Source organism: Maylandia zebra, linkage group LG2 (assembly GCF_041146795.1).
Source record: "Maylandia zebra isolate NMK-2024a linkage group LG2, Mzebra_GT3a, whole genome shotgun sequence".
NCBI lineage: Eukaryota > Metazoa > Chordata > Actinopteri > Cichliformes > Cichlidae > Maylandia > Maylandia zebra.
In genome coordinates, this window is record NC_135168.1 from 27712789 (window position 1) to 27784877 (window position 72089).

The following is a 72089-nucleotide window of genomic DNA, read 5'->3' on the forward strand; positions in this document are numbered from 1 at the left end:
AATACTTTATTAAAAGACAGTTTCCTATTTACATTTATATGTTTCACAGAAGTTTGTAATTTTTACTCTGGGATGGGGATGCATGATGTGCGTCCTGCGCCACCCAAACGATCTGAAGCGTATCGGAGCCATTTCTGCACTGCTTGTGCAAAGACAAACTCGGACATAGAGTTTGCCCCTAACTGCTGCGTCAGGCCATCTAGGACAAAAATACACACACACACACACAAAAGTGAATTAGAGCACATGAGTAAGCTCTTTTTAACTGTCTTCAGCGGGGAGAAAGTATGTAAACTCCTAGGCTGATAAACATGAAAGTCACCAGGCGTAAATCTACAAACTGCTGCATTTGATTCCCAAAGAGCTATGAGCGGAAAAAGTGATAAGTCTTAGCATGGTGTGCCGTGTATCCTTTAAAACAAAATAAACATGGGGTCCTCGGGCTGTACAAACTACAACCCGAGGACTAAACAAGCCAAAGACCAAAGACTCCATCTCCAGATTAACCGGACATGAAAGTCTTGTTATTGAGAAAGACAAAGTAATATAGCAAAAAAACGGTAAAGCTTACCAAATATGCATCTGCAGAGCACTGTATCTTTAAATGCCATTTTTTGCTTTGTCTGGTCCTTGGTGTTTTTTCCCTGCCCAGTTTAGTACCGAGGCCAGCTGGTTTGTAATGGCATAAGCCATTACACGGCGGACTCGCACCTCCAATGTGGTCCCTCCAATCAAGGCAAAGCGTCTCACCTATAGACACATTTTAAGAGATGGAATTAGCGTGTCTCATGTCTTAAATGTGTACACAAGTGCTTGTGTGTTTTAATCAACAGGCCGTCTTTATGTATTTAAATCACATCTGACAGCTATTATACTTTATAGTTACAAAGTGTACATAACCTTTATATACTTACCATTGCCTTATTTGCCTCTTGTGATTGAAGAGATGCCTCTGCATTGTTTAGCTCCTCAATGTTGTGCAAGGGCAAATCCAGAGGCAGTACCCCAGCATCTACCGATTCATTGCAGCCAGTATTGCGGATGGCTCTGACCTCCTCACGGAGTTCGTTAACAGCTCTCATCAGGTCTGACAGAAAAAGATAATTTTTTTTAAGTAAGCTAAATTTAGCTGATCCGTGCAGGTGAATGAATTTACCCTGTCTAAAGAAATCAAGAGAAACGCCCCGGACTACTCAGTCACTAATTACTGTTACTGTACTTTTATTACAAGTATTATACTGTAAAAGCAACAGGACGCACCCTGCTGCAGCTCCTGTGCAGAGCTGAGTATTAAATATGTGCAAACAACAGCATGTTTTCGGTCTCTTGCCACATCTGTAAAGACAGTAACATTTTTTTTAAAAGCTTGTGCTTCAGTAACTCCTCATTAATCAGGAACTATGGATTAAAGTACTGTAGTGTACTGTAATACTGAAAAAATTGTAAGAGAAGAACTTCAGATCCTGAGTGTGTGAGGACAGAAGAATCAGCTTTATTTCAATTTTGAGGGATAAAATTTACATTTGAGTTTGATGGTTCTGTTCTCTTTGTGATTACAGGAGCTGCCCTCAGATTCAGACCTCAGCACCACCCAGTGACAGCAGACAGATCATCCAACATGTTCACATGTTAACTGCAAAACGAACTGATGAAAACAATACAAAGGTTAAAGTACCACACGTGCTATAGTGAAAGCTGCAGCTGTTTTATTAATAAAGTTAAAGACAAAAAAACAAAAGGATTAATCACCCCTGTAACTGTGTCACTATATATCAGCATTAACAGGACCTCAGTTTGGTGTTTCACAGAGCTGCTGATCTCAGACCTGCATAGCTTCCGTTTTAAACACTTGATGTACTCAGCTGCATGAAGGGCAGGTTTGAGTTTTCTGACACAATTAAATAAAACCTGATGAAGGTCAAAGGTCGTCACTTGTGTGTTGAACTACAAACTTGTGATCTGGAATTCTTTCACAGTTTTTTGCAGATAGTGTGTTATTTACCATAAAGTAATTCAGAGTTATTCATACCAGAGTAACCAGAGAGGATCAGATATTTTTAAATATGTAGCCGAGTGGTAAATTAATAATAATATTTTCGATTTCAGTTAACCAAATATCCATTTAAGGTTCAAAAAGGGGTCTTAAAATGTTGTTTCTTTGTTTCCATGTATGGTAAGGCAAGAATGTTATTGGGTAATTTAATGTTATTGCTTGTGCTATTTCTTTGGTTATCTGCATGTTGTGTGCACTTGAAGCTGTTAATTTTATAGGTTTGTGTAGTTGCATATTGTGGTCACTGGGGGGGGCCAGTGCTTAAGGGTTAACTGCAGTTTTCCAAAAAAAACTTAACAAGAAATGCATCTTGGGACTTCCTGTTTACTTTTCTTTTTGTTGTGGATGTGGAACGGGAATGTTGTGAAGGAGTTAAATTGTTGGTAAGGAATTGTTAAATATGCACATAACTCATTGAAACATATTGTTATAATTGTAGTGCAGTGGCAAAACGTCAGTATTATAACAAGATGATGTATTTCTTAAATGTATGGTGCAAAGGACCTGTATGTGCAGCGTGGAGCGGTCATTTTCTCCATGCAAGGGATAAGCTGCGAGATCATCTGTGTGCTCCAGTATTGCAAGTGAGCTGAGATTTCTGTGGAATGTAAGTGTTTATAAACATGTATGTAACCCTTCCACATTTTTTTAAAGGAGCCTTGTGTGATTTAGTTCTTTGTATTTTGTTCTGCACAGACAGAGGCCACTGCCATATTTTTGTATTTTGTATTTCATTTCATTTCTTTTATTCCTTGTATTGTAGTGGCGCATCTTTGTTTAATAGGTTATTCTGTTACTTTGCCACGTTACCTCTCGTGCTGTAGATGTTCAGTACAAGTCCATATGGCCGCTGTTTGACAAAAGTAAAGGTCAAAGGACTTTTTTTTTTTTTGTTTATTCAGTCGTCATTGACAATAAAACTGCACATTAAGAACCCCAGTAATTGTGTCCTGCGTGGCTAACCATTTCCCAGGCTACATAATTATATAACTTTCTACAGGACTGAATGTAATATCTTTATGTAAAAGTCCAGAGCCTCTGGGGAGTGTCCGAGTATTTATAACATTACACAAACCAAAAGTCTCCACCACAGTGTTCATGAAATGCTGGGTTTATCCATCTTCTGGGGTGGGCCTACGGAGGAATGCAGAAGATTTCCCTGTGAGGGAGCTGCTGGTGAAGATCATGAGTCCTGCTTGATCAATGCAATGAGCTTCAGTATTCCTGTTGTTTCTTAAACCATGCCTCTCTCAGTGGGTCAACAGAACATCTGGCACAGGACAGCTGTGATGAAAGAAAAGTTTCTCCAAACCTCTGGACCCAGGAAACCCAGCTTGGTCCTGATGGTCTCCCTCACTAGTTTCTCCCCAGGGTGAATGTAGCTGTTGATAAAATATGGATTCTATTATGAAATGAAAAGAACAAATTACACTACACTACTGAAACATTCTGCTGATGTTTTTAAAGTTTCCATGTTACCAGGCTGTAGAGGGCTCTGAAGATTTAAACAGTTTTAGATCCATTACACTCACAGTCTTATGTTAAAATCTCAAAGGACAGCATTATATTTTTGATATTAACAGCAACGCTGGGCCTCTGTAAAGTGTGCAGCTGATCTCATCGCTGTCTAAAAATGGATAAAAAAAAAACCTAAGAAGTGCTGAATCCTTCAATAACACAGACTATTAGAGTAACAGGTGTGTAGCATCGCTAACTAGCTAGCAACAAGCCTCCAACACAGTGCGTATGCTAGCGGCTAATCTAGCGAACGAATTAACAACAGAGTGATTTTAGAACTATACGCTGTGTGTCTTTTTTATAAGAGTGACATGGTTGTATTTACCTTAATTAAACAAGTCGTCAGTCGCGATAAACCAGCAAAAAACTCGAGTTGCTGGGCTAAGTAAAAAGTGTAGAGGGGCGGGTTTGCGGTCACATCCAGCGGGTGTGTGGGCGGGAGCGTTACACAGTCGCTCCACCTCAAGTCACTACTGCGCAGACTCTGGCTCCAAATTTGAAAGAAGGCAGCCTCCACAGGCGGGATATTTTGGCTTCATTTTTGCACAATGGGAGGAGGCGGTGTCACGTCGTCCATCTTTTATACAGTCATTTGCGGGCTACCAGGGGACCTAGAAGAGAGAAATACATCGCCCACGGAGGATGCCGAAGCACGCTCCAATAGACGCACACACACACAGTACTCTTAAGGTAAGCACTCTTTCGCACACACATACAACGGCTGTCTCCCAATTCAGGGTCTGCAGCCTTAAAGTACGCATTTCAAGGCCGATTACGTCACAGCGGCGCGCCCAAGGCTGTCCCAATTCAAAATGCAGCCCTGAAATGCGTCCTTCATTTCCCTGAATTTTAAGGCTGTGGCAGTGTAGACTTCGTGGTCCCGTATATCCCACAATTCATAGCGCGGCAGTCGGTGTGGAGAATTCTGCCGCAGACGGCAGAAGCGGAGCGGCCGAAGAGTAAACTGTGAAAAGTAAGTACTGAATATTATGTCACTTATTTATGTGCAAATGTTTAATAACGAAGAAAATTAAACAATATTGTTGGCCACATGTCGGCAAAGTTATGTGACATTAGTGACGTTTGTACTAACTTGGTTTTAAAGCCTTTACTTTAAAATATACACCTGTGGAGGACCACCAGGTGGCTCCACTCACACCCAAGTTGAAGGGAAGTGTTGGGGTGGAGATTTTGGCGCTCACTATATGTGAAGTTCTGAGAGTCAGTTAATAAAGTTGGAGTGAGACACTGAGACCTCTCCTGTCGTTATTACATACCTCCACATTGGTGACCCCTGTAGTGAACATGCTAAGGCTCGACGACGAAGCCTGGAAGCATCGGCTGCCGCCGGACTTTCACCTCCGCCGATGGCTGCGTTTGCTGTGGCGCTTAAATTGCCGGATTTTTGGCTTCACGATCCTCCTTCATGGTTCGTGCACGTAGAAGCTCAGTTTGCTCTTCGTGGAGTCAGCTGACGATACTAAATACCACCATGTGGTGGCCTCACTTGACCCGCTGTCAACCCGCCGCATGATGACTCTCCTCCGGGACCCCCCAGCCCAAGGCAAGTACGCCGCCCTCAAGGCGCTGCTGCTGCGGCGTTACTCCCTCTCTGATGCTGAGCGGGCCGAGAAACTCCTTTCCCTCGCGGGCTTGGGCGATGGCACCGCTCTCGAGCTGGGCGCGGATGACGGAGGATTTCTCTTCACCCACCTCTTTCTCCGACAGCTGCCGGCTCCAGTCCGCGCTGGCCTTGCCAACTCCCCGCTATTGGCCACGAAGGATTACTGCTCCCTTGCAGAAGAGGCGGATCGCATCCTCCTGGCTACCAGGACTTTCGGCGTCCAGGCGATTGTTCAGGACTCACCAGCGTTTTCCCCCGCCCCCTCACCCATGCTCCAGGGGCCCTCCGACTCGTCCACGGTGGCCGGAATCGCTGCACGGCGGCACCGCGGAAAGGGGCTTTGTTTTTATCACCAGCGTTTTGGAGCGAAGGCACGGCGCTGTCTCCCGCCTTGCAGTTTCCAGACCCAGGGAAACGGGCATGTCAGCACTCTGTAGCAGCCGCGACTGCTGGCAACAAGGAAAGGCTGCTTTTCTTAGAGGACTCACGCTCGGGGAGGCGTTTCCTGGTGGACTCCGGCTCACAGAAGAGCCTTCTTCCCCCGGCTGGCTCGGACAGGCTAGCTGAGGGCTGCGGGCCATTGCTAACAGCGGCTAATGGCTCTTCCATCAAAACCTTCGGTGAAAGGTTGGCGACTGTTTGCTTTCACGACCGTGACTTTCAGTGGAACTTTGTTGTTGCTGCTAGCTCTGTGCCTATAATAGGCGCTGATTTTCTTTGTGCTCACGGACTGCTGGTTGATGTTGCTAACAGACGTTTAATCGATGCTGTGTCATTTTCCTCATTACCCTGTTTGACTCGGGGTGCTCAGCCCGTCGTGCATGCTAACTCAGTAGATTCGGGTGACGTTTTTCAGTGTTTGCTTTCTGAGTTTCCCTCACTCTCTGTCCTCACTTTCTCGAGCACGGTGACGAAGCATGGGGTGGAGCATTACATAACTACAGTAGGGCCCCCGGTGTTTGCACGCGCGCGCCGCCTCGACCCTGCCAAACTGGCTGTCGCTCGGGAAGAATTTGCCACCATGGAGCGTCTGGGCATCGTGCAGCATTCGAACAGTGCCTGGGCTTCTCCGTTACACATGGTGCCTAAATCTGATGATCGGTGGCGAACTTGTGGGGATTTCCGTCGTCTTAATAATGTCACAGAGAACGATCGTTATCCCATTCCCCACATCCAAGATTTTTCCGCCCATCTTGCGGGGACCTCGGTATTTTCGAAGATCGATTTGGTACGGGGATATCACCAGGTTCCCGTGCGCGCGGAGGATGTCCCCAAAACCGCCATAATTACACCTTTCGGCCTTTTCGAGTTTCTGCACATGCCGTTTGGCCTGAAAGATGCCGCCCAAACCTTCCAGCGGTTGATGGACTCGGTCTTGCGCGGGCTGCCCTTTGTTTTTGTATATCTTGATGATATACTGGTGGCCAGCAGCTCGAAGGAGCAGCACATGTTCCATCTGCGTCAGGTTTTTCAGCGTTTGGCAGAGCATGGACTGATTATTAATCCGTCTAAATGCCAGTTTGGGTTGCCCGTTCTCGATTTTCTTGGGCAGCGTATTTCCGCCGAGGGCGCGGTTCCGTTGCCTGACAAAGTCCGAGCTGTTTCGGAATTTCCGCGTCCCACGAATGTTAAGGCACTGCAGGAATTTTTGGGGATGGTGAATTTTTACAACCGTTTTCTCCCCAAAGCGGCACATCTGCTGAAGCCCCTTTATGGGGCGTTAAAAGGTAAGAAAGCTAATGACTCCGTTGACTGGTTTCCGGAAAGCATCCAAGCGTTTTCTAATGCTAATGCTGCCCTTCTGGCCCACCCATCCCCCTCAGCGCCGATTGCGTTGACCACGGATGCGTCGGACATAGTGGTGGGTGCAGTGCTGGAACAGCGAATCTCGGGTGTCTGGCAACCGCTCGCCTTTTTCAGCCGTACGCTACGTGACAGCGAACGCAATTACAGCGTTTTTGACAGGGAGCTACTGGCGCTCCACCTGGCGACTCGTCATTTCTGTTTTTTTCTCGAGGGTCGTCACTTTACCGCATATGTGGACCACAAACCCTTGACGTTTGCCATGTCCAAGGTTTCTGATCCATGGAGTGCACGCCATTTCTGAGTTTACCACGGACATTCGGCACGTGGCTGGTAAATCCAATCATGTGGTTGACTGTTTGTCCCGTGCGCTGGTTTCTCCCGTCTTTCTCGGCATAGACTACTCCGCCATGGCTGCCGATCACAGCAGTGACCCGGACATCCTCGCGCTTAAATCCACCCAGACGGGCCTCATACTAGAGGACAGACCTGTGCAGGACGGTGGTCCCCTCCTCGTCTGTGACGTTTCCACCGGCCGCCCTCGCCCAGTGGTTCCCGCTTCCTGGCGTCGTCAAGTTTTTGACTCGGTACATGCTCTCTCTCATCCAGGGGTCCGGGCCTCTGTTAAACTGGTCAGCTCTAAATTTGTTTGGCCAGGCCTTCGCAAATCTGTTAAGGAATGGGCGTCGGCGTGCATTCCCTGCCAGCGTGCGAAGGTTCATAAACACACCAAGGCGCCCCTGGAGCCGTTCTTCATACCCGGCAAACGTTTCGATCATGTGCATGTCGATCTGGTGGGTCCTCTGCCGCAGTCACAAGGTTTTACGCACCTTTTGACTGTTGTTGACCGGACCACCAGGTGGCCGGAGGCGGTCCCCCTGGCGTCCACTACTGCAGCAGTGGTGGCCAAGGCGTTTTTGTCAAGCTGGGTCTCGCGTTTCGGCCCACCTGCGGACATTACGTCAGACAGAGGCCCCCAGTTCATTTCCGTGCTTTGGTCGGCCATGGCTGATGGACTGGGGGCTAAAGTCCACCGCACAACCGCATACAACCCGCAAGCTAATGGGATGTGTGAACGGTTCCACCGGTCGCTTAAGGCTGCTTTTCGCGCCTCCTTAAAGGATGGCAATTGGGTTGACCGCCTCCCGTGGGTTTTGCTTGGGCTGCGCTCTGCGGTTAAGGAGGACCTCGGTGCTTCCCCAGCTGAGCTAGTGTTTGGTCAGCCCCTCCGCGTGCCTGGAGATTTCTTGCCCGAAAATCCTTTTCCTGACACCGTGCCTGACACCTTTGTTCCAAAGACTTTAGAGACTGCTAAGTTTGTTTTTGTCAGGCACGATGCCCACAGGACACCGCTGCGGCCGCTGTATGACGGCCCATTCAGGGTTATTGAACCGGGCCAGAAACATTTTGTTTTGAATTTTGGAGGTCGAAGGGAGACTGTGTGTGTTGACAGACTTAAACCTGCACATGTTCTTCCGGACAGTAATGTAGTGCCGGCCCAGGCCCCTCGCCGTGGCCGCCCTCCTTCGATGGGGTTGACAGACTCTGGTTTTCCCCCCAGGACTACCCCCGGACCACCGGCGTTTGAGCCTCCTCCTGCCTTTCCTGCTCGCCTTCACCAGCCTCATTCACAGGATGGACCTTCCTCTGCCTGTTCTCTCCCTCCCAGGTTCAGTCGTTCGGGTCGTTTTCTTAGACCCAGGGTCCTGGACTGAATAGAGACCTAACTGTGTGTTCAGGGGGGGGGGGGGGGGGGGGGGTATGTGTGGCAGACCACCAGGTGGCTCCACTCACACCCAAGTTGAAGGGAAGTATTGGGGTTGAGATTTTGGCGCTCACTATATGTGAAGTTCTGAGAGTCAGTTAATAAAGTTGGAGTGAGACACTGAGACCTCTCCTGTCGTTATTACATACCTCCACACACCGTTCAATAGCTGAGCTTAATCTTACAGAGAATGATTGTTAGAGATATTCTTTTATCAAGTACTCAGATGCAATGAAATATCACTCAGACACTTAATAAGGGTTTTATCAGTCACTGCAGTTTGTCCGGCGCCTGGACATTTTTTCTCTAGCCACCCATTTTTCTTTCTTATTATTTTTTATTAGCTCATAGATATATTTACGTTTACACACACACATACACACCCGTGGTGCTTTCTCTGGCACGAGGAATGGGAGAGGCTATTGACACAGCCTTCTACTTTCAAGCTAGCCTTGAAAGCGGTGTCAATTTTATGTGATGAAACGCAACCTTTTCCCGTTCCACCAGAACTCGAGCAACCAACGATAAACAATTCGGTGGAGTAGTTCAGCCTCCTTAATGTGCTGTAAAATCAACTTACTCCACCAACAAAACAGTAAAACAACAGATCATACGCGTAATGAGTATTATTCTGGGCAACACTGTGTCTTTCTACATTGCTCCAAGCCCTCTTTCAGGCGAGCTGTGTGTAACTTTTCTACCAGTCCTTTTTCAGACGAGAATGTTACTATCCTGTCGTATTTTGACATAAAGCTTGCTCCAAGCCCTCTTTCAGGCGAGCTGCGTAACTTTTCTACCAGTCCTTTTTCAGACGAGACTGTTACTAAGCTGTCATATTTTGACGGGAAACTATTTTATGTACAGACCACAGGTTGCCTCAGTCTTTTTTCGCAAGATGTGAGTGAGTGCTAAATATTCACCTGAGTTATTGTGTGGTTGCTTTGGTTTCCTTCATCAACCCCTGAAGTCGTGGACCTCTTATAAGAACGCTGGCCAGAACCCGAACGTCACGTCTCTGGACTTTATCCTCTGCCTGAGAGGAGTTGACAGCGTGGGCTTCTCACAACGTCAGGACTTGATGAAGGTTTCCTATTGGAGCATTGAAAAAATATCAATGTCCCTCCGGCTCGAAGGACCAATTAAATGTTAGAGATATTATTTTATCAAGTACTCAGATGCAATGAAATATCACTCAGACACTTAGAGCAGTTTTAAACGTGCACGGGTGAGAGACTCAGGGAGAGACTCACACACCTCCTTGGTGCAGTCTGGCTTTATTTATACACATCATGAAGCATACAAAAAAGGAAATATCATCCTTATCTTGTCAAGAAAACAGGTGTGGTTGATCAAAAAACTTCGTGTTCTCTACAAGGTTGTTTCTTACTCATGGGTGGCGGTTTCCTGCTAGTGTGAAGGCAAACAGTGACAATGTGAAGGCAAAGACTGATAATGTGAAGGCAAACAGTTTCCGTTATAGAGTAGGGAGCCAGCAATTAAAATATGCAGCTGGTTGAGTACAGAACAGAAATATAAACACTCTTAGCTGATTATTATATGAATAATAAAACCTTTAAAAACAAAAATACTCTGACAATGATCAAAGCTCATGTAGAAACAAACAAACAATTTTCTCCTTCATTTCTGTCAAACAAAGCTGTATGACACGTTTCCAGTGATTAGTATCATGGTTGCTAGGCAACCTGCGCAGCGCAACGGAGGCTTTTTTTTTTTTTAAACTTTATTGACAAACAACAGTATCAGCGCAACGGAGGCTAGACTGTCCCATTTCACAAGCCTCGCACTTCCGGCCTTAGCGGTCTTTGAGTACGCGGCCCTTGAGGATCGTTGAGGCTGCGTACTTTAAGGCTGCAGACCCTGAATTGGGAGACAGCCAACAAGTGGAGATCAACGATCACCGGTGTCACGTCTGCACAGCTGTTTTATACGTAAGCTGTGGGACGTAGCCGGGCGTGCCGGGGTGTCTTAAAGAAATATCCACACGCCACGACCAAGGGGGGTCGTACCCCGTACATATGGAATATGTAACAGTGTGGTCTCGATATGCTAGAGAACCTCATAATTCATGCGAAAGTTAAAAATTAATTTAAGGGAAACGGTAGAACTTATAGAAAAGCTGAATTAGACAGTAGTAAAAGAAGAACAGGAGAACAGTTTAAAGGTGGAATGGTGGTTCTAGGAGAAAGTATGTGGAAGCAGTTAAGCTTCAAAAATATGCCACTTAGAGCATTTTATGGGATGTCTGCTATCCACTTCAATGGGAGCAGAAACTGCATGAAAAAATTAACATAGCAAAAAATATAACAGTTATAACCACCAAAATTTATAGCTGGAAAGAGCAGAATTGACAGAAACTGTAAAAATTTGAATGGGCATAAAATGGTAAATGGTAAATGGCCTGTATTTATATAGCGCTTTACTAGTCCCTAAGGACCCCAAAGCGCTTTACATATCCAGTCATCCACCCATTCACGCACACATTCACACACATTCACACACACTCATAAAAACTGAGGGACTAGTTAAGCGGCACAAAACGTACGGAAGCAACTAGAAAAAGAGAAATAAAGAGAAACAGGATCTCAATAAAATCTCTAATAATCGGCTATGTACCACAGGCCTTCAAGCTGGCTGTAGTTAAACCTTTACTTAAAAAGCCATCTCTAGACTGTCTCAGCTATTTATAGGCCAATCTCCAACCTTCCTGTTAAGTCAAATTGTTGAATGTTGTCATTGAGTTTCTTAAATTTGTAAAGTCTTGGTTCAAGCAGTAGGATCAAAGACATTCTTTTGTCTCTGACCATCTCTCCAGTCACTCTGGTGCTGGGGTGAGGTTTTATTAAAATTTTCAAATTCAAATTCAAATTTTATTTGTCACGTACACAGTCATACACAGTACGATATGCAGTGAAATGCTTGGACAACTGCTCGTGACCTAAAGAAAACAAAAAAGGAAAAGGCTATGAATAAGATAGGAAATAAATATGAAAAATTAAAAAGGGAAATAAATATGAAAAATTAAAAAGGGTAAATTTTACTAGGAAGGAATAAAATATAAATTAAGGTTAAAAAGGAAATAACTGTACAACACAAATTAGAATGAAGGGTAAATTTAACTGGGAAAGAATAAGATAAAATATATAAATTAAAGTTGAAAATAAAATAACTGTACAACAAAATACACAATATAGAACTATATAAGAATGTATGAAGAAATATAAATAAATATATATACACAATAACAGCAGCTGTACAAGTATTAACTGGAAATGAAGAATATAATGTCCAGTGTTGTGCAATCCACATTATGTCTTCTGCAGTGCAAATATGCTTAAAGTGATTTAAGTGATGAAGTGAAAACAATGTCCAGAATGTCCAGTGTGTGTGTAAGAACTGTATGTGTATATTATTGATACATCCTATTTGAAAGATCTGTTTCTTGTGTATAAGCTTCCTGCTTTTATGATCCTTTTGGTGAGCAGGAGGTCTCACACACACACGCACACGCCTTGTCTTTTGCAACCAAGGGGGTTCTACGGTGGGAGTTGCTTGTGTTTTATTGTGTAAACTGTAACTATCATGGGAATAAATAGCTGCGAGGCGAGCTGCTCTTTAGGGATGGGTACCGGTAATGGCACCGGTTCTGACATAAACTGTAGTAACCAGACCCAAAAGCACACACATTTCAGTGCTTTATTTTGGTGCTTTTTTTTTTTTCTGAGATGTCATCCACTTTAGATTCTAGCCAATCATTTTACCTTTCCGAGGATAGTAGGCGGGCCCAGGTACGTAGGTTCTTTTAGAGCAGAGCTACAGATTAAAAACGCCCAAGGCGAAGCAGTTAAGAGTCTGTCTGTACTTCACAGCAAAAGATGCAAACTCAGCAGCCTGCAACAAGTGCTTTATGGTGATACTGTGCAAAGGAGGTAACACCTCGAATCTGATGAAACACCTGGCAACGTATAGCATTTTGTTAAAAGCCGAGAAATGCACCGTATTTGATAGCTTGCTGCGAGACCTCACACTGAGCACATCTACTGCGGGTGTGGTGCCTGTTATCAGATGTGAAGTTAGCAACATCCCCCAAGAACCCGAAGAGGAGAGTCCTGGCCCCTAGCGCTGCCAGTGTAGCAGAAATGATGACGGATGATGATGGCAGCAGCAGCCGTTCTTCTCTGCGTGAGTAGCTTAATGTTGTTCGTGTGTAATTTACGTTGAGTAGGCTAACCACGTTATTACATTAATGCATGTAAGGTGAACTAGCAAACACCGTCGTAGTTACATGCGCCTGTCTTCTTTTTTGATGGCAGATGCTCCCTTCACTCTGGCCAAAAAGGCTAAAATGACCAAAGAAAAAGTGGGAAACAGCTAAACATGAGAGGTTTTTGGACAAAGTTGGTGTTTTTTTCCCCCATTGATTAAGCACTGCTTCCAGCCAAGAGTGATACCATAAATCCCCTATAGCTGCAGAAAAGGCTAACATTGTTATCTTTTTACAAAAAACAAAACAAAAAAAAAAACAGCTGAACATGAGAGGTTTTTGGACAAAGTGTGTGTTCTCCATTCTTTAAGCACCAGTTCAAGCACCGTTTAAGCACCAGCACCGTTTCAAATGTACTGGTTTGGTACTGGTATCGGATAAAACCTAAACAATACCCATCCCTATTGATGTCACAGGACCATGACAGAGTGATGTAGATACACAGGTACCGGAAACTGATGATCAGGGGCTCATAATTCCTTGCCTGCTTTGTAGTGAAGTCTATGATCAGCTCCTTAGTCTTGCTGACGTTTAGGAGGAGGTTGTTCTCCTGGCACCAGTTCTCCAGGTTCTTAATCTCCTCCAGGCAGGCCTTCTCGATGTTCTCAGAGATCAGGCCCACAACATGTGGGAGTGAATGTGAGTGCGATTGGTTGTCCCCTGTCTATGTGTCAGCCCTGCAACCGACTGGAGACCTGTCCTGGGTGTACCTTTTCGCCCTAAGACAGCTGGGATAGGCTCCAGCAAACCTGAAAAGGAATAAGCGGAAGTGAATGAATGGGTAGGTTAAGCTATGAAAGGGAAAAGAAGTGCCCTCCTTGAAAGCCTGGATTTCCGTGCTGACAGATACTCTTCACCTGGAAAGGAACCGCTTCGTTATAAAGGACAAACTGGAGGACTTGGATCAGATTTGGGGGCCACTTATTGAGCATCTGGAAATTATGAACAAGTGAGAGCTACTGTGTGGACTTCACCATAGGTTACAATAAGCTGATAGCACTCTGGGATAAGGTAATTGTGTGGGAGGGGTGTTTTTCCCCCTTGTTTTTTGGCTACCCTTTTTGTTACTTTCCACTTTCTTGGTTGTGTGTTTTGTTTTTTGTTTGTTTTCCCCCTTTCTTGATGATAAAAATATAAAAAGGAAGCAATGTCAGCCTATGGGGCAATTTGTAATTGTGTGGATGCTTTAAGCATCCACACTATTGAGTTCCTTCTTGGTGTTTCCGTACACTTTTCGCCGTGGATCTACTTCCACAATTTTTGTGCTATTTTCACCGTTCAAATTTTAAACTATTCTGCTATTTCTGTTAATGATGGCTATATCTTTTGGTATTTTTCACTATTATACTTTTTAAAATATTAAGCTTTTTTCCTTTAATTTGAAATGAATGGGAAACTTCTGCAATTCTGCTAAAATTTGCTTGTTTTTGAAACTTAACTACTTCCTCATATTTTCACGTAGAACAACCATTCAAACTTTAAAATGTTCTCAAATTATTGGGCTATTCAGGTATAAATCAGCTTTTTCAAAGCTTTTACCGTTTTACTTTTATTCCTCTTAAAGTTTTGAGTTGCCAAATTGTGATTTTTCACAAAATACATGCGTTGTTATGGTTGCTATACTCTTGGCTTCCAGTGTGCCACTGAAGGTTTTGCAGTTTTCTCTTCATGTCCGAACAACTTCTTGCTACTTGCTCAATTTTCACTCAACTTCCACAAATTATACATCAAAATGTAGGTATTTTTGCTGGCTTTCAGGAAATGTCACTATCATTGTTGTGGGACTTATAGGATCTTTGCAAATCTCCTCAGACCAACACAAAGTCGGAAAACTCTCCATAGAAAGTCAATGGAGAGTTTGTTCAAAATCACCGCTTGATTTCTGTAATGAGAGGCATATTCGAATCGTCATATCTCCTTAACGAAACAAACTTAAGACATGAGGCTTGTCCCAGTATATCTTCAGACACTCCTGACGCTCACAATTCAAGAATTTCTTTCTCACCTATTACCGTTCTGAAATGAGTTAGACTTGTTTGAGGGTAGGAAATTTGTCCTTCGCTCAGATTTCAAACTCTGGAAATGAACCACTTTTTTCTCTTGTCATAACTTTTTGTTGGATTTCCACAGAGACCTGAAAATTTCCATGACTGTTCACCAAAGCCTGCTGTCTCTTACGGTGAAAGAATGATATTGATACTCCAAATAGATTTAGAGTTAGAAAGCGTTGTTTGAGGGCAAGTCAAGGCAGTTTTTGCTTCGCCTCTACTCAGTTATGGTGCATTACAAGTCAAATATCTTTAATAATTCAGATTTTAATGATAAATTGTCAACACTGGAAGATTCCCCCATCTCTTCTGAACAAAATGGTCTAAGAATGACCGTTCTAGCCTCTACGGTTAGGAAATTACGGCCATTTGTTTGAGGGGAGTCCGCACTACGAGAAATAGACTGCAAAAATCAGCTGTCCATTTTGCTTTTCCAATTTTTCTGTTTAAGTTATTACTAGTTCTGCTATTTTATAAGATTTGTGCTAAATATAGTATTTCTGATTAATTATAGTTTTTCTACCAAATCATAGTACAGTATTTTTGCTTTTTAAAGGATTTTTATGGGATATTTATATTGCTTAATATAGTATTTGTGCTTTTTATAAGATTTGTGCTTAATATAGTATTTGTGCTTTTTATAGGATTTGTGCTTAATATAGTATTTCTTCTTTTTATAATATTTGTGCTAAAACATAGTATTTCTACTAAATGTAGTATTTATGCTTAATCATACTATTTGTGCTTTTTATAGGATTTGTGCTTAATATAGTATTTCTGCCAAATGATACTATTTGTGCTAAAACATAGTATTAATTTAAAATTACAATATTCATACTTCATCACAGTGTCTCTGGTAAATCACAGTATTTCTACTATGTTGTACTATTTTTCTAAATCATAGTGTTTCTGTAATGTTCAAGTATTTTTGGCTAAATATATTCTTTCTGTTATCTTATACTATTTCTCCTAAAGTCTTGTATTTTTGAGAAGTTATCATGTTTCTGGTAAGTTACAATATTTCTGCTAAGTTCTGCTATGCTATTGTATTTCTGCCAAGTATTATGTTTCCTCTAAGATATTGCAGTTCTGCTAAGTTATTACATTTTAGCAAAGTTCCTTTGCTTCTGCAAAGTTTTTACAATTTCTGCAACTTTTCAGCTTTTTCAGCTAGTTTTTGCATACAGCTTCAGCTTTAAAGCATCCACACAGCATTTTCGCAGGAAATGCAAATTTTTCTAGTTGTTACTTGTGCTTCACAATAAAATATTTGAAGATAAATAAAGAACGTTTTTTGGAAAACCAAACAAATAAAAACACACACGACATTGACTTGAGAGCAAGCCTGAGGATTTGTGCAGTTGTAGCATCCAGCCTGTGAGGGGCAGTAGTGTTTCACCTCTGCCTATTACTAACAAAGAAGAACAAAGCAGAAGTGACCTACGTTTCCGGGGCGCGCGGTGATCGCAACGTTTTGTGGTTGTTGTTTTTATTTTTGTTGTTGTGGTTTTAAGTTTTCAGGAGATAAACATGTATGACCAGGATGAAGGTGAGCTGCACAGCTGTAAAACGTCATTACGTCACATGGTGGATAATTTTATTTGCATTTATTTGGTAATTTTATTAACAGGACGTGACAGAGGAGCTAACCCGTGCTACAGCTAACCATTTTAGTAATTTCTGAGAGAACAAAAGCTAGTATCACTCATCCAAACAAACACCTGTCACACAGGTACGCGTCAGCCTCACGCAGATCACGAGCCTCACCTGATTCGTGTGCTAACATCAGCTAAAAGCAGCGGGGCTTTGTGTGAGCTAACAGGCTAAATGCTGCTAATGCACGAGGACCCTTTATTTAACTTGATTATCGCTGCAGACGTTTACACTCAGCGTTACTGTGACACTACACCCACAAATACTACAATATATAAACAGTACCACAGTATAAAAGCGAACACTTATATTATGTGTAAATTCTGCGGTATAAAAACTGTGTACAATCCGCCATATTTACACAGTATAAACACTGCATAAAGAAAGCTGGACCGTGATCAGAGATTGATCAGCAATGGAAGTAAATGTTGACCACAAGATAATTGACCGATCTATCTTTAAGTTAAAGGTGAGAGGTCATTACCCAGTTTCTCAGGGAGGCAAAGCTACAGGCAGCAGGTCAGTTCATCCTGTCTTCTCCTCCTTTTAACCTGTAAAGGTCATGAAATGAAAGAGATGATGAGAAAAATAGACGTGTGGTGTGCTGAGACACACTAGTCTCCTTAATTACGTAAGGCTGAAGGGCTGCGGTGTTAAAACTACAAAGTGCAGAAGATGGACTACAAAATGTCTTCCTTCATCACAGGTGTTTTACAGGTTGTGATAATGAAAATGTCCCTTCAAAGACAGGACAGGATGTCTGCAGCAGCTCAAAACACTCAGCTGTCTTTATAAATTTCCTGGAATAACTGAAGAGGCTCAGGTTTAGGACTCAAAGACAGGGACAAAGTGTTTTTGCAGTAGACTAACAACACAAGTATTTGTAAGAGATTACTTTCAAGAGCAGAATATTTAAATGAGCCACAATAACTGGATTTGTTCCACAAACTTTAACTCTTAGTAAATAGTGTGTTAAGCAGAGTGTAATAGCTGATTTGATCATTTATGATTCATTGGAATGAGGGGGACGAGAGAATTGTAATCAGCTCAAAGCTGTGAGAGTAGGGCCAAGACTCATCACTTAAGTGTTTCAAAAGCCAAGCTTGGATTTTATGAAACAGTTGTTTGAGCTCACAGGGAGTGTCATCTGTAGTGTGACAAATGAAAGTCTGTCAGACTGCAGCTGTTAATTAGATTCTGTGTGGGCTGGAAAACACTGAACGTTGGATTTAGCCATCATCACCATCGTGCGGTCAGCAGTTTGGAATCAGCTCTCTGATGAACCCTGAGGCTCAGTCTTCAGGACCTCTCACAGTTCATATCAACAGAGTTCTCCTGATATCACTAGCTTCAGGCTGTGTGCTGCATTTGCCTGCACTCAGACAGGAAGTGATGTCATTACACTCTACTCACACAAACAGGAAGTTGACTTAACAGATCAGATGTGTTGCTTCTGATTGATCAGTTTGCGTGATCAGAACCAGTGAGTTAAAAACAGAACGATCAATAACTTTCCTGTGAGATTGTTATCTGTTTTTATTGATGTATCTGATCAATTCACCAGTTGTTTAAACTGATCATTAAACTCTATGTGCAGTTATCTGTGAAAAGGAAGTAACCTGAACCGACAATCTGTCATTGATTGATCGGTGAAGCTTCAACGTCTCAGTATGTGTATTGCTCACGTATATTTATCCCTGCTGTCTCTGTCAGATAATCAGTATGATGAAGATGATGATGAGATCACTCCTGACCTGTGGCAGGAAGCGTGCTGGATCGTCATCAGGTAAACTCACCTGTGTGTCCTTGTGGAGATGTAGTGATCATCTGTTCTTACAGGAAAAATATTATGGTGAGTCCACACAAAGCGCGGACCGAACGGCACGTACACGGACCCGCCATCGGTGTTCAAAGCTGACAGCTCAAAGGTCTCTGATGCTGCAGGTGTTGTCTCTCTCTGAACCAGCAGAAAAAGAAGATCAAACTATGTTTCTCGTTTGATAAACATCATTATTAATTCCCTCTGACTTTGGTTAGTTTTCCATCTCAGATCTCTGTTTTTTGCATTATTCACCCAACAGCAATGTTCCCTTTAAACTGCGCGCATGTTAGAGCTGGGCGATAGAACGATAACGATATGTATTGCGAAATAACTTTTTCTCGATAGAAAAATTAAACTATTGCGATAGACCTCGCCGCGCTTGTCCTCTTTAAAAAGAAAAAGAAAAAAAAGAACAGCCAATCCAAATTAAGTAGTAGCAGAGCCGAACCAATCACAGCCGCAGCGTCACGTCACGTGACTTGTTACGTACAGCACAAGTGCCAAGCCGCACATGTGTATTTGTTTGGGAAGCAGCCAGCCACCGTGCCGCTGGGTAATGGAGGAAATGAGTGTGCCGACTAGAGAAAAATCAACCGAGCATGACCGAAGGTTACCGAAGAGACAACAGATGATGGTTCCAATGCCGGAGAGATTGTCGAACGGAAGAGCCATAGAAGTTCCGTAGTGTGAAGGTATTTCGGCTATTTCAAGTCTGACAAAAAACAGAGTAGCGTTCACTGTAAACTGTGCCGAAAGCAAGTCTGGAAATACAATAAAGCGGTGCATGCTCAATCTCTGACTGGAAGCGCTAATTCGTCATTCGGCTTTTGTCAGACTAAAGTAACTGTTAAAACTGGTTGAAAAGCTCAGCTATACAACAAGGAGAGATTGAGAATTTCCTTTTAGTTCTCAGTTTATTTGATATTGACAAAAGTTAGTCAATTTTGTCTGTTCTTCTGTAAAACTAAGATTTATTTTTAGAATTAATACTTTGTTTCTAAGTGGAATTGACAATTTAGTAGCCTGTTTTGTTTGTTCTATTTTGAAACTTAAACGCTTCAGCGGCTGCCTTTTGTGTAGTTTGCAATATTTGCCTTTATTTATCTGAAAAAGTCTCATGTTCCTTAAGTACATCTACCCTGTTGAACTTATTATGGGAAATAAATATATAAAATAAAAACAAGCTGCTGATTATTTCACATTTTACTTGTGAGCAACGGCACATTTAAATCTTACAAATATAGTTATTTGGCTTATATCGTGATATATATCGTTATCGCCTGAAATGGAAAAAACCTATCGTGATATGAAAAAATCTTATATCACCCAGCTCTAGCGCATGCGCAATTGCGCACTGCTGGCACGGTCTCTGTGCACAGAAAACAATCTAACCTGAATTGAAATTAAAATAAATACGTTAACAATTCTGTTTTGCAGTGTTAGTCAGTGAGTGACTGAACGATGCCACCTTATCCCATAGTCCAGCCAATGATGTGATTCACATTCATATATACGTAGCTAATCAACATCGTTGACAGGCTATGACAGTGTCCTTATGGGCCGACACCGGTGTTTTAGCTAGCAAAGCGGCGTGGCTGATGTGGAGTGAAGCCACGTTAATGACAAAGTGTACAACCATTGGAGATGTGAGCAGGACAGACGGAACAATTGACGGTGTGTGGACTTTATACCAGTTTTAATTTTGTGTTGATAGGCCACGTAAAACCAGAATTATGATGAAAATATCTGCAATGTTTGGTTTTCTTCCTGAATACTGTCGTTGTTTATATTTACTGCGGGAAGAAATGGTAAAAACGGCGTTTTATAAGGAAAACGCTCGAAAGCACTTTCCGCCTGTGAGCAAAGACAACACCAAAAAAACCCCCACCCTTTCCTATTGGTCGAAAAAAGTACCATGTCGACCAATCAAAAAATGATATGGCAACATGGCATTTAGTTGTTTAGGAAGGGGGAAGTTTTAGGAGTGACGGCGGTGTTTTGAGATGTGAGAGATTTGCGACGTTTAGCTCAAATCTTGTGTAGTTAGCGTGTAGTGTAGTCAATAGTTTTGTTGTGTGTGTCAGAACAATGAGGCGACTACTGAATGTTACAGGTGTTACAGCAGTGATACATCTGCTGCTGTCAGGCCTGCAGGTATCAGGCTGTTGTTCTCCTTTATCTCATAGTGGACAGAAATTATTTTTGGAGTGGCACAAATAATTTGTGTGGCATTAGATTTGATGCAGAACAGCTGATTGTTCTGTAAATAGTTTGTTTATTTAAAAAACGCCTTGGCTGCATTTTTAGGTAAACAGCTGCAAAAATCTTTGTTGTTTGCAAAACTCAGTTACTTTTTAAAAGAAGTAACTATATAATTAATAGCCCAACATTGGTCATTATTTACTGTATTTTGCAGACAGAGTTACAGGACTCTCTCCCAGACCACAGACACAGACTCATAATACAAGTCAGAACTTTGTAAAAAAGAAGAAAGTTTTGTTTTCAAAATTGGAGTTCAAGTTATTTTTACTTCCAATAGTGTTAACATGCTACACAGGTCATGAAATAAATTTTTTAATTTTCATTGTAAGTGGGCTAAAGCAGTTAATTAAAAGTAGTCTAACATAAATGTACATGCTGTAATTTGATTATTTTAATAAACCATTGTTATGACCCGTCTAGGGCCAGGCAATAACATGAGTGAGGCACTCGCTTCCCCCCCCCAAGACCCAAGCAGCCACAAGAAACAAATCCGTTAGTTACAATGTGGTTTATTTACAATGTGAAATAAAGGAACCAAAACGGGAGTGTCAACACTTCAGGGTGAGCCAGGGCCAAAGCAATAAACAAAACAAATCTACACAAATCCCGCACCCCTGACCTTACCAAAACAAAGTCAAAAATAAAGACAGTCTGACCTCCTTAACTAACTCAAAACAGGAGAAAACGGGTGATCAAAAGAAACGGCAGCTCACCCCTACCCACTCCACTTCCACAACTTTTAAGCGCACTGCAGCCAGCGGCTGCCACAGGAATACTGCTGGGTCATGAGGAGAAACGCGAGGACCTCTCCCACTGTAGCACTCCAGCCTCCTTTTAATGGGCGGGTCCTCCTGCTGGAACCAGTCACGTCGGGGCAGTGTATCCACGCACCAATCGGAGCAGGGCCCTGGCACAGCTAAATTAACATAAAAAGACACAACACCTGCACAAAACAAACACATGGACATGCAAGTTCGTAACACCATGTAACTTGGATGGATTCGATGCTGGCGTGACCACAGTGCACACGTCTGCTGTTGCTCACAGTGGTCCAAGGGACTACTCAGGGAGTTTGTGTGTTCGCTTAGACACATGAAAAATTAGAGGGAACATTGCTCACCAGTCTACCGTTTTTTACAGCGCTGGCGGCTGCTGTGTTAGGTTTTTTTTTTTGGGGGGGGGTTTTTGCAAGCAGCCGTTTTAACGCCATGCAACCTCAGGTTTTTGGCCTGCTTGGATGTTCTATCAAAAATTGTGCTCTGTTGTGTATCTGATGAATGAAAGCCAAACCAGTAACACACCACTGAAGTTGCAGCATTTTTACAAACCAATTCTGGTTCATCTGTTTCATTTAACGATCCGCTTTCCCCCTTCTCATTCTCCGTCGCCGCCATGCTTTTTCCACCATTTGCGTATGAAAACAAAGGCACTGTCTTTTGCTAACCTGGCAGATTGCGCTGCAGCAGTCGCAGCTGGTTTGTAGACACAAGTATGCGAACGTGCCATTTCCCCCCGCTATTTTAATGATAATCCTGCACAGAAGCTCAGAGACAGACTCACACACACATGGAGATGTTGCAACTGTTTGAAGATTTGAGTTTGTGGAAAGAACTTTGCAAAGACACATTTGACAAAGTCTCTGCTTCCAGTTTTGACTTCTTCTCCTCCTCATCAGGGTGTATGATGCAATATTGTCTGAGTGGCGACACCTATAGTTTTGGAGAATACTGCAGCGCCTTCCTGCGCCTTAACAGCAGGTAGAAAAGGTTGCATCTGACGCAGGGGTGAGTGAAGCCACCACTGCAGGGGGGATATATTGGCACCTTAACTATTTACACCCCAATTTTGTGCTTTGGTGCTTCATCTAAACTCTGTAGCACTTATTTGTCACACCAAATATACCTGATCCTGGAGATAAAATACTGTGAGAACCTCCCTTAATAATGTCAGAAAGCCTTCCAAGAAAACAGAATATCAACGTCGACTCTGCATTCACCAACGAGCTGAATCAGTTCTACGCCTGTTTCGAGGTTAGCCAGGCGGCTAATGCTATCTACCGCCTAACTACCGAGGACAGTGACGTCATCAGCGAGAGACCGGTGACCAGCATCGCGGAGCATGACGTTCGAGTGGCATTGAGGAGAGTGAACACAAGGAAAGCGGCGGGGCCAGACGGCATCACCGGCCGTCTGCTGCGCTGCTGTGCTGACCAGCTAGCAGGTGTGTTCGCTTACATCTTCAACGAGTCCCTGGCGAAGTCTGTGGTCCCCACATGCTTCAAAAGATCCACCATCATCCCTGTGCCCAAGAACAGCAAACCATCATCCCTGAACGATTACCGGCCAGTTGCACTGACCTCTGTAGTAATGAAGGTATTTGAGAGGCTGCTGAAGAACATCATCTCCTCCTCCATCCCAGACACCACAGATCTGCTGCAGTTCGTCTACAGATCCAACAGATCCACAGAGGATGCCATTGCCCACGTCCTACACACTAGTGATGTGCGATACCACTGATTTCCTTTCCGATCCGATACCAAGTACTTTTCAGGGTGGTATCGACGATACTGATCAGATACCGATACTTTATACAAAAAAACTTATTTTATTTATTGTATCTCAAATTATAGCGTCATAATGATTACAGGACATCAGATTACTTGTTCTTATCACTTAATAATGCAGAGTTCATCATATAGAAATAAAAAAAAACTGAAGTTATGCGCTATTTGAACACGTTGCCTGCCTGCAGCACTAAAGGACTCTGTGAGAGACGTGTGTCTCGCCCTAGCAGCACCTGTCCCTCTCCTCCTCTTCAGTTCGTCTCAACATACGCGCCTCATATTCTGTGATATGATTTACTCTGAGGTGTTTGACAAGGTTAGTGATGTTGCCACAACCAAACATGCCAACCCTCCCGATTTTTCCGGGAGAATCCCGGAGCCACCATTCTCCCGAATTTCCACCTGGACAACAAAATTAAAAAACATATTGCAGAATTCATAGCGCAGCCGAGCCAATTCCAGTTTCCAACAATGGTGGCAGCTACTTAGTTTTAATATTACTCTTCTTTCTCTTTCTGGGTCGCAAAAAAACCCAACTTTTAACATGTTTTCAGGTGAGAATGTAGCTGTGTAAACTTCAAATATCTGAGCCGATCAACACATCGTCTTCAAACCCCCGCAGGCTTTCACTACTTGGGTTAAACATGATATATAAGTCACTTTGATAACTTAAAAATGTTATTGTTTGGCTTTTTCAGTGTTTTGTTTGTTCGTGAGTAAATCGGTTTGGCTGAGATTAAAGTTATTAGATTAGATTAAATTAAATTTAACTTTATTAATCCCTCAGGTGTGTTCCTCCGGGGTTTTCACACTGCTGAATAAACATCAAACAGAAAACTAATTAAAGAAAGTGTGAGACGCCAGCGCCCGGTTATATTTTAGATAGCAAGGAGCAGACGGCTGAGTTTCACTCCACCGAGGGAACTCAAGACGTACTACCCGGCTTTCTTTAGACCGGGAAGGGCGGGTCCTCAGGTGGAAGCAGCCTCTGAATTTGGACACCCCCGCTGTTTCGGTGACATTTAACGTATTTTATCTGATAAATAAACCCTGTAAAATGTGCCCTTTTGATTGTCTCCCTAATTCTGAGGTCTCAAGGTTGGGAAAGTATAGCCACAACACCTCACTCTTGGAGCACTTTTTTGCCACATGTATCGCAAACCATGTCTCAGCTGTTTGTGGAGGTAAAATACGTCTGCACAATTAGGCTCAGCTATTGTTGTGAGTGCGCGCGCCAAGGGACTGCGAGTCATTTATACAGCCGTATTTCGCACATGACTATGAAAGGCAGAAGAGGAAGTAGTTCCTTTGAATGTAGACAATCCGAATGTTATAGTTTCCTTCCACTGTGTTGCTGTTAATGATAAACTACAAATTAACCCTAAATTACTAAAAATATCGATATTTTAATGTGAGAATCGATTCTAGAACATAAATGACTGGTATCGGAGGAATCTATATTTCAGGATCGATCCGCACATCACTACTACACACCACTCTCAGCCACGTGGACAAGAAACAGGGTAACTATGTGCGAATGCTGTTTGTTGATTACAGTTCAGCGTTTAACACAATAGTGCCCTGCAGACTGTTCACAAAGCTCAGGGATCTGGGACTTAACAGCCGTCTGTGTGCATGGGTGTTGGACTTCCTCACTGGCAGAACTCAGGTGGTGAGGGTGGGTAGATGCGTCTCTAACAGCATCACCATCAACACAGGAGCACCTCAGGGATGTGTCCTCTCGCCACTGCTCCACTCCCTCTACACTTCAGACTGTGTGGCCACCCATGGCTCCAACACCATTGTGAAGTTTGCTGACAACACAGTGGTGTTGGGTGCCATCTCCCACAACGATGAGGCGGCCTACATGGATGAAGTGAAGATTCTGGCATCATGGTGCCAGGACAATCACCTCCAGCTGAACGTCGGCAAGACCAAGGAGCTGGTGGTGGACTTCAGAAGGAGTCAGCACAGAGACAAGGACAGAGAGACTCAAGAGGAGCTTCTATACCCAAGCCATCCGGGCCCTAAACACACACACCCGCCCTCTCACATCATCTATAATTGACTGAGACACGTGTGTGTGTGTGTGTGTGTGTGTGTGTGTGTGTATATCTTTGATTGTAATTGTGCAATATTAAAATTTAAAAAGGTCACACTAATAATATTAATATATATATATTAATATTATTAGTGTGACCTTTTTAAATTTTAATATTGCACAATTACAATCAAAGAGTTAATTTTTTTGTCAGCTGTTATATGCAGTAAACTATTTAAAAACCCTGCAGTTACTGAAATGGAAACCAATGAGCAGCTCAAATTGAAAATTCTTGTTTTTCCCTCTTTTGAATATTTATTATTGCTCATTTATAAGACAAAGTTATTTCTTATCTTACCGGATTAGTAAAATAATCCATAGCTGCAGCCCTAATCCAGAATAAGAGTCTGGTTAGATCCTATATATCTACGACTGCATGTTCTCCCCATGTTTGCGTGGGTTCTCTCCGGGTACTCCAGCTAGTGGGGATAGGTTAACTGGAAGTTCTAAATTGTCCGTATGCGTGAATGGTTGTCTGTGTCTATCTGTCAGCCCTGCGACAGACTGGCAACCTGTCCAGGGTGTACTCTGCCTCTCGCCCTAAGACAGCTGGGATAGGCGCCGCCATTGTGGACCCTGAAAGGGATAAGCGTGTGTTATCTGGCTTCATGGATAGATAGTTGGGCGTATCGAACGCTGCACTGAGGTCTAGCAGGACAAGCACAGAGATAAGTCAGAGGCTATAAGAAGATCTGTTGCCACAAATCTGAAACTGAATTAAATGATCATCTGCTCTGTAGAACAGTTCATGTCTGCCATTTTGAACTCAGCTGCAGGTAAGGAATCAAAGTTGTACCAACACCAGACCAGCGCTGGTCTAGTGATCAGTCCACTGATCAACATTGAAGTATCGATCAGAGACTGGACAGGTAGATGTTAAGCTTGGGTCATGCGATGGCCTGACAGGGTATTTTTTTTAATTTTTTTTACTGAGTGCAGAATCTGGCATGAGCCTGTGAGGTTCTGACGGGGCCAGCACAGCTCTTATTTTGATCTCTCTCTCTCTCTCTCTCTCTCTCTCTCTCTCTCTCTCTCTCTCTCTCTCTCTCTCTCTCTCTCTCTCTCTCTCTCTCTCTCTCTCTCTCTCTCTCTCTCAGCTCTTATTTTGACGAGAAAGGGCTGGTGCGGCAGCAACTAGATTCCTTCGATGAGTTCATTCAGATGTCTGTTCAGAGGATCGTGGAGGATGCTCCGCCCATCGACCTGCAGGCTGAAGCTCAGCACACCTCAGGGGAGGTGGAGGAGCCGGTGAGTACCACCAGGTGTGACTGAGAATGGGGGGGGGGGGGGGGTCGCTCTGTCACGTGGGGCGACGTGGCTCAAGAGTTGGCAGTTCGTCTTGTAATCGGAAGGTTGCCGGTTCGAGCCCCAGCTTGGACAGTCTTGGTTGTTGTGTCCTCGGGCAAGACACTACTGCCTACTGGTGGTGGTCAGAGGGCCCGGTGGCGCCAGTGTCCGGCAGCCTCGCCTCTGTCAGTGCGCCCCAGGGTGGCTGTGGCTACAATGTAGCTGCCATCACCAGTGTGTGAATGGGTGGACGACTGGATGTGTAAAGCACTTTGGGGTCCATAGGGACTAAGTTAAGCGCTTTACAAATACAGGCCATTTACCATTTACATCACCGACATCACTGTGTTTTTGGTGTAGCCTCGGTATCTCCTGAAGTTTGAGCAGATCTACCTGTCTAAGCCCACCCACTGGGAGAGAGATGGAGCACCATCTCCCATGATGCCCAACGAGGCACGGCTGAGGAACCTGACGTGAGTTTTACCTCTCGCCTGTCTTTGCTGTCATTTCCTGTTCACCCCTTCTCATATCCTGTCCCATTTCACCTGCCCCTCAGGTACTCTGCGCCACTGTATGTGGACATCACAAAGACAATCATCAAGGAGGGAGAGGATCAGCTGCAGACGCAGCACCAGAAGACCTTCATTGGGAAAATTCCCATCATGCTTCGCTCCACGTACTGCCTGCTAAGTGGCCTGACTGACCGAGACCTGTGCGAACTCAACGAGTGCCCATTGGACCCTGGAGGTTACTTCATCATCAATGGGTCAGAAAAGGTGTGCTTTGACATCATTGCGTGGCGAGCTGCTTACTCGAGAGAACGATGATTCTGCTACGCCCGCACGCCGTGTCCTGCTTACAAGCTAACAGGCGCACATTCATGTCTTTGCATTGTTTTACATGGAGCGTCATACACTGATACCGCATCAGTGGCATCAGGCAGCCGTGTAAACAGATGTGTCACTGTTTCCAGGTGCTGATCGCTCAGGAAAAGATGGCCACCAACACGGTGTACGTGTTTGCCAAGAAGGACTCGAAGTATGCGTACACCGCAGAGTGCCGATCCTGCCTGGAAAATTCATCCCGCCCAACCAGCACGATCTGGGTCAGCATGATGGCTCGAGGAGGGCAGGTGAGTTACCTGGAAGCAGGAAGTGAAGTGAGCACCCAAGCCGGGCTGCGATTAACTGAGAAGAGCTCATAACATTGAGTTAGAGAGATGAGCGATGCTCTTATTTCTGTTGTTGGAAACAGAACGTTGTCTGCCAATTGACCCAGACCACTGATTGTTGATTGCTGTTAATCTCTCAGGGAGTGAAGAAGAGCGCCATAGGTCAGAGGATCGTCTCCACGCTTCCCTACATCCGACAGGAAGTTCCCATCATCATTGTGTTCCGGGCACTGGGCTTCGTATCGGACAGAGACATCCTGGAACATATCATTTATGACTTTGATGACCCTGAGATGATGGAGATGGTCAGTCTGCGACGCATTAATGATTATTTTTGATTGTCTCAGTCTGCAGGTAGTAACTTTTAACCCCGCCTACTTCAGGTGAAGCCCTCTCTGGACGAAGCTTTTGTGATCCAGGAGCAGAACGTGGCGTTGAACTTCATTGGCTCACGAGGCGCAAAACCCGGTGTGACGAAGGAGCGACGGATTAAATACGCAAAGGAAGTCCTGCAAAAGGAGATGCTGCCACATGTCGGCGTAAGCGATTTCTGCGAGACCAAGAAGGCCTACTTCTTAGGGTGAGTCACACCTGAGGCTGGCTGTCGCACCTGAGGCTGACCTGAGTCACGCACTTGACAGGAATCCTTCTGTGTTTGTGTTTTCAGGTACATGGTGCACAGGTTGCTGCTCGCCGCTCTCGGCAGGCGGGAACTGGATGACAGAGATCACTATGGCAACAAGAGGCTGGACCTCGCCGGGCCATTACTGGCCTTCCTGTTCCGAGGGTGAGGACTCTCTGTTGTCGACCATGCAGATTTTGTGTACACGCAGGTTCTGTTACTCAAAGAAGGCTTTCCAGTGTGACGCTGTTATTGTTAATCAGCTTTCTGTTTGGAACTCGCAATCTGATTGGATGAAGGAATGACATCATTCTTCTTCTCCTCCTCATCAGCATGTTTAAAAACCTGCTGAAGGAAATCAGGATCTATGCTCAGAAGTTCATCGACCGCGGGAAGGATTTCAACCTAGAGCTCGCCATTAAGACGCGTATCATCTCTGACGGGCTCAAGTACTCTCTTGCCACAGGTAACTGGGGTGACGTGAAGAAGGCTCACCAGGCCCGAGCCGGCGTGTCACAGGTAAGCCTACCTGTAAACTGATGCTCACTCTGAAATACAAATGAAAGCCTGACACCTGCCGCTCTACCTCCACTGATGCTCATCATTTTTGTGTTCACAGGTGTTGAACCGTCTCACCTTCGCATCCACACTGTCTCACCTGCGCCGGGTCAACTCTCCTATCGGTCGAGATGGAAAACTGGCGAAACCTCGACAGCTGCACAACACGCTATGGGGGATGGTGTGTCCGGCCGAGACGCCCGAGGTAACGCTCACCTGGCAAGTTGTAAGATTGGTTCACCTTTAACACAGCGATCCGGCGTATTGATTGTGGAGTTGATGGTTTGCAGGGTCACGCTGTGGGGCTGGTGAAGAACTTGGCCCTGATGGCCTACATCTCTGTGGGCTCGCAGCCATCGCCCATCCTGGAGTTTCTGGAGGAGTGGAGCATGGAGAACCTGGAGGAGATCTCACCTGCGGCCATTGCAGAGTCCGTGACCATTTCATAGTCAGACGAGGTTATTAATTACCCTGCAGGTGTGTAATGTGTGTCCTGCTTTAACATTTTAGTGCCACTAAAATCTTTGTGAATGGCTGCTGGGTGGGAATCCACAAAGATCCAGAACAGCTGATGAATACACTGAGGAAACTCCGCAGACAGATGGATATCATCGTCTCTGAGGTAACCACCGTTGCACACATCCACACGCGACCAGTAATCAATACTGGAATGTTCACACGGTGGATGGTGACAGAAGGCATAAATCTGTTTTCTGCTTGTGAGACGTCACAAACACTTTGATTACGGCTGCCGCCTCTGCTTTACCTGATAGAACAGGTAAGCTGGTTGTCTCCCCCTGCTCTCTGCTCTCATTGGTCATTCTCTCTGAGACTTGTAGTAATCAATAACTGTTTCCTGTTCATGCAGCCTGGATGCAATTGATTTAGCGGTGTGTTGTGTATACCGAACAGTACACTTCACCGATTTCCATCACACATCAAAAGTAGACAGTAGGGCTGCCACGATTAGTTGACTATCAAAATCGTTGACGACTAATTTAATAGTCGCCGCGTCGTTTGAAGCTTTGTAAGATCCCGAAAGACGCAGGAATAAGTAGTAGGATTTAAGCGTGTAATAATGGACTGAAACAGAAGATGGCAGCACTGCATGTACAAGGATGCCAGCTGCCGTTAAACCCTGAAGAAGAAGCTGTGTCCAAATTCGGGGACCGCATCCTTAAGAGGCTGCATTTACTCAGGTTAAACATGATATATGAGTCACTTAGATAACTTAAACATGTTATTGTTTGTTTTTTTCAGTTTTATTTGTTCCTGAGTAAATCAGTTTGGCTGCGATTAAAGTTATAGTTTTTACACAGCTGAATAAACGTCAGACAGAAAACTGATTATACAGAAGTGTGAAATGGTCGAGAGTTTACTCCAGTGTCCTGTTATATTTTAGATAGCAAGGAGCAGACGGCTGAGTTTATTAAACTCCACCAAAACAATCTGCAAACTTCATTGAAAGTTTAATAAATTATCTTCTTGTCTTTATTTTTAGTTAGCACATACCTGAAACACTATAAGCTGTAAGCTAATGATAGTTGTATAAGAGCAGATGCTGCTGGTGCAATAAGCTGTACGTTTCACGTCCAATGGATGCATGATCTGATTAGTCGACTATCAAAATAATTGTCTGTGGCAGACAGGATGTTAACACAAACCTTCAGAATTTGAGTTATTGATTGGCGGGGCAGCGCTTGGTCATTCAAACGGTTTACCTGATCAAATATTTGATGGTATTTAATTGAAATCCTTGTTAGGCCCACCAGGCTGTTGATCAATCACTGAGAACTCGCCTGACCGTTTCAGGTGTCGATGATCAGAGACATTAGAGAGCGTGAGATCAGAATTTACACGGACGCTGGACGAATCTGCCGACCGCTGCTGATTGTCGAGAAACAGAAACTGCTGCTGAAGAGACGCCACATCGACCAGCTGAAGGAGCGCGAGTATAACAACTACAGGTGAGGCAGAATACAGACAGTTGAGATGGTGCTGAAGGTTGGCAATTGCTGCAGATGCTTCAGGTGGTGTTGACATAAATGTTCTTTGGCACTTAGCTGGCAGGACTTAGTGGCCAGCGGTGTGGTGGAGTACATAGACACCCTAGAAGAGGAGACCGTCATGCTCGCTATGACCCCAGATGACCTCCAGGAGAAAGGCGTGGCCTATTGTTCCACCTACACCCACTGTGAGATCCATCCATCTATGATCCTTGGAGTGTGTGCGTCCATCATCCCATTCCCTGATCACAACCAGGTACTCAGACAAAACAAACTAATAAACAAGCAAACAGATAAATAGATAAGCAAGCAAACAGGAAGCTTGGGCCTGAACACGCATGTTTTCAGTCTCCCAGGAACACATATCAGTCCGCCATGGGGAAGCAGGCCATGGGTGTTTACATCACCAACTTCCATGTTCGAATGGACACGCTCGCTCACGTGCTGTACTACCCTCAGAAACCACTCGTCACCACCCGCTCCATGGAGTACCTGCGCTTCAGGGAGCTCCCCGCAGGTATGCTCAACTGCCCACTGAGATGCTCAACTGTCCACTGAGATGCTCACGTATAAAAGTTCTCACACCTTTCAGGTATTAACTCGATTGTGGCGATCGCCTCATACACTGGCTACAACCAGGAAGACTCTGTGATCATGAACAGGTCAGCCGTGGATCGAGGCTTCTTCAGGTAAGTTGTTGGCTGATGCACCTGTGACCACATGTGTGACAGGAGTGTTAAAAGTGTGATTTCACCTGGCAGGTCTGTGTTCTATCGGTCATACAAAGAGCAGGAGTCTAAGAAAGGCTTTGATCAGGAGGAGATCTTTGAGAAGCCGACGCGTGAAACCTGTCAAGGTGAGAACTCATTAATTCATCTTGGTTCAATTCAGTTTTATTTATACAGCACCAAATCACAACAACAGTTGCCTCAAGGTGCTTTATATTATAAGGTAGACCCTACAATAATACATACAGAAAAAAACAATCATATGACCCCCTACAGGGCTCTAGAGTGCGACCCATTTGGTCTTAGGTCGCACCGGTGCGACCAACTGTTCAAAAAAAAAAAAGTCTCTTGGACACTTTCAGAGTTGCAGAGACTTTTTTTTATTTTACTTTATTCAGCGTGTTCAGCGTCAACAACAGACACACATTATGCCCATATTGTGGTCTAAATCAATCAGAGATGGTCAGGGACATTAATTAATGGCAGGACTTCTTTGAGCAGTTTTGTAGGAATGGGGTCTAAAAGACACGTTGATGGTTTGGAGGAAGTAATTATGGAAGTTAACTCAGAAAGATCAATTGGAGAAAAAGAGTCTAACTTAACATCAACAGTACTAAAAGTAGCTGTAGATAATATTACATCTGTGGGATAGCTAGCCGGGGTTCAAGGCTCACTAGAGCCGGCAAGAACAGCGAACTCCGGGCACATCATTTTCAAACCCCCGCTGTCTTTCTCTACTCAGGTTAAACATGATATATAAGTCACTCAGATAACTTAAAACTGTTATTGTTCCTTAGTAAATCGGTTTGGCTGAGATTAACGTTATAGTTTTTACACAGCTGATTAAACAGAAGTGTGAGATGGTCGAGAGTTTACCCCGGTGTCCTGTTATATTTTAGATAGCAAGGAGCAGACGGCTGAGTTTATTAATCTCCACCGAAACAATCTGCAAATTTCCTTAAAAGTTTAATAAATTATCATCTTGTCTTTATTTTTAGCTAGCGCATACCTTAAACATTTAAAGCTGTAAGCTAATGATAGTTATATAAGAGCAGATGCTGCTGGTGCAATAAGCTGTACGTTTCACGTCCAATGGATGCATGATCTGATTAGTCGACTAATCCCAAAAAAAACCATTGGTGACTATTCGACTATCAAAATAATAGTTTATTGCAGCACTATTAGTGAGGAGGTGAAATTATTAACAAGATGATCGACCTCTGTTGGAGTAGCGTTCAGATAGTTGCTCTGCTCTGTGTTAGTACAGCGCTTTCAGAAAGAAATCTACTGTGATGGGCCCTGGAAGACAATCGATTATGATTGCAGGTTTCTAGTTTGACATGTCTCAAAACAAAATCAACACTTACTCTAGTGTTTATTCCCCAGGGTGTGTGTCACAGTGTGGGGAAAAACATTTAGACACATAAATAGGTTGGTGGTGTACCCAGGGCTTCTGTTTAACACTACGCTTCCTCCTCACGGTCACCCAGCCATCATGTTTTCCCAGCTGCTTGGTACTGTCTGCTGGAGGAGAACTAACAGAGCCTTCGCTACCTTGGTACAGAGCTGCAAACACTACACTACAAGTATCATTGTGAATGTAATCAACAGAGTGCGCTTTGGATAAATCATGTGAAGATGCAGTATGAAATAAGAAGTTTTCTATAAGCTTTAATTAAATTGGTTACATAGATAACCTATACAAGCTGTGTACTGGAACAGGAAGTGATACTCTACTGCAGAGAGAGCCACACCCAGTGTGCCATTTACAGAAAAATACCTCGGGTCTGACAACCGGTCAGGTTTTAGGAGGCGGGGCTAATCATATTCTTATCACGCCCAGGGATGCGACATGCCATCTATGACAAACTGGATGACGATGGACTCATTGCACCTGGCGTCCGTGTTTCTGGCGAGGACGTGATCATTGGGAAGACGGTGACACTGCCAGAGAATGACGACGAGCTGGATAGCACGAACCGCCGCTACACGAAGAGAGACTGCAGCACGTTTCTGAGGACCAGTGAGACGGGCATCGTGGACCAGGTCATGGTGACCCTGAATCAGGAGGGCTACAAGTTCTGCAAAATCAGGGTGAGCGCACACCTGAGACACCTGAGAGGTCAGATGACACGGCCACAGTTTAACAGCTTCGTGTTTCCGGCAGGTACGCTCTGTCCGAATTCCTCAGATCGGCGACAAATTTGCCAGCCGACACGGACAGAAGGGAACCTGTGGGATCCAGTACAGACAGGAGGTAATCCCAGCAGGTCACGTACCTATCATCAGGGCACCGCTCCCCATACACACGAAGGATTCATTCAAGTTATATTTTTTAACACAACAGGAAAGGAAACAGCAAAGATGCTCAAAGTACAAAAACAATCAAAACTGAGATTTTATTTTTGAAGGCTCTCATTGATTTGCTTTATTTTGAAGGACATGCCATTCACCTGTGAGGGGATCACTCCTGACATCATCATCAACCCTCACGCCATTCCGTCCAGAATGACAGTCGGCCATTTGATTGAGTGTCTGCAGGGGAAGGTAACGATAATTACACATCAGTTTATTCACATAGTGCCAGTCACAACAACAGTCAAATTGTAGCAGATCTTTAATTAATTTATAACAACTGATCTTTAAGGTAAAGAAGTCTAACTCTGTGACAAAGTACAAGGTTTTTGTCATAATAAGGCTTTTATTTTGACAGTTGTGCTAGCGTGTGTCTTCCTGAAAAGATTTCTGAAAGCTGTTAGCTCAGGCTACTCTGCAACCCTGTGCTAGCTTTAAAGCCCAATTTCAGATCTCTTGCTTCTCTTACCTGATGACAGGTAAATGAAGAGAAAAAAAATGGCCTGTATTTGTATAGCGCTTTACTAGTCCCTAAGGACCCCAAAGCGCTTTACACATCCAGTCATCCACCCATTCATACACACATTCACACACTGGTGATGGCAAGCTACATTGTAGCCACAGCCACCCTGGGGTGCACTGACAGAGGCGAAGAGTTTGGGTTATTTCACACCTTTCATTTTGACACTGTGGGGATCAGCTGCTAGCTGATGAAGCCTTCTGCACTATCAGAGGCTCAGGTACCCAAGTACACTTTTACTTCACCGTAAAGACTCATCTGAGCACCAGGTGTGGAGTTTTGAAGCTAACGCTGCTCATTTGGATGTGGAGGACTGAAGATGGTGTGCAGTTAAAATAAACACCTGTGCATTCGTGGGCCTCATAATTAGAAATCTCTGCAAGAACGATTGAAAAGAACGTATGAAACGATGCGATGAAAGCGTGAATAAAGTGTTTGCTAATTATGTTAGCAGCTCTGTGTTTAAGTAAAATCTCTTGATGTTGGGCAGAAAATGAAGTGAAGTGCACACATACAGTCGTGGCCAAAAGTTTTGAGAATGACACGAATATTAGTTTTCACAAAGTTTGCCGCTTCAGTGTTTTTGGATCTTTGTGTCAGTTGTTTCTATGATGTATTGAAGTATAATTACAAGCACTTCATAAGTATCAAATGCTTTTATTGAGAATTACATCACGTTTATGCAAAGAGTGAATATTTGCAGTGTTGGCCCTTCTTTTTCAAGACCTCTGCATGTTGCCAATCAACTTCTGGGCCAAATCCTAACTGATGTCAACCCATTCTGTCATAATCAATGCTTGGAGTTTGTCAGAATTAGTGGGGTTTTGTTTGTCCACCTGCCTCTTGAGGATTGACCGCAAGTTCTCAATTGGACTGAGGTCTGGGGAGTTCCCTGGCCATGGACCCAAAATGATTTGTTCCCCGAGCTACTTAGGTATCACTTTGGCCTTATGGCATGGTGATCCATCGTGCTGGAAAATGCATTGTTCTTCATCAGACTGTTCTTGGATGGTTGGAAGAAGTTGCTTTCAGAGGATGTTTTGGTTCCATTCTTTATTCATGGCTGTTTTTGGCAAAATTGTGAGTGAGCCTACTCCCTTGGATGAGAAGCAGCCCCACACATAAATGGTCTCAGGATGCTTTACTGTTGGCATGAGACAGGACTGATGGTAGCGCTCACCTTTTCTTCTCCGGACAAGCCTTTTTCCAGATGCCCCAAACAATCGGAGAGGGGCTTCATCAGAGAAAATGACTTTATCCCACTCCTCAGCAGTCCACTCGCTGTACTTTTTGCAGAATATCAGTTCGTCCCTCATGTTTTTTTTGGAGAGAAGTGGCTTCTTTGCTTCCCTTCTTGACACCAGGCCATCTGCCAAAAGTCTTCGCCTCACTGTGCGTACAGATGCGCTCACACCTACCTGCTACCATTCCTGAGCAAGCTCTGCACTGGTGGCACTCTGATACTGCAGCTGAATCATCTTTAGGAGGCGGTCCTGGTGCTTGCTGGACTTTCTTGAGCGCCCTGAAGCCGTCTTCACAATAATTGAACCTCTTTCCTTGAAGTTCTTGATGATCAGATAAATGGTTGATTTAGGTGCAGTCTTAGTAGCAACAACATCCTTGCCTGTGAAGCCATTTTTATGCTACACAATGATGTGTTTCCTTGCAGGTAACCATGTTTAATAGGAAGAACAACAATTTCAAGCATCACCCTCCTTTTAATGCATCCAGTCTTCTATTCTAACTCAGTCAGCACATAATGATCTCCAGCCTTGTGCTTGTCAACATTCTCACCTGAGTTGATGAGAACATTATTGAAATTATCTCAGCAGGTCCCTTTATGGCATGAAATGCTGAATGATGAAATGCAGTGGAAATTGAATTTTTGAGATTAAGTTCATTTTCATGGCAAAGAAGGATTTAGCAATTCATCTGATCACTCTCCATAACATTCTAGAGTACAAATGAAATTGCTATCATAAAAACTGAAGCAGCAAACTTTGTGAAAACCAGTATTTGTGTCATTCTCAAAACTTTAGGCCACGACTGTAGGTGTGATGGAGCCTCATCGTTGTTGCTTATGTTGTGCAAACAAAGATAAACATGTACCCGAGCTTTTGACTTGCAGGCTGACGGGTGTCTTGTTTCAGGTGTCTGCCAACAAAGGTGAGATCGGTGACGCCACGCCATTTAACGATGCCGTCAACGTGCAGAAGGTGTCAAACTTGCTGTCTGAATATGGATACCATCTCAGAGGGAATGAGGTCAGCGCAAGGTCACACTTCCTATTGGCGGAGTCTGATGCTTTTGAATATTTATATTGAGTACTGGTTTGTGATCAGGTTCTGTATAACGGCTTCACTGGGAGGAAGCTGACGTCTCAGATCTTCATCGGCCCAACTTATTACCAGCGCCTGAAGCACATGGTGGACGATAAGATCCACTCGAGAGCCCGCGGCCCGGTCCAGATTCTCAACCGACAACCCATGGAGGGGCGCTCACGGTGAGTAACGCACCTGTCCGTGGCTGCGCATGTCTGCGCCCGGCATCAGCCTGCCTGTGCTCAGTAAAAAGAGATTAATGCCTGATCTCGTCCGTCCATCCTCAGTGATGGTGGTTTGCGGTTTGGCGAGATGGAGCGTGACTGTCAGATTGCTCACGGAGCAGCTCAGTTCCTGAGGGAGCGTCTGTTCGAGGCATCTGATCCCTACCAGGTGCACGTTTGTAACCTGTGCGGACTGATGGCCATCGCCAACACACGGACACACACGTACGAATGTCGTGGTTGCCGCAACAAAACCCAGGTAAGCATGATCAATATTAAGTCCATCAAGGTTTCTGGCACAGCTGTGTTGAGCAACCTGTCTCAGACTTGTGTTGACCTGTCCACGGCGCTCTGCCTATACTTTTTTTTTTTTTTCTTTTTCTTAAATGGCTGCTTGTGTCTCCACGTGTACTGTGTTTCTGCATTTCTACCGGTCGTGTAAATTCATGTGACACTTTGCTGCGGGTAGAGGTCATCAGCATGCGTGTTTGCCCTGAGTTGTGCTTTGTGTGACACAACAGAGCAGCCATGGTACCATAGAAATGCTGTTTAAGTGCTTGATTTAGACATAACGATCGGTTCTTACCATGTGTCTAGATGCGCAGCCGGTACCTCATTGGTGGATATATACAGGGAGTGCAGAATTATTAGGCAAATGAGTATTTTGTCCACATCATCCTCTTCATGCATGTTGTCTTACTCCAAGCTGTATAGGCTCGAAAGCCTATTAAGCATATTAGGTGATGTGCATCTCTGTAATGAGAAGGGGTGTGGTCTAATGACATCAACACCCTATATCAGGTGTGCATAATTATTAGGCAACTTCCTTTCCTTTGGCAAAATGGGTCAAAAGAAGGACTTGACAGGCTCAGAAAAGTCAAAAATAGTGAGATATCTTGCAGAGGGATGCAGCAGTCTCAAAATTGCAAAGCTTCTGAAAGCGTGATCATCGAACAATCAAGCGTTTCATTCAAAATAGTCAACAGGGTCGCAAGAAGCGTGTGGAAAAACCAAGGCGCAAAATAACTGCCCATGAACTGAGAAAAGTCAGGCGTGCAGCTGCCAAGATGCCACTTGCCACCAGTTTGGCCATATTTCAGAGCTGCAACATCACTGGAGTGCCCAAGAGCACAAGGTGTGCAATACTCAGAGACATGGCCAAGGTAAGAAAGGCTGAAAGACGACCACCACTGAACAAGACACACAAGCTGAATCGTCAAGACTGGGCCAAGAAATATCTCAAGACTGATTTTTCTAAGGTTTTATGGACTGATGACATGAGAGTGAGTCTTGATGGGCCAGATGGATGGGCCCGTGGCTGGATTGGTAAAGGGCAGAGAGCTCCAGTCCGACTCAGACGTCAGCAAGGTGGAGGTGGAGTACTGGTTTGGGCTGGTATCATCAAAGATGAGCTTGTGGGGCCTTTTCGGGTTGAGGATGAAAGGAGCAAAGAAAGGTGGCTATATTGGTCGCTGATTTGGTTTTGTTTTGTTTTTGAATGTCAGAAATGTATATTTGTGAATGTGGAGATGTTATATTGGTTTCACTGGTAAAAATAAATAATTGAAATGGGTATATATTTGTTTTTTGTTAAGTTTCCTAATAATTATGCACAGTAATAGTCACCTGCACACACAGATATCCCCCTAAAATAGCTAAAACTAAAAACAAACTAAAAACTACTTCCAAAAACATTCAGCTTTGATATTAATGAGTTTTTTGGGTTCATTGAGAACATGGTTGTTGTTCAATAATAAAATTATTCCTCAAAAATACAACTTGCCTAATAATTCTGCACTCCCTGTATGTTGGATTTATTGATTGGCTGCTTTTTAGATAGATCTGCAATGACCCTGATGAGACCACAGCTACAGGGTTGAGTAGTTTATAGTTAAATACGTTCTTCAGTTAATTAAGTTGTTCATACTGAAAGTGTTGCCAGACCTTTAACCTTTGCTTTACTTTAAATGGCCTGTATTTGTATAGCGCTTTACTAAGGCTACGTTCACACTGCAGGTCAAAATGCTCAATACCGATTTTTTGATCAAATCCTATTTTTTGTCTGCTTGTTCACACTACAAATAAAATGCGACAGCAAACGCTCTCTAGTGTGAACGCTCAAAGCGTAACAAGTCACGCGACGTGACGCTGCGGCTGTGATTGGTTCGGCTCTGCGCTACTTAATTTGGATTGGCTGACCTTTTTTTTTTTTTTTTTTTAAAGAGGACAAGAGCGGCGAGGTCTATCGCGATAGCTTAATTTCTCTATCGAGTAAAAGTTATATCGCGATACATATCGTTATCGTTCTATCGCCCAGCTCTAAGATAACCTAATAATGATCCTTATAGCTGTTTTAGAGGAGCGGTGCTTCAAAGGATAGTTGCAGATTTGTCAGAATCTGCAGATTATACAGTACAAATAAAATGTTCACGTTTCTCCAACGTTGTCTTCCCAACAGTTTCACTGACATCTACACGGGATGGCCAGGAAGCGTTCGCGATGTCTTCTCGGGCACTGATAATTGGCGTCTGTCTTGTGTCAGTGACGTAAAAGACTGATTTAATGCGACATGACCGTTCAAACAGCAGTCGCTTTCTAAAACATCGGATATGTATTGGATTCAGTACCACATACGAAAGTGACCCAGGTCAAATTTGAAAATATCGGATTTGTGCCGTTCACACTGTCATACCATGATCGGATATGGGTCGCATAGGGTTAAAAATAAATAAATAAATAAAAAAATCTGATTTGATGCGCTTTCGCCTGCAGTGTGAACGTAGCCTTAGTCCCTATGAACCCCAAAGCGCTTTACACTACATCCAGTCATTCACACAAACACTGGTGATGGCAAGCTACATTGTAGCCACAGCCACCCTGGGGCGCACTGACAGAAGCGAGGCTGTCGGACACTGGCGCCACCGGGCCCTCTGACCACCACCAGTAGGCAACGGGTGAAGTGTCTTGCCCAAAGACACAATGACCGAGACTGTCGGATAGGCCTGGGCGATATGACCCAAAATTCCTATCTCGATATTCTTTAGCTGGATGGCAATATAAGATATGTGTCAATATTTTTTTTTTAAAGCCATAAAGTGAGAACAAAAAGAGTTCTTAGTCAAAGCTGTGTCCCAGCTTTCACACAGGCACTTTTATTAACATACAGCGTAGATGTACAAGAAAAAATTACTCAGAAATAAATTATGAGCATTTACTGGATTACAATTACTTTTTTCAAGTAACAAGTAAAGTAAGGGATTACTGTTGCAAAAATGGTAATTAGATTACTGTTTCCCGTAAGCACACTGCGTTACTAAAACCATGATTTCTTTTTTGCGAGTGTGACGTTCGTGACAACAGCTGTGTGCAGATCAACAATGGATAATATATTGAGTGCGGAGAGAGTATGAGCATGTAGCGTTTAAAGCGTGGAAGTACTGACCTTACTTTGAGTTTGATTCCATAAAAAGTGACAAAAACATTAGCGTCTGCTGTTCACTGTGTGGGAAGAAAACTTTTTACAGCGAAAAAAAACCCCTAAACTTCCGAGCAAGCACCGAGTGTGCTACGACGTAATGGGAAATTCAGAGAAACTCGCGGATTCTTCCACTGACCGATGCGGCAGACCTGCACCAGGGTAAACCTCCGCCTAACCCACTCCTGCTATACAGGAGAAAATAGAGCAACAGGACCGCTGAGTCTTTGATTTTATTTATTTTCAGCTGTGTTTTACTTGCATCTATTTGAAAGACTGAGTGTAAACACAAATATTGTATTTTATGTGCTGGAATGTGCAGAAAATGGGTTTAAATGTTCAACAAATTTCTTCCAGTCAGAGAATGGTGCATATAATAAAATTTTTGCTTGGTGCATAAAGTTAAAAGATTAAAACTGATAAAACGTTTTTTAAAAGTTTTAAAAAGAGACTTCCATTTGGTTACATTTTGTATGATGGGTTATGCAGAAAAGTAGAATTGGGCTGAAAGATCTATCACTTCTATCAATCGTGTTTTTAAAAAGTAACTAAGTAATTAATTACTTTTGAAAATAAGTAATCAGTAAAGTAACGGGATTACTTTCGGGGAAGTAATCAGTAATTAGTTACTGATTACTTTTTTCAAGTAACTTGACCAACACTGGTCCTTATACACACACATTACGGTAATATTACGTTGAAGCAGAGTACGTATAACTCTGCGAGGCTCCTCTGTAATGCTCCAACAATCCATCAAGCAGTTTCGTAGCTTACCAAAGTCGTACCAAAACATTTTTGAAAGGTTTCTGAGCGCCGTGTGCCACATACAATCGGTTTGCGGTCAGTAAGCACAACCAGAATTCATACATAAGGCGCACTGTCGATTTTTGAGAAAATGAAAGGATTTTAGCCCGGTCAGCTCATTAATGCGTTGACACCGTCCAGCCCCATGCATGGGGCGATCCGCGGTAACCCGTTAAGAGATTTGCCCTGTTAATGCAGTTATGTCGTTTACCGACCAGCTCTTCTTTGATAGCTGCCGTGTCCATCTTGTCATTGCCTGCAGGTGAAGCGATGGGGGAGGGGGAGTTGTGTTCAGTGAAGGAGAGGCGAGGCCGATTAACGTTGCGTAGAGACAAAAGTGGACGAAAGAGAGGCAAACTTGCGGCTCCACAAGTATAGTTCAAACGTAACATAGACTATATCGATATAAACAATATTGTCACATCTCATATCTCATATAAAAATATATCGATATATTTAAAAATTCCATATATTGCCCAGTCCTACTGTCGGAGCTGGGGCTCGAACCGGAAACCTTCCAATTACAAGACGAACTGCCAACTCTTGAGCCACGATCTCCCCACACACTGTGACAGAGATTTCAATCCTGAGCTCACGATAAATCCACCAATAGAAACATCTGCAAATGTATTCAGTCTGAGCACTGAATACATTTTATATATAACACAGTAGTAGGCTTACAAAACAGTAAGCGCTTACTGTTTTGTTTTTTTAACTTTTTATTTAGAATTTTCATTCTGACAGGAGTATGACAAAAAACAAATAAACAAAAAAACAGCAAAATTAAAAGAGGAACAAAATGTTCCAATCATCACACAAAAAGAGAGATAAGCAAAATTAAGTGACAGAATTTTCAAGCCTTTGCTTATATTTATGCCATTTAGTCCAACGTTGTTGAAAGAGATGACCTTTTAGTCGTAGAAGGAAAGTCAGTCTCTCCATAAGATGCATTTCCTCTATAATCTCTAGCACTAACTCAGGGAGGATCTGTCTTAAGCCAATTCCTTGTTATGGCCTTTTTAGATGCGATCAACTGGATTTTAAAAATATATCTGTCATTTTTTAGAATCAAATCTCTGGGTAGCAAGCCCAGTAATAAGATTCTGGGATCCTTAGGGATGGCATAGGACATGATGTTATCTGTTAACTTGGATATACTGTCCCAAAAGGAAGTCAATTGTGTACATGTCCAAAAAATATGAGAGTGATTGGCGTTCGGGTGGCCACACTGTCTCCAACATTGTTGCCGGTGCCCTTGAAAGTTGTTAGTAATATGTGGAGAAATAAAGAATCTAAAAGTTTTCCACCTGAATTCCCTCCACCTTTAGGAGCTAGTTGATGTTTGTTGTGTGGTACACATTTAGAGCCAATCACCCTCTGACAATCCAATTTTCAACTCTGCTTCCCATTTTGACTTCACATATAGTGTGTTGTTGCCATATTGTTTTTGTAGCCCTTTCTAGTGTTTAGACACTGTTTTGGTGGGCAGACATTTGTAGGCATTTGTAAAGACTTTGACAAGATCAATTTCTGGGGAGGAGGGGCCCTTTATTTCTGTATTGGAAAAAAATGACGAACCTGCAGATATCGCAACAGATCCGTATTTTCCAGATTGAATTCTGTTTTCAATTTTTTTTAAATGATTTAAAGGTGCCTGCTTCTACAAACAGACACAGAGCAGTTAAACGTTTTCCAATACAACCCAAGAATGTTGGATCTAACCTTCCAGGTGGGAACTTCTGTAAGTAGGAAGGCCATGACAAAATGTTAATATTGCTCCCCAGATTGTATTTGTTAATAACTTCATGCCAAATTAAAAGAGTGTTTTCCACTATATGGTTATCTAAGTTACTTATCCTTGATTTTTCTACCAACCGTGTTTGGGGAGGAGACATGCTAAACTCAATTTGTTTCCATTGGGTCCCCACTGCCGGGGAACATCAACAAACAATGTTGCTGCCAAGTAATAAGTTGGGGAGGGCCAGTCCGCCATGATCTCTATCAATTTGAAGGGTTTTAAATTGTATCCTTGGTCCAGCTCCTGCGCATATAAAGTGTGATATTAACTTGTCTCAGGATTTGAATTGAACATCTGGGATTTTAATGGGAAGAGCCATAAAGAGATATAAGAATCTGGACAACAGATTCATCTTCACAATCTCTATTCTTGTACTAAAGTCCGGAGTCAGTGAAGACCAGCGAGTTGTGTCCTCCTGAATTGAGTTCAGCAGATTATCAAAGTTCAGGACTTGTGTTTTAGTAATATTTAATTTATAACCAGACAGGGCCCCAAACTCTTTCAGAGTTGACATGAGCTCAGGGGGTGACATATCAGGATTCAGGCTCAATAAACAAAGCGAAGAGCGAGGGGCTGAGCATCCTTGCCGGGTGTCTCTATTCAATTGAAAACTAGAGGATAGATGTCCATTGATCTTTAACCTGGCCACTGGGCTACTGTATAATGATTGTATACATTTAATGATCTTGTTGAATCCTAGACACTCTAGTACCTTATAAAGAAAGGGCCAGCTGACCAGGTCAAAAGCTTTTTCTGCGTCTAGGCTTACTAGTGCCATATTCAGTTTCTGATTCTTTGCTTCTTCTATAATATGAAGCGTTCTTCTGATACTGTCATGTGTTTGACGCCCTTTTATGAAGCCTATCTGATCTTCGTGTATTAAATCCAGCAAATGGACTTCTAGTCTAGAAATTATTGACGTAAATAATTTATAGTCTACATTCAAAATAGAAATGGGGCGGTAAGATTCACAGTATTCTTTATCTTTACCCTCTTTAGGTAGGACAGATATTACTGCCTCACGCCAGGATGGAGATATTTTAGCATTGTCGAGGGTCAAGTTAAAGGATTCGAGTAAAGTAGGGGCAAGTTCCTCTTTAAATATTTTGTACCACTCATTTGGAAATCCATCACTACCAGGGCACTTATTTGCTTTAAAGTTACTGATTGCAGTATCTAATTGTTCTCTAGTTATGTGTGCATAAAGCTTCATTCTGTAATAATCCAAGAGAAGGAAGAGCTAAAGAGGATAAATATTTCTGCTATTGGAGCTAGACACGAATATAACGATTGGTAGTAGTCATTAAAAATTGTGTGAATTTCTACCAGATCATAAATCAAGTTAGCGTTAGAGGGGTCCCTGATCCGAAGGACAGCATGCTTTTGTTCCTGCTTCCGGAGCCACCTAGCTAGAATTTGTTGCTTTCGGGGATGATTCGTAAAGGGATTGCTTGCAGAATCTTAATCTCTTTTCCAATTCGTCTTGCACTAACACTTTTATCTTGTTTTTAGTTACTCTAATTTGGTTGACCAAGCTTTGATCTTTGCCGTTTTGTTGTAGTTTGATTTCTACGTTTCTCAGATCTTTTTCGAGATCATCATATGCTGCCCTTTTACCTTTTTTTTTTTTTTTTTTTTTTTAGATGAGCCACCCTTGAAATCAGTCTACCCCTCTCACTGCCTTAACCGTGTCCCACACCACAATCGCCTTAACCTGACCATCGTTATTATCTCCTGTGCAACTGGTTATTTCCCCCTTTAACTCCTTTATAGCAGACTCTTTATTGAGGATACCTAAGTTCCATATTGTAGATTTGGCAAAACTTGATAATTGAACAGATAAATAAATCATATTATGATCTGATAAATCTGAAGTACCGATCGACCACTCCTTTCCTCTATGTCAGTCAACAACGTTCATTAGGAAGAAATCAAGTCTGGAATGAATTTGGTGCGAGAATGAGCAGTGGGTGTAATCCCTGTTTTTAGGATGGAGGGCTCTTCAAACATCGAACAGACCAGTTTCTTTCATCAAGATATTAAGATCCTTTGAACTATGTTTTTTGTCTCTTACAACTTGTCATATCCAGGGAGACGTTAAGAATTGTATTCCAGTCTCCACCACAGAATAAAATCCCTTCGCCCACTCTAATTAAAGCATCAAAAAAAATAACTTAAATAATTTTCTATCACATTCGAGAGGAATATACACATTAGCTAGTGTGATAACAATATTATTAACTCTCCCTTTGATAGATATCTGCCCACCTTGTCACCAACCTCATCAAGGAAATCAAAGTTTAATAGATTAGAAATAAGAGTTGTTACTCCTCTTTGTCTGCTATTGCTACAGGTGCTATAAAAAAGTGGAATATCTGGGAAATTAAAATTTAGCGTGTTCCTTTTTTTGACAAATGTGTCTCTTTTAGAAAAGCCACGTGTGAGCCATCCTTTCTTCAATTTCTCCAGAACCCTTTTTTTCCTTTTAAGTGGATTGCCCAAACCATTAACATTCAGGGAGGCTATTTTAAAACTATCCAACATTGAACAAGACAGTAAAAATAAGTGAAACTGGAACAGTGGCCCCCGAAACCATAGCAAAACAGATATAGGGGAAACAATGAAGAACTGACTTCTAGAGGAGACTCTTACTCCCCAACTAAGACCCCGTTGGTGGGTCGGGGGGAAGCCTCTCAAAGTGAGAGGGCCTGGAAAGGAAAGTAACTGTCTATAGACATAAACACCACCATCCTAAAAGTCCCAACGTATAAGAACGTAAACGGAGAACCAACTCTCCCACCTGGCTGGTGAATGAAGTGAGGCCAAAAGGGAGCGGAAAGGAGCTTCCTCATTAAAACTAAACCACTGGATCTCTTTGGAAACCCTGTAGCTTATCCTTTGCTCTCATTGCCGTGGCTAGGCCGTTGCCTTTTGCTGATTGCCAGCCCAGAAGCTCTCGAAGTTGCGACACTGCATTCGGCTGATCTTCCTCCTCTGAAACCAAATGTTTTTCTCTTTGAGCAGCTTCTTTATGGCTGTATTCTTTGCGTTTTTTTGACAATTTCACATGGATAATCATGGTCGAAATAGATGAAGCTGGCACCTACTTTGATTTTTTTTTTTTTTTTTTTTTTCCATGCTCTCAGGACCATGTTGTTGAATATTCCTGAAAGTTGATGACAGGTCCCGGAGGTGCCCCCGGTAGGGGTTTACTTGCCAGCGAGCAATGTGCGCGTTAAATTTTCATGTCAAAATCCTCCGGTATTTGCAGGTGGGTCCATGAATTATGGAACCGGGTTCTTTTCTCCCCCCTCCAACAAACCGAATAGACGAATATTGTTTCTCTGTGACCTTGATTCCAGATCAGTAATCTTTTGCTGAAGACTTTTCCGCTCCTCCAGACTCGTGCACATGGCCATGGTCACCTCTTCAGCCCAGCTCTCCAGCTGGGTGATCCTGGACTCCGCCTCATCCACCCGCTCTGATAGGCACTGTATGTCCCAGGCAATGTTATCCAGCTTGCATTAATTTCATGGCTCAGTTTGCCCATATTTTGTCTGCTGTCCTCTCGAATCTCCGCTTTTGGCTTTACTATAGCTTTGAGTATCTCCGAGTCTTTGCTAGCGGCTGCGTTGCTGCTAGCATTAGCTTGGTCCGGCTGAGAGTTAGCTTTAGCGGTCGAAGCGCTTCTATCTTGTTGTTTCGGCATATTCTCCCACTCCCTTAAAGCATTTTAGGGGTTATAACCCTTTCGATGTTGAGTGAGTAGAAAACAATCCAAGATAACGAGATTAGAAGGAATAACTAAAGGTAAGGTGGGAGAGCAACTCCTCAACGTGACCGGTTACTCCATTGGCTGAAGCAGAAGTCCCTAGGCTTACTGTTTTTCAAGAACAGAAAAGCCAGAGTTTTATGTCAGGGTCCAAGCATGTTTCAGAAAACCAGCTGAAGAGATGCTTTGGTTGTCTTTGTTCTTATGTGTTGTTTACCTCACTTTGTTTGTTGTTGTCAGATCTCTCTGGTGCGGATGCCATACGCCTGTAAGCTTCTGTTCCAGGAGTTGATGTCAATGAGCATTGCTCCTCGTATGATGACATCATAAAGTAATCAACCGGATGCAGAGAACATTGTGACGTCACAAGAAAGTGAAAGTCGAAGTTTAGTTGTTGTTGTTTTTTAGTTTTTTTTGTCTTGCTTTTTGTAAAAGTCAATAAATCAGTTCCTGATCATGTGATGATCTGTGTTTTGTTCTTCATGTGACTATCCTGACGGGTTATGACTTTAAGGTACAACTGGTGAGTCTCCAGTATTGATCAGAGATGTTTTTGAGTCAGGTGATCGATTTAAAAACTCAGATGATCAAGTTAACTGAATCCTCTCTCACTCTGAGCACGCTCACGTTACAGGCATTTGAAGGGTCATGTTACCTGCATATAAGAATATTAATATATACACTACCAGTTAAGTTTTAGAACACCCAGTTTTTCCAGTTATTTGTTGCAATTCAAATTGTGTAAGTCCAGTGAACAGCTTGAAATGGTACAAAGGTAAGTGGTGAACTGCCAAAGGTTAAAAACGGTAAGGTTACCCAAAACTGGAAAAACACGTACATGTCAGAATTATATAAAAAGACCTTTTTCAGGGAACACAACATGAGTTAACAATTTAACCTCCTAAGACCCAAAGTCTTCCATGGCACGCATTTTTAATTTCTCTTTGATATTTGGGCATATTGGGACCTGATGAATGTAAAAACCATTTTTAACCTGATTTTTGTTTCTAAGAAAAATGAGATCCACATATGAGGATATTCGTTTAAAATTTCGATAGAACAGTAGCAGTATGTAACCGAGGACAAGGTATGAGTAAATGGGGCAAAGAAATAAATTGATCATTTATTTATTACATCAATTAGACAGGACTTACAACACATTCTGCTGATATCCCAGCTGCACATGAGACTTACCACACCAACGGTGCGAAAATAACACTGCAACCCGTCACACCCTGCTTAGCGACACTGCAATCGTGGCACGCACTGCAAACAATTCGGGTCTCAGCGCAGCTGGGAATCAGTGCTATGCATGACCTGCGATCTGGGAGATAAAGGGAAGTGGCACAAACAATTAAACAAAAAACAAAAAGGGAGGTTAGTCCGCCCTTACACAACTCACTCTCAATCAATACCCGCCTTTACGGCTGGACAACTAACCAAAACAAAATTACAAATCAATCAAAAGAACAAAGAAAGGACAGCAGAGACTATCGAGATTATCGATTAAAATATTACCCAATAAAATATCAGTTTTATGAAACCATTCAAAACAAACACTCAATATACCTACAATATTGATCAGTTTCCCTACGCGCCGTCGATCTAGGGCTTGATCAATTCTTCTATTAAAATTCGTGGTCACACTAAAAAAGTCCAACAACACATTAAAAATAGGCACATACAATAGCAAATGATCCAAACAAAAATGGCAAAAGTCTCTTACCGACAGTATACCCACTCGCACTCGAGTGAATTAATTGCCTCTGTTTTTTTCCACAGAAGAGCGCTGACTTCACCCCACAAACCCACTACCTTTTCACAGCTCTTCAGCCAATCACCTGGTAGAGAGCAACAAACTGCCAGGTGACACTTGTTACAAGTATAATATCCTCCTAAGTGGATATTTGGCCCTTGTAGAGCGAAATTGAGTGTTTTGGTCTAAATACCCAAAATGTGATGTCACCAGGTCCTAGGAGGTTAAAGCTGTTCTGCAGTATTGGAGATTGATCAGCCTTGAAAGTTGGTGCTACTAATTCCTACAGGTGTTCTAACTGTTCTGGATTACGTCCCCCTCTGTCTGCATGAAGCAGTGTTGGAGCACACTGTGGTACCATACCCTCGTGGGCATCAGCTGAACAGTACTGTACTGTAGTGTGTTGATACAAACATGGCGAGAATAACAGTGGAAAAGAGACAGACCATCATAACACATAAATGTCGGTCTGTCCGACAGAGAAACTGCAAACAAAGTCAAGATGTCAGTGAGTCCAGTTTCCTTTAGCATCCAAAGGATCAGAAACAAACTGACAGGAAGAGGTCTGCAGACCCAAAGACACGACTGAATCAGGCTACGTCCACACAGCTTAATAGTGGTCGTAGTGAGCAAGTCTCAGTTTCAGGTGTGAAGAGAAGGCTTTGAGCTGCAGGTTTGACAGGACGAGCTGCAGCAAGAAAGCCAGACGTCAGAATAAGACAAAGGCTGTGTCCCAATTCAGGGTCTGCATGCTTGAAGTACGCATTTTAAGTGCAGTTACATCACCGCCACGCGACGACGGCTGTCCCAATTCGAAGTGTACTTCAAATGCATACTCCAAATGCGCCGTCGATTTCCCCAAATATCAAGCGTGGTCCAGTGCACGCTTCGTGGTCCCATATATCGCACAAGTCATAGCGCGGCGGTGGATGTGGAGAATTTTGCCGCAAAATACGGCAGAACGGAGCGGCCGAAGAGGGGTTTTTTTTCCCCAAACTTTATTGAAATTATAAAGCGAAAAGTCAGTCATTCCAGTTCAGTTTGTACAGCAGACATACAAGGCAAATAAGAGTAACAATATACAGTACAATGAAATAAGAAGGATAAATAAATAAAGGAAAAAAACAAAAGAAAAAAAAAGGGGGGGGGGGGAATGTGACAGACTTCATAACAACTTTGTATTTGAAAGTTGTGACAGCTCATTCGTTAAACATTTCTGAATGAATTTCAATCAATGATAAACCTTTTTTATTGGAAGTTAATTTAAGAGAGTTTAAGTAATATTCAATTTCAATCAAAAACAAATTAAATGATGGGGTTGAGTTTTGAAATTTACATTTATGTATGTGGAATTTCCCTAATAAGATGGAGCGGCCGAAGAGTGAACTGTCAAAAGTACTGAATATGACGTCACTTATTTATGTGCGAATGTTTAATAATTAAAGTCAGTCATATATCCACAAACACAACAAGCTGAAAGTCAGTGATATATGTATATGTGTGTGTGTGTGTATATATATATATATATATATATATATATATATATATATATATATATATATATATATATATCATAATCAATATAATAATCAATATCATAATAATCTGACAATACTGACTTTAGTCTCATGAACAACATTAACTAATTGTTATTTACTAACTAATCTTAAATGACTGTTCAGCACAGAAATGAAGCCCAACAATCATGTTTTACAGTCCTCTGGTCTCAGCCTCAGATACTCAACTAATCAAAGTGATGTCATGACAAAAATGAATGACTGACAAAACATTTTTCTCCTTCGTTTCTGTCAAACAAAGCTGTATGTAACGTGTCTCGCGGTTAGTATCATGGTTGCTAGGCAACCTGAACAGCGCGACAAAGCGTATACCGTCCCATTTCACAAGCCTCTCACTTCCGCACTTCTCGTACTTATAGTACGCACCGTACGTAGTATGCGTAGTGCGCGTACTTCAAGCGTGCAGACCCTGAATTGGGACACAGCCAACGAGGCTTGTCTGGACCATGAAACGCCACCATTGCACTACTGAAGACTGGAAGGTTTTATGGACTGAGGAATCAAACTTTGAAATCTACGGTTCATCGCGCAGGATCTTTGTACGCCGTTGACTAGGTGAAAGGATCTGCCCCAGGGCCTCCTCTCAGCTGACCTAGGAACAGCTTGATGTTCCACTGGATCAGCTGGGGAGAGGGAGGTCTGGGCTTCTCTGCTTAGCCTGCGGCCACCACGACCCAGCCGCAGATAAGCAAAAGCAAATGGATGAATGCATGTTTGTATTTAATGAAAGTTCACATTGATCACAAGGAATTAGTTGATCTTTCCATTTTTCTCTTTTTATTTTTGAAAATATAATGTTTTTCTGGGACCTTCACAGTAAAAACATTGATTATTTAACTGAAAGAGTTGAAATATTGATTAGATTCAAACAACACACAAACATTATTATGGTTTATTAAATTGAGAAGAAAAACATGCAGTTTAAGGTTCATATTTAATGTGTAGACTGCAACAAACAAATACACCTGTTTCACCATTTCAAACTTCCGCTGGTGCCCAGAGGAGGAAAAATACTTTAAAAGTTACAAATATAACAAAAGATATAACATGTAGAACAAAAGACTGAAGTTTGAAAAAGGCTGGATTAAAACTAAAAACGACTGAAAGGAAACAAATTCAGGTTTTAGTGGAAGTTAAAAGTCTGGGATTCCTGAGACGATCAGCTGATCACAGGTTGACTTCCTTTGTCACTGAAAGAAACACGACATATTTACTTTCAGATATGTTTCTTTTCTTGTTCAACAAATTATCATTTTAAAATGTCAATAATGTAAAGGCGGTGTCCCAGGCCCTGTGCTTCGTACGTCGCTTACTACATCCAAGATCAAATGAAACATCCAAGACCAAATCATCGCGCTAACTCTGAGCTCGCTATTCCGGTTCCCCGAACACACCTGTTGTTGACGATTAGTATAGCTGGATGAAGTAATGTGAGATCACTGGGTGGCCCAACAGGGGCTACGCATCGATAGTAGAAACATTGATCGGCAACCCTTTGATTGGTCGGCGAAAATGTCGAAGGAGCGCGCTCGGTATTTTTCGGCAGCAGAGCAAGAACTCTTGAGTGAGGGATTTCAGGAGTTTCAGAGTTTAATTAAAACGCAAGGGAACACTGCAAAGGCTGCAAAAGCAAGGAGAGAGGGCTGGCAGAAAGTTGCTGACAAATCAAACTCGTAAGTAATTCAATAATAACAATAATAATGGAGTGGATTTATATAGCGCTTTTCAAGGCACCCAAAGCGCTTTACAATGCCACTATTCATTCACTCTCACATTCACACACTGGTGGAGGCAGCTACGGTTGTAGCCACAGCTGCCCTGGGGCAGACTGACAGAAGCCAGGCTGCCATATTGCGCCATCGGCCCCTCTGGCCAACACCAGTAGGCGGTAGGGTAGATTTATCATATCACACCATATTATCCAATATTATATTACATTATATTATATTATAATATGTTATATTATATCCCCTTTCACATTAGAGCCACAACAGGACCCACTAGAACATGGGAACAAGTAAAAGTGAAATATAAGAATATTCTACAGAATGGTAATATTTATCACTTATATTGCTTGTCGTCTCTTGGAAAGAGACCCTGGAATACTCTGTTTGTTTGTTCATAACAGCAACCAAGAAAAGGGCAGAGCAAAAAAAAAGACAGGTGGTGGTCCTGCACCCCCTCGTCAACAAGTTGGTTAAGTGAATAATACCCTCACGGGAAAATCGATATCTCTCTATGAGCACACTGTTGCGCTGAGCTAAAGGATCCTGTCTGTCCCGCAATATACGCTGAATTCTGAGGACTCTCCTTATCAATCTTGCACCTTCCGCAATGGGTTGCTCGCGTAAACGGACAGGATATGACTGCGACAGACTTCCCAAATCCACCTTCGCTTTTATAGCCGTGGTCTCTCATCTTGATTACACGAAGTAATTTACAATTACTACTCTGAAATATGAATTACATCTGTAATAATCACATACATGTAATAGAATGTTAATAGTACATTTCCCTTTTTTAGGGAATGACCTGTATGTATCTGTGTGAAATCAATAAAAGGATCAAGTGCTGCATTATCTTTAGTTACATTGATGTTATTTATTTATGGTGAAACAGTGGTGGAATATCGCTGTTGCTTTCGTATGAATGACGCGGACATACCTGCGTGGCCGCGATCTAATCCTGTTTACATAAAGTAAACCTGCTCCCCAGCAGGTTTATGCTTACGGCTCTGTTGCTATGACAGCAAGTCCCGGATGGGCTTCGGGGAACCGAACGATCCAGGATCACGCGAAATCGTCAACAATCTCATCCAGCTAACTCACTTAGCGCGGTACGAAGAACAGGCCCCCAATCTTTTGATATATTGTTTATATACAGTGGTGCGAAAACATGTTTGCTCGTGGGTCTGCTCATGTCAGATCATGAAAGATAACACAAGTAAAAAATTAAAAACATCATGCATATTCTAAATAAAGGTGTTTGTTCATCTTTGGGGAAAAAATCCAAACCCATGTGTGAAAAAGGTGATCGCCCCACTCCAATTTATAACATAAATTACCCTAAGAGTGGAGCAACGGCACATCCAAAAGGTCACAAAAGACCCCAGAGCAAGATCCAAAACACTGCACACCTCACTTGCCTTAGTTAAGGCCAGTGCTCATGACTCCACCATAAGAAAGAGACTGGGCAACAATGGCCTGCATGGCAGAGTTCCAAGACAAAAACCACTGCTTAGCAAAAGGAACAGAAAGGCTTGTCTCGGTTTTCTAAGAAAACATCTTGATCCCCAACATACTCTGTGCTCTGGCAAGACAAAACTTTTTGGCAGCTGTATGTCTTGCTGTTGTTAATGGAGTCGTGAATTCTACCAAAACATCTTGAAGTGCACTTGTGTTCTGCAGCAGGATGATGATCCAAAGCACACCAGCAAGTCCATCTTTAATTTGGAGTGGCCTAGTCAAAGGCTACGTTCACACTGCAGGCAAAAGCGCATCAAATCCGATTTTTTTGACACTATGTGACCCATATCCGATCATGGTATGACAGTGTGAACGGCACAAATCCGATATTTTCAAATCCGATCTGGGTCACTTTTGTATGTGGTACTGAATCCGATACATATCCGATGTTTTAGAAAGCGACTGCTGTTTGAACGGTCATGTCGCATTAAATCCGTCTTTTACGTCACTGACACAAGACAGACGCCAATTATCAGCGGCCAAGAAGACATCGCGAACGCTTCCTGGCCATCCCGTGTAGATGTCAGTGAAACTGTTGGGAAGACAACGTTGGAGAAACGTGAACATTTTATTTGTACTGTATAATCTGCAGATTCTGACAAATCTGCAACTATCCTTTGAAGCACCGCTCCTCTAAAACAGCTATAAGGATCATTATTAGGTTATCTACATTATTATGTGAATAACAAAATAACTTAAAGCAAAAATTGGGAAACGTAAAGTCCGAAGTCTCTATATTAAGGGCCATCAGTCAAACAATACTGTTTGCTCTGGGTCTAAACAGAGCGCGTTGTGTGTGACGTCTTCTTTTGTGCATGCGGGCCGCTTTGAGTGTTCACACTAGAGCGCGTTTACTGTCGCATTTTATTCGTAGTGTGAACAAGCAGACAAAAAAATCGGATTTGAACAAAAAATCGGAATTGAGCATTAAGACCTGCAGTGTGAACGTAGCCAAAGTCCTGACCTGAATCTGAATGAGATGCTGTGGCATGACCTCAAAAATGCGGGTGATGCTGATAAGAACAATTCTCATATGATGAGTGGACCAAAATTCCTCCACAGTGTGTAAAAGACTCATTAGCAATGATCACAAACACTTGGGTGGCATATATACATGTATGTATGTATAAATGTAATACTTTCATACATAGACATATACACGTCATCCCACATACAGTGTTTATTAACATTTCTGTTTTTTAAAAGGGTCCCAATCTTTTGATTTTCCTGTATATTCAGTTCATTTCATCATCTCCTTGTGAATGTGATGTTACGTTCTCTGTTTGCATTTGTTTGACGTGTCATGTACAACACATGTTACTTGTATGTAACTTAACCATCACCAGTCACTTCTAAATCTGGAATGAAGAATTTAGAAGAATAATGAAGCAGCCTGGGCTGCTTCATTATTCGTTTATGTTAGAGACTTTTGGCAATGCTGGATTCTGATGGCTATGCTTTATTTTGTCAGTAAGGTTGCAGTGCTCTCCATCTAGACCCCACATTCCTGTATGATATATCTGTGATTAGTGAAGAAAAAAAGACTGATTATCAGAATAAATTGGCAGGAGCCCAGCAGTCTGTAACTGGATGATCTGGGCATGCTTAGAATCATCTCTGGATCATTTTTCTGCTTACTTTGTAATGGGATAAGAAGAGAACAGGCCTCAGGTAATAAAAGCTGGATAATGCCTCTGCAAATGTTTTATTTATCATTTTAAAAGTTTCAGTAACAGGAGCTCTGATTCCACTGCCGCCCTAAAGCGTGTTTCACTGACATGGATAAGTCTGCTTCTTGGACTAGAAACATTTTTCTTCATTTAACAGTTTATAGTTATGGAAGAAGTGGAAGAATCTACGCCTGAAAAACTGAGCTGAGTCTGATGGTGTTTTTGAAAGGCTGACAAAGGCTGAGGTAAATCCTCCAGAGACCAAGGTCAGTGATGACCATGGGGGATGTTTCATAAGGTAATTTTAGATGTTACCTTTCCTGGCAGTGAGCTCATCGATGGACTCAACCACATGAATTGCTCCAACTGCTGAAGCTTCTCCTTTGGTGTTTGTGGCGTGACACTCGTACGATCCTTCTTCTTCTTTGGTCAGAGGCGAGATCTGAAACACAAACACCATGGTCTATTTTGATTGGTCCCACTGCAGCAGTGACATAACATAGTGTTTGTACTGACCAGCACCCAGCCGGTCACTTCATGCTTCTCCGGTCCTCCTCGAGTCTGGATCGCCAGATTGTCACGGTCTCCAGGAAGAAGCTCCATCTTCTTCCCACTGAGGATCTGAAAGAAGAAACCCATCATTATCATCATCACTCTAATCTTAGAGATCCAACTTCAAATACCTTATTGACTCTGTGATGTCATCACAGAGTTGTCTAACCCCTGTGGTCTTCTAACGGGTTTCTCACTCATACTCTGACTGTGGTGGAGGAACCACCTGACATCCCCACCTGAAGCTGAGACTGATGATTGGACATCCTGCTTCACCACAGCTCTGAGCAGGTCTTAGGGCTTAAGGTCTGTAAATTCTCTTCAAACAGGCCGTTACTTGCCACCCTGATAGACACACCTGAACACACCTGAGCCCTTAGTGTACAAGCCGTCAGAATCAGTTTTTAAGCCCTGATTAAAAAAAAATAAAGAAAGTTCATGAAACATGCTGATATCTCTGAATGCTGTAAATTAACCTATTTATTATATTACTGCCTTGAGGCAGCAGCTGTTGTGAAGTTAAATTGAACTCCTCACATAGCCAATCCGGTCTTTAAGTCTGACGTTATTAGCCATGTCTGGGCCCAAACTCCGCTGCAGGTCCCAAACAAACACTGCAGCATCACTGAGAGTTTAAACTGTCTAAATTCTTTCATCTGTAATAAAATGATCAGCGTTGCTGCTTTACCAGGTGTAACTATGAAGTTTAACATCCAGGCATCCATGAAAACAGGATTTATGATATTTAACAGAGTTAGAAGTTAGCAGGGAGTTAGCTCACTAGTTTCCACCTAAACATGATATAGCATGTTCTGACTGAGAGATTTCTGAAAAATTCAAACGTACAGCTCTGCTGTCACTTCCAACATAAATGAAGACAGAAAACTAAACAGCAGTGACGTTTGAAGGGTTACTGAAGTTGGGCTAGCTGGTATATAATGTTGTGCTACGTGATCGCTAGCGACACAGCTATGTTAGCATAGCATAAACACAGTGAAGCTGGAGGATGAATACTAACTTTTTTCCACTCCATAAAAGTTAACGTGAGGGTTCCCAATGGTTAGAGACAAATACAATTGCATGGCAGGATGCTGTAAACGGACCAAACTTCAGTCAGGAGAACAACTGAGATAATCCATCCACAATATGAGGTTAGTCATTCTACTGCTGCTTGGGCTGGGCTGTAGTTACATCGTAAGGGTTTAAAAACTGAGTTTTAAAATGAACAGCGGTAATAAAAACCAAGAGAGGCCGACAGTGATCACAGACTGTTTTTAGGGTTTTTTGAGATTAAATACAACAAGATACAAAGCATTAAAACATGTTAAAAACACAAAAAGCCTTATTAAACGCAGGGTAGTTTGGGCCCGGAAGCATCATGTCATAACTTAAAGACCGGATTCCAACGATAACAACGATTATCATAATGATATGTTGGAGACACAGGCCAAGACGATCTTCATCTCTAGCTTATCAATCAACAATAGAGCCAAAAACAATTTAAGTTTTGAAAGGCCGACTCTGAGCCTCATAACACGCTAACCAAAAAACTGAATTGTTGTTATCTATCATGCAGCTGACCCATACTCAGACTTTCTCTACCATTTCTCTTTTACTGAAAATAACAGCCTCAACATGGAATTTAATCTATTATTAGACTCAATTGAGTTCACACCCTTGTTCTGACATATCCCACAGAAAGTGAACATTTAACTGTATTTCTTGAAAACTGTCTTTCGTGATCATTTTTAATAACATTTAAGTTTACAGTAACAGATTACACAGCAGTGGGTAATACACTGCATTACATGTCCTTCTGAAGGTGCAGTAACAAAGTTTAAGGATAGAATTCATCCGTGTTATTCTCTCATGTTATTGAAGAAGCATATCATCCACTCCCACAGAGGTTGGTTGTCTTTTAATACTGTTACATCCTCACCAGAGATTTTCAGTAATGCATTACTGCAATCTGATTACTTTTCGCAAGTAACGAGTAAAGCAAGGGATTACTATTGCAAAAAAGTAATTAGATTACTGTTGCTTTCCCCTAAGCATGCTGCATTGCTGTGGTACTAACCTGTGATTTTGTTTGTGAGAGTGTCTCATGACAATGATGTAAGCGTGTGGTAACAGACGTGTGGCGATCAACAATGGATAATATGGAGTGCGTACGGAGAGAGTACGACCATGCAGCGTTTAAAGCGTAAACATTTTTTCATAAAAAGTGACAAAAACATTAGCGTCTGCTGTTCACTCTGCGTGGGAAGAAAACTTCTTTCTACAGTTGAAAAAAACCCTAAACTTCTGAGCGAGCACGCTGCCACGGGAATGTGACATTCACAGAGAAACCCCCGGATCCCCTCACTGACATGACTGCTGTGGGCAAACCTCCACCCGCCCCACTCCTGATAAACAGCTGACAATAGATTTAAGAGCTGCTGAGTCTTTGATTCTATTTATTTTCTGCCATTTTACTTGCATCTATTTCAAAGAGTGTAAACACAAAATATGATTTTATTTTATATGCTGGAATATGCGGAACATAGGTTTAAGTGTTAAGCAATTTCTTCAAGTCAAAGACTGTTGATATAATTTAATTTTTGCTTGGCGTCCCTCTAATACTGCGGGGTCTGTTCCTTGCATGTTAAAGTACCTCAAGGTGACTATTGTTGTTAAGTAGTGATGTAAGCTGCTGTTCAGGGAAATGTTTAAATCAGGATAATTTCCTGTTTTATGTTTCCAGGTGGAGAACTTTGATTGTTTCTATTGGCAGCGGCAGGAAACAGGAAGTCAGCAGCAAAGAGGAAGGCAAACACTTCTGTGGAGTCACGCCTGAACCTTTGAGTGTTTCTTTTTATGGAGAAAAACAAAATACATCTTAAATGTGTGACAAGCTGCTGAATGATGGCACACAAACTCACCTTCTTCCAGGTTAGCACTGGTGTGGGCACGCCCACCACCTCACAACTCAGGTACACCTGAGAGCCACTCACGTTGTACACCTCACCTGGAGGAGTAACAATGAGTGGAGCTGCAGACAGAAAGAAAAGATGAATGTGGGTGAAACAGGTCCAGACAGGAAGTCCTCAGTGACCTCACAGGAATTCAGTTTGCTCTGAGCACACTCAGTGGGTCTTTTCATGTAGAAAGGAATGTGATGTTTGGGATGGAGGAGGATTATCAGAGGCGAGATCAGTCTGTAACTGACAGACTGCCTCATAGTCCGCTGGACCACAGAAGGGGAAAGAGACGTTTAGGTTTTTTTAACTGCTCTACATTTACATCACAGCAACGTATAAATACATACGTATATATGTACGTCAGCTGCAGGTTATTTCTCCAACTGTATCAAGCCACATATCAGAATAAGTGACCCCCTTCTGCAGGCTGTAGGCTACATAGATTGATACCATGACCTGCGACCTCACCTGAACCACAGCGACCTTTGTTCTGCATGTTGACAGATTCTTTTCCCTCACTCTGGGCTCGCAGGCCTGCAGTTTTCAGTGCACAGGTGTTCATGTAGGTCACTCCGTTTGTCCCGCAGACCTCGTATTTGCTCTTACAGACACAGACTCCCATCTTGTTCTTCTTGTTCTCGCCGCTTCTCACGCACTCCAGACCGGAGCCACAGCGGCGAGCTGCCGACCGGCGACCTCCGCACAGCTCACCCTCTGCGGCAGCGCAGACAGAGCAGCAGCCACAGGAGTCCACCAGAGAGCCAGCAGCACAGCCCTCCGCTGGGAGAGGAGCACACTGAGCCAGATCACAAGATCCACATCCCAAAGGAGCAGAGTCCTGGACTGAGAGGACCGGGAGGATCAGAGAGAGGAGGCAGAAAGACTTCATGTTTGCGAGCAGCTCTGAGTCAGTCTGAAACTGAGGGGCTGAAACACAGCTGCTCCAAGGGTGGGACTCCGCCTCCACCCACAGCTGATCCCACCCTCAGCCTAGAAGATAATACGACCCTGTAAAGTAATACTGCATTACTGTACTGTGTACTACTGTACTTTACACTATTTCCATACAGTATTACATGCACAGAGACCTGCCACCTTCAGAAAATTTCTGATGACTCCTTTGTCACGTGATGCGAGCAGAATCATCTGCAGCTCAACGTGACAAAGACCAAAGAACTGATTGTGGACTTTAGGAAGACCAGGAAACTCGTGACCCCCGTTTCAATCCAGGTGGTCAATGTGGACATTGTGGAGGAGCATAAATACCTCAGAGGACACACTGATAATAGGCTGGACTGGGTTAAAAACGCCACTGCACTCTACAGGAACGGCCAGAGTCTCTGAGGTCCTTCAACATCTGTCAGACAATGTTCAGGATTTTTCTATTAGCCTGCTGTGGTCAGTGCTATCCTCTGTGCTGTTGCATGCTGGGACAGCAGGTTGAGGGTAAATAAACTGGTCACAAGGCCAGTAATGTTGTGGGAATGGAGGCCATCTCTGTACAGCTCCATCAGCACACAGTGCAGTAGTTATACTCTTTGCACACGCTCTGCAGTAAATAACAAAGTTTTACATTTTAAAGTAAAATGTGAATCGTATATATCACGTATTATTCTAGATATTTATAATTGAGTTATTTTTATATATTAGAGCTAGTTCTTATTTTGTAAACTTTGCATTATAGTGTATTATTATTTAGTTTGGTCTGTTACTGTTCTTATTGACTTTGTACAACTGACACCACATACTTTCCTCAGGGATCATTAAAGTATTCTGATTATTACAACTGTGCTGTACTCTGTGTTATAGTATTACTGTGGGAAGCAGTCTGACTCGAGTATCAAGGAAGGGGGTAAGGTAAGCAGACATTTTGGGTTCCCAGAGACGGGCAATTTACTTACAGTGACCTCCATTATTTGTGAAACTTAACAAACGCACATGGAATCGGTAACACAGCTTACCTTTCCTCCTTCACCTTAATCAAGCAGAGACTGACTATAGCTGTGTCCCAATTCCTAGGCTGCATCCTTTGGAGGACCTGTCCTTCGTAGTCTACGTGGGCCGTGTCCTCCAAAGACCGGGTAGGCCTGAAGTGAGTGGCTGTGAAATTGGCCGTCAGATTTGCGTCACCGCTGTCTCGGTGGGGTTTAATACACTCAGCCGTCTGCTCCTCGCTATCTAAAATATAACAGGACACTGGAGCAAACTCTCGATCATCTCACACTTCTGTTTAATCAGTTTTCTGTTTGACGTTTATTCAGCTGTGCGAAAACTAGAATTTTAATTTCAGCCAAACCGATTTACTCAGGAACAAATAAAACAGTGAAAAAAACAAACAATAACATTTTTAAGTTATCTGAGTGACTTATATATCATGTTTAACCTGAGTAGCCAAAGATCGCGGGGGGTCTGAAAACGGTGTGCCGGGAGTTCGCTTTCTCTAGTGATGGGAATTCCGGCTCCCAACCAGCTCTTCAAGTTGTTGGTTTAATTAATTTATTATCAACAGTAATATAAAATTATGCACAAAATGAATTACTAATGTAAAACAATAACAACATGTTTTTATTTATATGTTTATATATAAATATGCTTTTATTTATTCACTCCACATAAAATGTAAACAAATCAATTATATAATAAAAAAACAACCATTTACATTTCAACTTTTAACTGTGTTATGATCCAATGTTGTCAGTGTTTGTTTTATGTGTGACTCCTCCCACCAGAGGATAGCTGTGGGGTTTTTTTTCCCCTTTTCTTTCTTAGGGGGTGGATACCTGGGCGTGTCTGCTGAGTTGTTGGGTGGAGTCTCTGATAATTAGATAATTGATTGATCACTTCCAGTATTTAACCACCAGATGACAGCCTCCACCATCCAACAAAGCGCAAAAGTATTCGGCCCCCTTGAACTTTCCCACATTTTGTCACATTACAGCCACAAACATGAATCAATTTTATTGGAATTCCACGTGAAAGACCAACACAAAGTGGTGTACACGTGAGAAGTGGAACGAAGATCATACATGATTCCAAACATTTTTTACAAATAAATAACTGCAAAGTCGGTGTGCGTAATTATTCAGCCCCCTGAGTCTTTGTAGAACCACCTTTTGCTGCAATTACAGCTGCCAGTCTTTTAGGGTACGTCTCTACCAGCTTTGCACATCTACAGACTGAAATCTTTGCCCATTCTTCTTTGCAAAGCAGCTCCAGCTCAGTCAGATTAGATGGACAGCGTTTGTGAACAGCAGTTTTCAGATCTTACCACAGAGTCTTGATTGGATTTAGATCTGGACTTTGACTGGGTCATTCTAACACATGGATATGTTTTGTTTTAAACCATTCCATTGTTGCCCTGGCTTTATGTTTAGGGTCGTTGTCCTGGAAGGTGAGCCTCCGCCCCAGTCTCAAGTCTTTTGCAGACTCCAAGAGGTTTTCTTCCAAGATTGCTCTGTATTTGGCTCCATCCATCTTCCCATCAACTCTGACCAGCTTCCCCGTCCCTGCTGAAGAGAAGCACCCCCAGAGCATGGTGCTGCCAACACCATATTTGACAGTGGGGATGGTGTGTTTAGAGTGATGTGCAGTGTTAGTTTTCCGCCACCAGAGATGGGCAGTAACGCGTTACTGTAATCTGATGGTGGTGGTGGTCAGAGGGCCCGGTGGCGCCAGTGTCCGGCAGCCTCGCCTCTGTCAGTGCGCCCCAGGGCAGCTGTGGCTACAATGTAGCTTGCCATCGCCAGTGTGTGAATGTGTGTGTGAATGGGTGAATGACTGAATGTAGTGTGAAGCGCTTTGGGGTCCTTAGGGACTAGAAAAGCGCTATACAAATGCAGGCCATTTACCATTTACCATCTGATTACTTTTTTCAAGTAACGAGTAAAGTAAGGGATTACTATTGCAAAAACGGTAATTAGATTACCGTTACTTTCCCGTAGGAACGCTGCGTTACTGCGTTACTAAAACCGTGATTTTTTGGGGAGAATGTCTCACGACAGTGACGTAAGCGAGTGCACCGTTAGTGACAACAGCCTTGTGCAGATCAACAATGGATCACATATTGATTATGGGAGAGAGTATGAGCGTGCAGCGTTTAAAGCGTGGAAGTACTGACCTTACTTTGAGTTTGATTCCATGAAAAGTGACAAAAACATTAGCGTCCATTGTGCGTGGGAAGAAAACTTTACAGCGAAAAAAAACCCTAAACTTCCAAGCAAGCACCGAGTGCGCAACGACGTAATGGGGAATTCAGGTCCAGACCAAAAAGGCTAGGCAGCGCCTGTATCACCTACGACAACTGAGGAAGTTCAGGGTCTCTCCAAAGATCCTCAGGATTTTCTATACAGGCGCTGTGGAGAGCATCCTCACACAGAACATGACATCGTGGTTCGGGAACAGCTGTGCGAAGGACCAAAAAGCTCTCCAGAGAGTGATCCGTACAGCAGAACGCTGCTTCAGGACACCTACACCAGGAGATGCCGGACTAGAGCAGCGCAGATACTGAAGGACCCGTCCCATCCTGGCAACAAACTGTTCCAACTTCTGCAATCTGGTAGAAGGTTCCGCATCTTCCGGGCAAGGACAGAGAGACTCAAGAGGAGCTTCTATCCCCAAGCCATCCGTGCCCTAAACACACACACCCGCCCTCTCACATCATCTATAATTGACTGAGACAGGACTCTTCCAGACACTAAACCAAGGCACAATGTACATTTCAAATTCCTTTAATTTTAAATATGTTTATATTGTCTATCCTGTAAAATAGTCAGATATCTATTCATATTAATGTACAGAATTCACCTGCTTGCTGCTACTACTGCACATTCACCCAGTGTATATACTATATGTGTGTATATATATATATATATATATATATATATATATATATATATATATATATAATGTTCTTCCTCTACACCCCCCCCCCCCAATTTTTTTGCACATGTCGAGGAGCGTGTCAGGCTACATTTCACTGTGTGTTATACTTGTATAACTATGCATGTGACAAATAATAAAGAACCTTGAACCTTGAACCTCACAGAGAAACTCACGGATTCTTCAACTGACCGCGGCACACCTGCACCAGGGTAAACCTCCGCCTACCGCAGTCCTGCTTTACAGGTGAAAATAGAGCAACAGGACCGCTGAGTCTTTGACTTTATTTATTTTCTGCTGTGTTTTACTTGAAAGAGTGAGTGTAAACACAAAAAATATTGTATTTTATGTGCTGGAATGTGCAGAAAATAGGTTTAAATGTTAAACTAATTTATTCAAGTCAGAGAATGTTGCATATAATTAAATTTTTGCTTGATGCATAAAGTTAAAAGATTAAAACTGATAAGACAAGTTAAAAAAAAGATACTTTTCCATTTGATTACATTTTGTATGATGGATTATGTAGAAAAAGTAGAATTGGGCTGAAAGATCTATCGCTTTATCACCTCTTCAGGTTGTAAATCGTGTTTTTAAAAAGTAACTAAGTAACTAAGTAATTAATTACTTTGAAAATAAGTAATCAGTAAAGTAACGGAATTACTGTTTTGGGGAAGTAATCAGTAATTAGTTACTGATTACTTTTTTCAAGTAACTTGACCAACACTGTCCGCCACACATAGCGTTTTGCATTTGGGACCAAAAGTTCCATTTTGGTCTCATCTGACCAGAGCACTTTCTTCCACAGGTTTGCTGTCCCCCCCACATGGCTTGTGGCAAACTGCAAACTGGACTTCTTATGGTTTTCTGTTAACAATGGCTTTCTTCTTGCCACTCTTCCATAAAGGCCAACTTTGTGCGGTGCACGACTAATAGTTGTCCTATCGACAGATTTCCCCCACCTGAGCTGTAGATCTCTGCAGCTCGTCCAGAGTCACCATGGGCCTCTTGGCTGCATTTCTGATCAGCGCTCTCCTTGTTTGGCCTGTGAGTTTAGGTGGACGGCCTTGTCTTGTAGGTTTTCAGTTGTGCACTCTATTTAGTCATTAGCACTCATCAGGCAATGTCTATGGGCAACTGACTGCACTCAGACCAAAGGGGGCTGAATAATTACGCACACCCCACTTTGCAGTTATTTATTTGTAAAAAATGTTTGGAATTTGACCACAACCAGTAGGCAACAGCTGAAGTGTATTGCCAAAGGACACAACAACCGAGACTGTCGGCGTTAAAACTAAGTAGCTGCCACCATTGTTGGAAACTTGGCTGGGCCACGCTATGAATTCTGGGATGTGGTGGGCCACAAAGGATACACCCGACCCATCCTTCAAATCTGGGAAAATGAAGGACATATTTGTTGGCCCCATTTGGAGCAGCCTTCGTCACGTCGCTGTAACTAATCGGCCTTCAAATCCGAAGGACGAGGCCCCTGAATTGGGACGCAGCTCAAATCAGTTTACCTTCAGTTATTCTAGCCAGTACCATTGGCTTGAGCTGAGGAATCTAAAACTCAACAGAAATGACTGAGAATTACAAAAAGCTCCCCAATCTTTTGATTAACACATTTATGACTAAATGGCTCTATATAAGAAAAAATATGCAACAAATCCCTTTGTATCATGAGACAAACAAAAGCAAGCAAGCAAGCAAGCAAGAAACCCCTCCTCCTGGTTTAACCTGCTGATGACAGATCATCAGTAGTAGTCAGGAGATGCTGGGCGGGCCTTTCCCGCACATGACCTGTGTGCAGATTGAAAACAAGAAAACAAATGACTTAATTCTGTGACATAATAAAATATAAAACAACATGTAACGGAGTATTTGCTTTAATTTGCTGGCTGTTTGTTTTTCAGGCGACTGAATGCTCACACAAACAAAGCCAGGAGACTCAGTGCATAGCAAATCATAGCAAATAAATATATAGAAAGAATAATGTACACAAAGTCAGTACTTCTGGGACAAGTGCAGAGTATCACAACAGCTCATCCACTTTGTGTCACACTGTGTGACAGAAGAATCAGAGAAGACACTATTGATCCACACAGGTATAAATACGGGAAACATCTGATCAATAAGTAGCTGATCTGTAATCCTTCCTCTTTAACGGTTTCTAAGTTTAGAGAGTGTCTGTGGGAAAATAAACAGGCGGTCAAAGATCATGCATTCACTGTTATTGTTCAGAGATGAACTTGAACACAGAGCATTCACAGTCTGAAGTGACTTTATTTATGACCAGACAGACACATCTCAGATTAACATCAAACACTTTAAATATCTGAGGTGATCACATCATCGCAGACGTTTATCTGACTTTATAGGACTTTAAACTCTGACAGGAAGTTACAGTCAGCTGTTTTTGGTTGTTTTTTTTTTTCCATCAGGTGGACCCAGGCAGCTAGTAAATATTAAACTGAGTCAGTTTGCTGTCCTCAATTTGTTTTGTAGGTGTTTGCAGCTGTATTATCTGACAGCGCGGTCATTTGCGGTATTTGGCGAAGAAGGCGGTCAGTAGGTCTCTGTATGGAGATGTCGAGTGAGGAGTCGACAGTTGCAAGAGTCGGCAGATTGAAGGAGAGCGAAGGAGGAGGTTGTGACTGAATCCCACCAGACTGGAAGCAAACCAGTACAGAGCCATGGACTGTGAGGAGAGACACAGTGAGACACTTTCAGAATAAAACACCTTAATCTGATTAATACACAGGAACATTCTTTCAAAATAAAACCCTGAACAGACACTTTAATCTGATGACCTGACAGGAATGCGGGAGCGACTCAACACGTTCAAACATTCGTTGACTTGGCAGATCTGAACATGAAACATTCCTCAGTCAGAGCTGTGTTTATGAACAGGAAACGAGGCAAATGCTGCTTCACTCACAAATGTCGGGAGAACGAGCTCACCAGTGTAAAGCTCGTAGGTGGCAGTACCGACATTTCACAGACTGTGGAGAGATTAAAAACTTTCACTTATATACAGATCAACTTAATCACCTAAACCATTCAGTGGCCATAATAATCTTTTACCTGTAAGAGATATAAGCCAATTAGAGCTCAGATCAGGCTCAGAGAGGGCGGGGCTATGACACTCATGATCAGCTGATGTGAAGGATGAAGAATGCCTTAGAATGCTTAGATTCCATCAAACGTTGGATGGCTGTAAATTTCCTCCAACTCAACGAGGGGAAAACTGAAGTCCTCGTATGTGCTCCAGACAGATTTGTATCCCAGATAGTGAAAGCCCTTGGTCCTCTTCCTGTGTATGTTAAATCCTCTATCAGGAATTTAGTTGTCACTTTTGACTCGACTCTCACATTGGATGGGCATGTGAATTCTCTGGTCTGGTCTTGTTTTTATTATTTAAGAAATGTGGCTAAGTTAAGCCCTATTTTATTTTGCCCTGAACTGGAGATAGCTATACATGCATTTATTTCCTCACGCTTGGACTATTGTAACTCTTTGTTTATGTGTCTAAGCAAAGGTTCTCTGGATCATCTGTAGGTTGTGCAAAACGCTGCAGCTAGACTTTTGACAAGATCCTCCAAGTATTCACATGTGACACCATTGCTATTTCAGCCACACTGGCTTCCTGTTGAATTTAGAGTACATTTTAAGGTCCTGGTCTTGATATTTCAATGGTCAATGGTAACTTTATTGTCCCTAATGGGAAATTGATTTGCAGTATGTCCGTACAAACAAACAGACAACCAACACATCACATACACTCACCAAAATAATATAAGCCTGATAAAACAACCTAGATTTTTCATCAAAAAAGTGCAATGTGCAATGGCAACAACACTTATGGTTTAGTGTTATTAACTATGATAATAGCACTAGGTACAAAAGACAATCTATATCTCTTTGTCTTCACTGCAGGCACTTTATAACGACGATCTCATGGAAGCAGTTGAAAATCATTAAAGAGTTGTGTTCAGGACCTCTGTCCTGAATACAACAGGACAGAGGTCGCCTTCCTCAGTACCTGCCTGTTATAAAAGTCCACAACCTGGACCTGAGACCTCCCTGAAATATTGCCAGCCACTTTAACCAGGTTGTTAAGTCTGGTCTTATTATTCAGGGACATATTACCGTACCAAGCAATGATACAGAAAGTTAAAACAGATTCAATAAAACTTTTATAAAAAAAGAGTCATCATTTCAGATGAAACATTAAAACCTCTCAACCTCCTTAAAAAGTACAGTCTTTGTTGAACCTTTTTCACTGTAGCAGCAAGATGTGACTCAAAGGACAGGGTCTTATCAAGAACAACCCCCAAATACTTATAACTGTCCACTAGGGCTGCTCAATTAATCGAATTTTAATCACGATTACGATCTGGGCTTTCAACGATCATTAAAAATGACTGAGCCGATTATTAGCCCCTCCCTCATTTATCCGCGACACCTTAAAGGCCGGTCCGTGAAAATATTGTCGGGCATAAACCGGTCCGTGGCGCAAAAAAGGTTGGAGACCGCTGATTAAGAGGACCCGAGGGAAGCTCGGAAAGCTAAGCAGAAGTTATTTGGAGAGTGACTGCCGTTGGTTGAAAAGAGAGTTTAAAAAAAAAAAAACTTCAGTGGTGTTGCACACTATTTTATATTATTTTTTTAAAGTCATTGTTAACCCTTTAAAGCCGGTCAGAGCAGCACGCTCCGTTTTGCGTAACTATTTTTAAATCCCTGTAGAACCTGAACCGTGTAAGCTAGCGCAATAATTTGTTTTGCATATGAAACCGGAGGAGTTGTACTTACATCTTATGCCATCAGCTTGTCCTCGGTCACTGTTTCGTTCCACATATAGCTTTCCAAAAATTGCATAAAAAGCGCTTGCAGGAACAAAAACATAATATTCCAGAAACACGCTTTGCCGTTCCAATCAGCTGTTCGTAACACTTCCCACAGTGAAATGATGCACATGCTGTTTTCTTTGCAAATTTGCATCATAGGATTGTTTTTTGTTTTTCCTGCAGTGTATATAAAAATTGCTGTATCTCCAAAATAAAACTATGAAGACACTCAAAATAAATTTCCTGTGGTGGGAAACTATTTTTTGCAACTTTATTGTATTTAAAGTTTTGAGGGATAAACCTCTTAAATTTCTCCAAGTAGAAATATATGTAAACAAAACAAAAGCAATTTTCAATTTTTTTTGTAGTTTATTGCACTTTTTTGCAATTTATATAATTACTATGGACTTAATGCATACATATTATTAAAATATGGGCTATAACAGTTGTATTGATGTATAGCAACTTGAAATGCTCCCACAAATGGCACTACAGCATGTAAAAAAAAAAAAAAAAGCTCTGGTGGACTTGGTTCTATAGTAGGTCTTAAAGGGTTAAATAAATATCGTCAAATAATCGTGATCTCAATTTCAGTGAAAATAATCGTGATTATCATTTTTGCCATAATCGAGCAGCCCTACTGTCCACCAGTTCAATGGTTCAGTTTAGAGCCTTGCATGGACTGGCACCAGCCTACATCTCCGATCTGCTACAGCCCTATATCCCTAGCAGGTCCCTGAGGTCATCTGATCAGGGCTTACTTGCTATAAAACAGACTAAGATGAGAACTAAGGGTGACAGAGCTTTTGCCACTGTGGCCCCGAGACTGTGGAACGCTCTCCCTCATACATTAAGATCTGTGGACTCGGTAGTTGTTTTTAAAAAACTCAAAACTCACCTTTTTTAAGACTGTTTTTGGTTAAATTTCTTAAGTTTTATATTGTCTGTTTTACCCTTTTATTATCCTATGTGCAGCACTTTGTGACTCTGTCTAGAAAGGTGCTATATAAATAAAATTATATTTATTTATTTATTTAATGCCATTTTTGTCTCATGTTAACCAGCTTACTACACCTTCATCACCTGCATATTTGTGCTGTGTGAATGAATAAGACTCAGTCTCCATGTGTCCCATGGTGTCCCATTTGATCACAGATCAAATTCAAGTTCTTGTTCAGGTTGAATGGGACGTGTAGTGGTCGGGAAATGAGGGCGGTCCAGGTGTACACATGTCTAAGTGGGCTGTAATGTGTAAAGGTTATTTTCCCTGCAGGTGTAGTACGCATGTTTTATGATTAAAATGTTTTTCTTTTTTGTAAATTTCAGCTTGTAACTTTTTTCCTGAATGTCAAATGGCTGTTCTGACCTGGTCTAAGACCTCAGGCAGACAATGTGATGGACTACACCTTAAACTCACAGAGGGCACCGTGGCAGCGATTGGGATCATCAGCAGAGAAAATCCTCTAACGGTGTTCAAGACCAGCCGCTGGGTTCGAGACGCTGCGACTCTCTGCAGAGAAAAGACCTGAAGAAGAAGTGCACAGGAAGCTTAGATTGATTACACCACTGATCAGCTAATTACATACTGCTGACAAACTGACCTCTACGATGAGCAGGTTGGCGAGTCCCAGACAGACAGGTAGGATCAAGGTGGAGTCCGGTATGGTGAGGTCAGGGAACCACAGAGCACCTCCTGCTGCCAGCGCCCCCTGCAGGTCTGCAGGAAAAACAGAGGTCCTGGATTGGGAGTGGTGTAGACTACATCCTGGACCAGGTAAAAGTCACGGTACTATGCATGACTCTTGAGCAGGTGCACCAATTTTTCGAAGTTTGCAAACATATAGGTAAATATATTATGCAGCCTGTTTCAGTTGTTTTTTTCTCTGTGCCTTAAGCATTTCTCTTTGTCTCTTATTCATGATATCAGCCTGTTTGTGTGCAGTTTGTCACGCAGTATGTCTGCTAGCTGAAGCTCCAGCTGCTGTACGTCGCAGGGAGGGAAAAGAATGAGCGCGTAAGAGAACTATCGCACAAGAGCACTTAACAAAAATACAGGAAAGTCAAAAATTTTAAGACATGAGGGGTGGCTCAAGACTTTTGCACAGTACTGTATCCTACCTCATAATTTTGGGCTGGGTTAGGTTAGTTTCATTTGGTCCAGGTTCTTACCAGACTGATCCAGGCTCAGATTTCGGAGAGCCAGAGACAGACTGATCCAGAGTGGCAGCTGAACCCAGACCAGCAGACTGGCTTTGAAGGGGTGACAGTTATCTCTGACGTAGAGCTGAGAGACGATCCGCCGCAGGTTCTTCTTGAACTGGAACCTGGCAGGAGGACAGACTGACTGGTTGTATGCTGTCTATTGGATGTTTTTTTTTTTGTTTCTTTGAATGTATTTGTTTGTTGTTGTTTTAAGTCTGTTAGTTGTGTCTCACCGGCTCTCTCTCTCCGTCCAGCTTCTCTCTCTTGCTGTGACTGACACTTCATAGCGTAGTCTCTTGGCCAGCTCAGAGATTTCAGCCTGTAGTGCCTCCACCTGCACATCACCTGAAGGTTACTATGGTTAGATTCTGGGGGGTTGGTTAATAATAGTTAGTTTTGTGGGTTTTTCATTGCAGGAACTAAGGGGCTGCTTTAGATAAAGCTTATATCTTTGCTCTGACCAACTGGAACTTTTTTGGGACATCTCACGGGGGAAAAAAGCACCTTAAATAAACGGATGCTTCTGACTAGATAAACTCAGAGGCAGCTGCAGAGTATTCCTCCAAAACATGATGAGGTAAAGTAAAGTAACTTAAAGGCGGTTAAAAGCTGATGTGTCATCTGAGATTCTCAGAGGCTTCCTTTTTCATTTCAGTTTAAAAGGACACGAGGAGGAGGACGAGGAGGACAGAATTCGTGGGAGAGAAGGGGGAGGGAAAAATGTCTGGATTCCTGAAATATTTCTTCTCTCTGAGGACAAACTACAGTCTGATTTAAGGTCAGATGTAGAGACGTGGGAGTGCTGGATTTTCTTTTAGAAGCACAAAGATGGATTAGAGGCGGCAAAAACATCATGAGACCCTCAAACTCTGACCTGAGATCATGTGACCAGCATTAAGTATGTTGGATGAGTCTGTGGACACAGACAGACCTTTCCCCTCTTACTGACCACTCAAAGTATTTTAAACCATCAAACATGTTTAAGTCTGCTTTCATGCAGTGAAAGAAAGGGTCTGCACTCTGCACTCATCCGCCTCACCTACAGCCAGAAACAGGATCACACAGGAAGAACGAGCTGAAGCAGCAACCTTGTCATTGTGAGGTGACTCTGGTAACTACTGCAATGACACTGCACAGATGACCTTCAACAGCTACAGTGGGGCAAAAGAGTATTTAGTCAGCCACCGATTGTGCAAGTTCCCCCACTTAAAATGATGACAGAGGTCAGTAATTTGCACCAGAGGTACACTTCAACTGTGAGAGACAGAAT

At 42.7% G+C, this 72089-nt stretch overlaps 3 protein-coding genes across 5 annotated transcripts in view; 1 reads left to right on the forward strand and 2 right to left on the reverse strand.

Annotated features, from left to right (window-relative positions):
- The first annotated feature begins 16487 nt into the window (after positions 1–16487).
- Positions 16488–47597, forward strand: polr2b (RNA polymerase II subunit B). 2 transcript variants are annotated; one of them, XM_004563637.4, is made up of 25 exons: positions 16488–16642; positions 18460–18532; positions 26592–26742; positions 27142–27254; positions 27338–27557; positions 27755–27913; positions 28093–28257; positions 28336–28532; positions 28620–28739; positions 28907–29093; positions 29194–29337; positions 29423–29562; positions 29643–29754; positions 30945–31099; positions 31196–31394; positions 31487–31655; positions 31731–31827; positions 31900–31994; positions 33710–33960; positions 34034–34123; positions 34306–34413; positions 36892–37005; positions 37084–37244; positions 37350–37545; positions 47376–47597. In XM_004563637.4, the coding sequence occupies exons 1-25, from the start codon at positions 16624–16626 to the stop codon at positions 47463–47465; spliced, it is 3525 nt and encodes a 1174-aa protein (XP_004563694.1). In that variant the 5' UTR covers positions 16488–16623; the 3' UTR covers positions 47466–47597. The 2 variants fall into 2 exon arrangements, with proteins under 2 accessions (XP_004563694.1, XP_076746634.1); XM_076890519.1 differs by lacking the exon at positions 47376–47597 and adding an exon at positions 46726–47369.
- A 3749-nt stretch (positions 47598–51346) lies between these two features.
- igfbp7 (insulin-like growth factor binding protein 7) lies at positions 51347–59828 on the reverse strand. Its single transcript, XM_004563632.2, has 5 exons — positions 59364–59828; positions 58857–58966; positions 55900–56004; positions 55699–55825; positions 51347–51658 (listed from the first exon to the last, which is right to left on the reverse strand). The coding sequence occupies exons 1-5, from the start codon at positions 59782–59784 to the stop codon at positions 51636–51638; spliced, it is 786 nt and encodes a 261-aa protein (XP_004563689.1). The 5' UTR covers positions 59785–59828; the 3' UTR covers positions 51347–51635.
- Positions 59829–66033: 6205 nt separating this feature from the next.
- The window catches only part of cox18 (cytochrome c oxidase assembly factor COX18), a 17518-nt gene continuing 11462 nt past the window's right edge, over positions 66034–72089 (reverse strand). For both annotated transcript variants that reach the window (XM_012922554.4, XM_023152772.3), the window contains exons 3-7: positions 71053–71153; positions 70787–70941; positions 70219–70334; positions 70035–70142; positions 66034–66468 (exon numbers count right to left, since the gene is read on the reverse strand). In XM_012922554.4, the coding sequence (XP_012778008.3) occupies positions 66307–66468; positions 70035–70142; positions 70219–70334; positions 70787–70941; positions 71053–71153 (642 nt within the window). In that variant the 3' untranslated portion in view covers positions 66034–66306. The remainder of the gene's footprint in view (positions 66469–70034; positions 70143–70218; positions 70335–70786; positions 70942–71052; positions 71154–72089) is intronic.

Coding starts and splice junctions, on each gene's coding strand:
- polr2b (XM_076890519.1), top strand. Junction 27,255..27,337: donor GCACGGCTGAGGAACCTGAC/GTGAGTTTTACC, acceptor CCTGCCCCTCAG/GTACTCTGCGCCACTGTATG. Junction 31,395..31,486: donor CATTCCCTGATCACAACCAG/GTACTCAGACAA, acceptor GCATGTTTTCAG/TCTCCCAGGAACACATATCA.
- igfbp7 (XM_004563632.2), bottom strand. CDS start 59,784: ATGAAGTCTTTCTGCCTCCTCTCTCTGATCCTCCCGGTCCTCTCAGTC. Junction 58,967..59,363: donor CAAAGGTCGCTGTGGTTCAG/GTGAGGTCGCAG, acceptor TTCTGTCTGCAG/CTCCACTCATTGTTACTCCT. Junction 56,005..58,856: donor CAGTGCTAACCTGGAAGAAG/GTGAGTTTGTGT, acceptor TTCTTCTTTCAG/ATCCTCAGTGGGAAGAAGAT.